This window comes from Engystomops pustulosus, chromosome 8, assembly GCF_040894005.1.
Source record: "Engystomops pustulosus chromosome 8, aEngPut4.maternal, whole genome shotgun sequence".
Taxonomy (NCBI): Eukaryota; Metazoa; Chordata; class Amphibia; order Anura; family Leptodactylidae; genus Engystomops; species Engystomops pustulosus.
Window position 1 is genome coordinate 111,627,407 of NC_092418.1, and position 72,089 is coordinate 111,699,495.

General features: G+C 46.7%; 1 protein-coding gene across 1 annotated transcript; it reads right to left on the bottom strand.

Annotated features, from left to right (window-relative positions):
* Positions 1–5,592: 5,592 nt before the first annotated feature.
* Positions 5,593–33,570, bottom strand: SPOPL (speckle type BTB/POZ protein like). The gene is made up of 10 exons (XM_072122239.1): positions 33,211–33,570; positions 24,767–24,888; positions 24,541–24,692; positions 22,870–22,997; positions 13,856–14,033; positions 12,804–12,859; positions 11,011–11,133; positions 9,995–10,137; positions 9,391–9,444; positions 5,593–6,168 (listed from the first exon to the last, which is right to left on the bottom strand). Exons 1-10 carry the CDS (start codon positions 33,286–33,288, stop codon positions 6,024–6,026), a joined length of 1,179 nt encoding a protein of 392 aa, XP_071978340.1. The 5' UTR covers positions 33,289–33,570; the 3' UTR covers positions 5,593–6,023.
* Between the last annotated feature and the right edge of the window lie 38,519 nt (positions 33,571–72,089).

Below are 72,089 nucleotides of genomic sequence, written 5' to 3' on the forward strand. Positions count from 1 at the left end.
CAAGGCATTTTACTCATTCAATTTGGTCGGAACCAAATAACATACGGCTAAACCCCGCCCACCCACAAATAAATCAAAAATTTTATAACATGTTATAACATACAATGTTACAATGTTATAACATAATAACTTCGCCCAACGGAGGCATAAAGAAGTGAAATAACGGAGCTCCATCTTCATGTCGTGGCCGCTCGGTGCCAATTCAAGGTCAATTCTGGCTCAAGGAAGTGGAGCCATCGGCCTCATACAGCGGATCGGTCGCAATCCTCAAATTGATCAACTATTAAGGGATTATCCTGAAGATAGGACATCAATAGAAATTCCAGGCCATCCCCTTTAAATCAGCAGAGAGAAGGTGAAATATTGCGCGGGGACCGTAGACCAAGTCTGACATTTGATGGCAGATGGGAAAACCAATATAAATGTGACACGAACTACAAAGCGGATGCTGAAAGTCAGTGACTAGTAAGGTCTTTCCAAAATTCTGTTAAGTTTAATAAAACTTCAAAGCAATTACCGTAGATCAGTTTGCCGACACAGTGCACCAAACCCCCTGCATAGACATGAAGTTGGGTGGAGTCTCGCAAACGAATAAATCTGCATTCCTTTAACGATTTGTGGTCGCAACGTTTTGTTTCCTCTTCTATGTAAGGTCCCTCAAAGACATTATTATTGAGTTGGACCCCAATATACCCCCCTTTAAATAATACAATTTGGCCGTCTACAGCCACCACTAGGGGGAGCTAACTGTATACAGTCACTAAGGTCTTAAGACTGAGTGATCCATCTCTCGTTTGATGCAGATGGTTTGTTACTTTGCGTCAGGGGTGAGACAGGCTCTTCATCTCTACACTCCTGGACAATCCCTTAAAGGAGCTTTCCCATTAATGACAAAAGTGTTATTTAAAGGGTTACATATCGTTTTCCGGGCCGTCAGATTCCCAGAGTTTGGACAAGAGAGGGAATTGGCAGGTTTGGGGTTAACGTCATACCCCGCCCCTTTTACCGCATTCTGGAATCCATTGGTGGCCCCCGATGCACGCGCCCTCTCCATGTGAAAAAGTCAAGGTACATCTCATATCCCTAAACTTGAGTGCACGCGCAGTGAAGCAAAGTTTGGACTAGCGGACGGGAGTCACCGAATCCTAAAAAATATTTCCCCTTCAGAATCTCAGGTACAAGGGCTTGTATCCTATAAATTTACATCCGCACATACCGGCAATTTAGGGGGCCCCAAACCACCATGAGGCTTCTTCTAATGAGAAAACCCCATGAAATCCAACAAAAATTATGCGGGTTTAGTTTTTCCTGTAGGGGGCACATTTTTTTTACAATGGAAAATATATCCTAAACAGATACAAAAAAGGGGGTTCTGTAGCAATTGGAAAATCCCTTTATAACCTTGGGGTCCCAGCAAGCACTGGGGCAGCCGGGGACCCATTGGTTGTGTATGATGATGTATATGTATCAGCTACATGGATAATACACATGTATGGGAAGAACTTACAGGCTTGTGTCCTTACACTGCTGTGCTCTGGGCGCAGGCTTGCCTCCTTACACTGCTGTGCTCTGGGCGCAGGCTTGCCTCCTTACACTGCTGTGCTCTGGGCGCAGGCTTGCCTCCTTACACTGCTGTGCTCTGGGCGCAGGCTTGCCGGCCATTTTACTACAGAGGGGGGGGGGGGGGGGGAGGCTGTGCCGGCCATTTTACTACAGAGGGGGGGGGGGGGGGGGGGGAGGCTGTGCCGGCCATTTTACTACAGGGGGGGGGGCTCTACAATCCTGGAATATAGACCTATATATCACAGACCTGCTGCTACTAACAAGATACTCAGCGGTAGGATTTCTCCTCTCTCCTGGGACAATACATAGCACTGGCTGCAGTCTCAATGGTCACAGCTGATGGGAAAGTCTTTTTGTTTTTTGTTACTTTTGCTATTGACGAGTTCTGAATTGCGGAAAATGTATTAAATTCACAGACTAACCCTAAAAAAATTGGGAGCACGACCTTACAGCACCAATAAGAAAAATTACAACAAACGTCTGTTCATCCTAAGTGCTGAAGACTCTCTCTACCGTTCAGATAAAAACTTTTCTAAAAAGTAACAAAAACAACCAAATCCCCCCCAAAAATTCCAAATGTTATTGCACAAAAGAAACGGAACCCAGAATTTTTTTTCTCCAAACTCAGAAACTTTTCGCTTTTAAAGTGCATAATAAAAGTGGACCGGGCTGTGGTCACATGGGGAGGGGGCGGAGCCAGGGGGAATTAACCCCTGAAATGAAGCAGAGACTGTAAACATTTAATAAACCCAACAAAGACAATGCTTTTGTGTTTTTCTCCAAATCTGGATGGTGGGGGGGGGGGCGGACTTACCCTCATGGGAACCTATCAGAAGCTCCTCTGTGCACATTTGCTCGTCTTAAGATACAGAGTTAAGCGTTCTCTCCTCATATAAAGGTAGACGCATGCAGCTATAGCCACACAGCTCGGTGCAGAGTAGTAGCCCCTGAAGCTAGGCACTAACCCGCCACAAGATTTGCTTTTACTTGATGGAAGAAGCCAAGATTCAGAATAAAAAACATAAAAAGAGACAAGATCCCCCAAACAGTGCCCCTATAATCTATGGCCGAATCAGGTATTACAGCTCAGCACCTTTCAAGCGAATGCTGCAATACCAGCCAAAGCCAAAGACTGTTTAGCCAAAGCCTTTATCTAATCTTGGAAATTACTTAAAGGGCACCTACCACCACGATTCTACCTATAAAGGTAGATCGGGTGGTAGGTGGATGTAAGGGACGTGAGGAGAGCTCTTTTTAGAGGTAATCCTCACGTCCCCGCTAACTTTTAATAAACTTTATTCCCCTAATATGTAAATTTACTTATGGGGCTACTGGGGCGTGGAGTAGCCGGGCACGAGGCTACACAGCGCGGGTATTCCACGCCCCAGTAGCCACGTTACTCCTCCTACCCTGTGTGTTCGGCACACAGTTCCTCGTAGCTGCGCGCCCTCGTCCGACATGCTGCCGTTCTGCGCATGCGCAGAACGCCAGCATGTCGGATGCTGCGCGCCGCACACACAGGGTAGGAGGAGTAACGTGGCTACTGGGGCGTGGAATACCCGCGCTGTGTAGCCTCGTGCCCGGCTACTCCACGCCCCAGTAGCCCCATAAGTAAATTTACATATTAGGGGAATAAAGTTTATTAAAAATTAGCGGGGATGTGAGGATTAGCTCTAAAAAGAGCTCTCCTCACGTCCCTTACATCCACCTACCACCCGATCTACCTTTATAGCTAGAATCGTGGTGGTAGGTGCCCTTTTAAGGAAATCTTCCAACAAAATCCATCCTGATAACCAGGGACATTACTCATAGATCCAGGCACCGGGACTGTGGGAATCTTCTTATATGTGCTATCCGCCTTCCTTTTTAAAATCAACAGGTTAAATTATGCTAATGAGGCTGAAGGGCTCTGGAGGCATTAGCAGAGCCCCTCCATTCTGTAGCTGCACTGCCCGTTGCAGTGGCCCCCCAACACCCTCTCCGTCCGTCTATAATTAAACACAGCAGGAGGGGGCAAGTTCTCCCGCTCAGTGTAACACCCTCTGAAGTAATAGCACGGAGGAGCTAGTGCCCTCTAAAGGAAAACTAACATCAAAATCTTTACTTCTTAAAATTCTGCTTACAAGCCAGAAGGGCAATGGGGGTGTTACCAGAGGACATCCGTGCTGTAGCATCACAGGCTGTTACACTGGGCAGGAGCACTTCCCCGCCACCACTCGCTGTGTAGGATTACAGTAGACAGAGAAAAGTATTCCAACACAATGTAACAGCCTTCGAAGCTACGTCGCAGAGGGGCTCTGGCTCATTAGCATAATTATAAAAGTCTATGTTAGAAGGAAGGAGCCCATGGATAACAAATATAAGAAGATACCACAGTCCCGGTGCCTGGATCTATTAGTAATGTCCCTGGTTTATCACCATGGATTTTGATGGTAGATTTCCTTTAAAGGGATTTTCTGGCTTTTCTTTTGGAAAACACCAGAGAGGGTTTGTTTGACACCCTGTGCCCTATAACCCCCGGTCACAGTGGAGGTTCTCCTATCTCGGTATTGATGACATCACATTCGTTGTGACCACGGAGCCAATAACCGACATCAATGATCACATCTGAAAATAACGGCAAATAAGGAAAGTCACAAGACCGGAAGCCCCAAAGACTGGAGGGTCCCAATTCTACCCCCAACAAATCTGCTTGTGTCGTATTCTGATACAAGGTTGGTAAATCCCTTTAACATTCCCTTAAAGGGTTTTCAAAGATCTATTTTAACAAGAAGCCTTTACCCCCCACCTCTCCGCACACAGACCCATCCGCTTCAGCGAGCGCCCTAAATGCTTCACACTTAGTAGGAACTATTTTGGGCATTGCCATCCTTGTCCCATTACCTATAATCTGTTATGCGTTAAGGTGTGAGGAACATTGTAAACCAGAAGCTAAATGCTGGAGGTGCAGAGAGTTATAGATGCTCTTCATTCTTCCCTTGATAAGGGAACCTATCAAACGTGTAGCTAGGTGACAGGATCCCATAGAGCACTTTCAGATAAAAATGGTTTCACTCACATCCCCTTAAAATCAACTTTGTTATCTTGCCCGGCATACAGCCAGATCAAGCAGCAAATCAGAGGAGGAGTGTCCTGTTTGGCCAAGTCTAGCGGCCCTTACTGTCCTCTCTCACTTCTACTCCTCCCCAAGCCTCCTTCTCACTACTCAGCACTTCTGGTCATGTGACCAGGGTCATGTCAGCTAAAGTCCTTCACCTCTTAAAATGGCAAAAAAAAATCTACCGCATATATGTAGATTGCTTCCATGGAATTATACTCCTCCTCATCTTCCATCGAGACATGCTGTGATTTCATGAGATCAGATATATACATGGGGTAGATTTTTCAATTTTAAGGGATAAAAGGACCTTAGATGACATCTCCCTGGTCTGGTCACATGAGATAAAGTGCTGAATAGCGAGTAGGATGCATGGGGAGGAGTAGAAGTGAATGAGGACGGGAGGGGCCGGTAGACTTGGCCGAGCAGGACACGCCCCCTCTGACTCGCTGCTGGAATTCTGGCTGTATGCCAGGAAAGATAACAAAGTTGATTTTATGGGGATGTGAGGGAAACAATTTTTAGCTTAAAGAAGGGTGAGCGTTTAGGCTCTAAGAGAACCTGTCACTAGCTGTATTTGTAATAAATGTGGCAACAGGCTCCCTTTAAAGGGCTAGGTAGGTCGTTAGATCACGCAGATAAAGAACAGAGGGTGCTTAACCCTAAACGAGTAGTCACTCTCAGTAATAGCTATTAGATGCCATGGATAGCCCGAAGTAAGTGCCATTTACAGTAGAAACTCCCCTGCTCTAGAGATGGGTTTTCGGTCCCAATAGTAGCACCATCAATTGCCCTTTAAATTCACGTTTTTTGGGGGGGCCAAATCCATTTTAAGCGCGATTATGGATGGACCCATCAAGCCAAAACTTAAAATTTTGCTTTAAAATGTCAACCAAGATGTAAAAAAAAAGAAAACAAGCCAACAAGACGTATCCTTCCAAAACACGTAATGCCAATATAATTCTCATCATCACGGTAATATGGCGTTAGTGCAATCCCACATAGCCTGGTCACATGACAAGGCACGGTTTGTTAAAAAAAAAAAAAAAAAACTTAATAAAAATACAAAAACAATAACAATACAACGGAACAATGGCAAACGTGACAGCCGAGATCGGAATTTGATAATTTAAGGCAATTTAGTGAATACGAGAACAACCTGTTGGATTTAAAGCTGTGGATTCGATGACGTTATCCATCCGCCAAGCAGAACGCTAGATGGGTCCTCGTGAGCGCGGCCGGAATTGAGGGGCGAGAAAGAAAAAAAGGGAAAAAAAAGCGTCGGCTTGTGTGGTGGGTAAAACAGTTCGAACACTGACTGTAAAGTCCTCGATGGGCGGAGCTAAGCTTCGAGGGGAGGCTCTCACGACAGCTTTAGCCGCTTCCTGGGAAATCCAAAAGGCAGACACTGTGCGCATGCGAGTGCTCGGAAGGCTTCCGCTACCAGGTGTGGATGGGACTGGATCATGGATTTCCAGCCGTCTGTCTCCATTACATCCATTGCTTGGCTGGAAAAATTAAAAAAAAAAAGAAAGTGTCAGTCCGGTGTGGAGCTATCGAAAGAAAGCAGCCATGTTGGACCGCCCCTTTAACCACCACTTACTCCAACTCTTTCCATCTTTTAAAGGAGGAGTCTACAACCTAACCAAGCTATATATATCGCTACCCCATAGTCATCTACCAGACAGCGCCAGAGTCATAGGGTCCGGCGCATGCGCAGTGTCATCCAGCGCATGCACCGGACCACATGACTAAAGTGCGGAGAGCCGAGCTGGGCAGTGCCAGATAATTATGGGAGGGGGGAGGTGTGGCTCTGAGAGCTAGAGCAATGACCCCCGACCTCATCGTCCTTCATCACTCAAGTTAATTATAACTCTGGGACTGATTGGGAGATGCATAAGGACCCTATAAGGTGGGGATTGTCGTACTGGGGTAGATGGTGGACTGCCTTGAAGTGTTGCTCTACTGAATCCAGCGCAAAAGGGATTTTGTCTCTATTGTCAAGTGGGTGGGGTCCAAATGTCTCCTCCATCCCAGGCACACCCACCTGACACTACAGCTCCCAATAAACATATTGCCATAAACAGATGGGGGAAACCTACTGATGAAGCAGAGTTGGGCTGGAGGAGATTATGAAAGGGGCTTCCCTCTATCATCAGGAATCACAAAAGGGGGAGTTTGGGTGTTTCCCTAAATCTTCCCTTAGCACTTGTCTGACTGGTGTTCAATAAATAGGTGATTAAAGGGGATGTCCAGTGAGCCGACAACCCACAGGATAGGGTGCACTTGTATCTTAGTGGTCATAAGAACATGTTTTTCCCATATGGATAGAGCAGCCGGTCACACAGAGGACACTTCCTCATAGATCCAGGCACCGGGACTGTGGTATCTTCTTAGATTTGTAATCCATGGCCACCTTCCTTCTTAAATCATCTTTAAAAATTATGCTAATGAGTCGGAGGGGCTATGGGGGCACTACCAGAGCCTTTCCATGGTGCATATTCACAGGCCATTACACCGTCTCCCCCTGGTCCCTCAGCACTTCACCCCTTCTCTCGGACCAATGTAATTTCACTGCAGCAGAGGAAGTTTCAGCACACAGTTGGAGGGGGAAGTGCTCCTACACAGTGTAACAGCCTGTGAAGCTACAGCTCTGGCACCCTGGAGCCCTTCTGACTCATTAACATAATTATAAAAGTTGATGTTAGAAGGAAGGAGGCCACGGATAACAAATATAAGAAGTTACCAGAGTCCCTGTGCCGGGATCTATGAGGGATGTCCCTGGTTTATCACAATTGATTCTGATGGGAGATTGTGGATCACGTGAAGAGGTTAAAGATAATACAATGAGGTAGGTAAAGTAACAAAAATTACCTATCCAGTGGTGGAGCAGCAGTCATCTAATGGTTAAACACTCGAGTGCCCAAGGGTGAACAGGAGTAATCACCCTACCATGACCTCGAGTATATAAACACCCGGCCCTGGACAGGGGGGCAGAGGCAGTGAACATGCAGGTAGGTAGTTTAGTCACAGCGCCAGGATCAGGAGCGGGGGAGGTGAGAGTCGTCCTGCAGAGAGTGTGGCAGCGCCCGTTGGGGGCTCGGTTTTTCGCTCCTGACTACAGCAATCAGGGCGCTACCACACTCACCAGGGGTGTTCTCTCACCTCCCCCACTCTCCAGCTTCTCGGTCAGCAGCGAATGCTAATGATCCGTCACAGAATTATCTACCTGCTTTATCACCTCCTACCACCACCGGTCTAGGGAACGTCACAATTTCCTTTCTGCAGCGATTAGACTTGTAAAGCTACAAACTTTTTAACAAACTGCATAAATGAAAAGTCATGAGAACATAAGAAACTTTGTAACATATTCAGAGGAAAAGGCTTCTTTCCCCTAATAACTGGCTCTCTTCCTCCTCCCCATCGCCTGCCACAATTGACATCCACTGTGACAGCTATGCTGAAACGGTCATGCAAACCCACACAGAACTGGACTCATGTCATATAACATAAGGGTCTATGGAGAGGAAGAAAAGATGGAGAAGGATGGAGAGGCTGTTGGAGCTTATTGTAAGTTTCTATTGTACCCCAAGTGCTTCATTCCCACCAGTAGATGTAATTACTTCTCTGTACTCTCCTATAGGATCCTGTTGGTGTTTCGGAGAGAGAGAAGAGTCCAACATTGCCACAGAGAGAGGCTGCTGAAGCTGATGGTAAGTTTCTATTGTACCCCAAGTGCTTCATTCCCATCAGTAGGGGTTATTACTTCTCTGTACTGTCCTATATGATCCCGTTGATGCTTCTGAGTGAGAGAGAAGAGACCGACATTGCCAGAGAGAGGCTGCTGGTGCTCATAGTAAGTTTTTATGGAGCTTATTGTAAGTTTCTATTGTACCCCAAGTGCTTCATTCCCAATCATTAGATGTAATTACTTCTTTGTACTCTCCTATATGATCCTGTTGATGCTTCTGAGTGAGAGAGAAGAGGCCGACATTGCCACAGAGAGAGGCTGCTGAAGCTGATAGTAAGTTTCTATTGTACCCCAAGTGCTTCATTCCCATCAGTAGGGGTTATTACTTCTCTGTACTGTCCTATATGATCCCGTTGATGCTTCTGAGTGAGAGAGAAGAGACCGACATTGCCAGAGAGAGGCTGCTGGTGCTCATAGTAAGTTTTTATGGAGCTTATTGTAAGTTTCTATTGTACCCCAAGTGCTTCATTCCCAATCATTAGATGTAATTACTTCTTTGTACTCTCCTATATGATCCTGTTGATGCTTCTGAGTGAGAGAGAAGAGGCCGACATTGCCACAGAGAGAGGCTGCTGAAGCTGATAGTAAGTTTCTATTGTACCCCAAGTGCTTCATTCCCATCAGTAGGGGTTATTACTTCTCTGTACTGTCCTATATGATCCCGTTGATGCTTCTGAGTAAGAGAGAAGAGACCGACATTGCCAGAGAGAGGCTGCTGGTGCTCATAGTAAGTTTTTATGGAGCTTATTGTAATGTATTGTATGATCCTGTTGATGCTTCTGTGTGACAGTTATGGACCACATTCTCCTCTATTTACTGTGCAGTTAAGAGGAGACATGATGGCAACTGGTCTCCAGCCACCAGTGACCACTTTGTGCCTACATACCTAATCTCACCCTCTACAGTGTGGCTGATACAGTCACAGTCACCTTGCAGGTACAATCGCTTTTGAACATTCGTAAAGAAAAGCAGCACTTACCTGCCGTTCCAGTTTTTGCCGTCCTTGCAACCAAGTTGCCTGAGAACACTACATCTAAAAAGAGGACAAAACAGAGAAAATCACATAAAAGACAGACTATTTCCCATCAAACTGAACAAAACAGGGTCTGACCACCCAACTTTTTTTTTCAAGGGGTTTTCCAGGTAAATAAACTGGTAACGACCCATCTGTAGTTAGGAATAGGGCGCTCCCCCCTCCTCCTCATATTTGTTATCTACGGCCTTCTTACTTCTAAAATCAACTTTAACTATTATGCTAATGAGCCAGAAGGCCTGTCGGGTGCATTACCAGAGACACACTGTGCTGCAGATTCACAGGTTGCTACACTGTGCAGCAGAAATTCCCTGTCTCACTGTTTGACAATCCAGCAGGTAGAGGTGGGATTGTAATAGATGGTAATGCCCCCCCCCCCCGAGCCCTACAGGCTCATTAGCATAATTGTAAAAGTTGATTTTAGAAAGAAGAAGGCCACGGATAACAAATATATGAGGACATTACAAGACAAGCTGCACCGTGATTGGCTACTTTTGGCAATAGAAAGTCTGATCTCTTGCACTTCAGTCTTGGACCATGCGGCACTTACCTGTTGATGAAGTCTATTGCTTGTGCTTTCAGCTGCTCCGCGCTGTGCAAATCTGCGAGGATCAGGACGTCGGCGACATTCTCCACGGACAGGCTATTGCATAGCGCCTCTTCACATAGGACTTTTAGCCGTTCCAAAGCGTACTGACAAAGGAGAGAAATCACATGATGTCACGATCAAAGGGATAGTCCCAACTAAATATAAGATATTCAGGAAATCATGTATCAGGTATTTCCCCTTTAAAGGGGGCAAATACAAGATTCTGAAATATACTCAGGATTCCCCAATTCACTGTTATTAACAAAAATGCAGCATTTCACAGATATAAGTCCAACCTGTCTCTATCAGTCCTGCTGGACACAATTTTGGCTATCCCTGGAAACAACTTTAAATCTTCTGACTATGGTCGGATTCTTCTCATAAATAGCTTCTCCTGTCCGCACACTGCAGTGCTCTCTGCCTCCTGCATTACAAGACTGGCTCAGACACAAGCACTTCCTGCCGGCAAGCAGCGGTGTGCAGAGACCTACTCTACTGGATACAGACAAATAAGGTCTTTATGTCTGTATGTGTTATAGGCGAGTTAGCAGAGCTGAGAATGTAATTGTGTGTCATATGCATCTCTCATCTCTGATCTGTCTTTTTCTGTGTCAGATACTAGTAGAATATTCTGAAATAAAAAATGTATATAGACCCTGCACCCTGATAATCTAAGCACATTGTCAGCACACAGCACTAGAGGAATCATGAAGTGTCAGCTCACACTCTGGAATCTTAAACACAGCAACAAAACTAAGTAAAATTGTAAGGTAAGGGGTTAAAAATGGGTTTTTTTGTATAAACATCACTAGCGGATTAATATTTGAGAACTTTCTTTCATGAGCAAACCCCTTTAAGAGCTGACATGACGTGTCGGGAAGCCTTCACGTGTGAGGTTACTGTATGAAGACACGTTCACAGCCGAGATCATTGAAGTGTGACAAGTAACAGACACTGGTACTTAACAAACGACCTACTTTGTCCGCTGCCGCCAACAGGTTGTCAGCCATCTTCTCCAGGTTTGGCGCCTTCCCCGTGTAGATGTATCCCATCATTTCCTTAAATACTTCTGGTTCCATGTCGGTAATATCTACTCTGTTCTGTACCAAAAAATCAGAACAGACGCACTTTAAGCAGACGCCATATTGGAAGGTGGGGATTTCTCCCATAATGCATTGCTGGTGGCTACCACCCCATACAGACACTTGTAATTGCCCTCTGGGAACTGTTACACCCCCCCCCCCCCCCCCATATCAATGGAACATGGGCCAATTTTGTACTTAAAAGAGAAAAAGGTGTTGACCCTCTGTTACTCCTCCTGGAAAGCGAGTGTTTCTCAATGTGGGGCTGTATAAACACAGCCTGATATTATCCAATTGGAGCAAAGCTGTACATGACCCCCCCCCCCCTTGACAACAGAAGTAGGAACCCCAAATTTAAAGAAAATCTCCCATCAGAATCCAGCATGATAAACCAGGGACATTATTCATGGATCCAAGCACAGGGACTGTGGTAATCTATCCATGGCCTCCCTGCTTCTAAAATCAATTTTTTAAATTATGCTAATATGCAGGACTCCAGGTGGCATTAACAGATCTCCACCGTGCTTCAGCTTCACAGGCTGTTACACTGTGTAGCACACATTCTAACAGCCGTGAAGCACAAAGGGGCTTTAAAAACACTCCCAGAGCCCTTCTGACAAATTGGTATAAATTTAAAAGGAGGCCATGGATTAAATTTTAGAAGGAAGGAGGCCATGGATAAGAAATATAAGAAGATTATCACAGTCACGGTGTCTAGATCTATGAGTCCCTGGTTCATCAGGATGGATTTTAATGGGAAAATATTTGAGAGGAATATCAAGCGAGCAAAACAAGTCAAAAATACAAGACTATTACTTCTGGAACATTTCAGATGCAACTGTAGCAAAACTAAGAAAATCCCCTGCGTAACAGAAGCGGATATGGTTACCCATTGCTGATAGTGTGCACCACATTCTCTACACTGGATACAATAGTAACAAAGCTTCAGCTGTGATAAATAGGTAGTAAGGACTTAAGTGTGTACTCAATGAAGAAGGTTTACAATCACTGACAGCAAGCAGAGATCATAAAAGCTGAAAAGAGACTGATAAATTGTATCCACTGTACAGACATTATGTTTTATGCGCATTAAACCCCCAAAAATAAAAAAAAAAATCATAAAAAAAATATCTTTATAGTTACATATAAAATCAAGGTCAATCTACAAAGGGATATTGATGCCCAAATGCACAGGATGGGTCAGCAATATCATAATGCGGAGGGGTGGGGGGTCCGAGACTCAGGTCTCCCACCAATAAGCTACAGGCCTGTTCTAAGCGTAGATACCCCTTCAAGTGAAAAAAACCAAGCTGCAGTACGGAGCCTGACCACTACACAGACAATGGCGCTGTTCACCTAGCTCCATTCTCTGTGTTGATTATGATACTTATGTTGCTAATCCGACACTTGGGACCCCCAGAGATACAATACTGGTAACAATGTGCAGCACATAAATACCTCCCCCACAGCACCACAGATATATCACCGCACGGGAACAATAGACCGACAGTCCAGCTACACAAACAAGAGGAGCTGGCCCTATCTGGAGTGCAGTAAAAAAGACGGCAGAACGCGGCAGTAAATAACGCCAAAAACTGAGAGAAAGGAAGTGAAATATTAGAGAACAGAAGCCGAGCGCTCGCGCGCTGTTAGGAGAGGGATTTATGCAGCCGCTCTGGACCTTCTACCTTCTTGCTCTCTTCCATCTCGTGTTCAAACATTGCATTGAAAACCGGAGACCGAGCTGCGGGAGAGAGAAGAGACATGTGAGAGATGCAGGACAGAGAGAAAGAGAGAGAGAGAGAGAGAGAGAGAGAGAGAGAGAGAAAGAAAAAGAAAAAGAGAGAGAAAGAGAGAGAGAGAAAGAAAAAGAAAAAGAGAGAGAGAGAGAAAGAAAAAGAAAAAGAGAGAGAGAGAGAGAGAGAGAGAGAGAGAGAGAGAGAAAGAGAAAGAGAGAGAAAAGAAAGAGAAAGAAAAAGAAAGAAAAAAGAAAGAAAGAAAGAAAGAAAGAAAAGAAAGAAAAAGAAAGAAAGAAAGAAAGAAAGAAAGAAAGAAAAGAAAGAAAAAGAAAGAAAGAGGAAGAAAGAAAAGAAAGAAAAAGAAAGAAAAAGAAAGAAAGAGGAAGAAAGAAAAGAAAGAAAAAGAAAGAAAAAGAAAGAAAGAGGAAGAAAGAAAAGAAAGAAAAAGAAAGAAAGAGGAAGAAAGAAAAGAAAGAGAAAGAAAAAGAAAGAAAGAAAGAAAGAAAGAAAGAAAGAAAAGAAAGAAAAAGAAAGAAAGAGGAAGAAAGAAAAGAAAGAAAAAGAAAGAAAGAGGAAGAAAGAAAAGAAAGAGAAAAAAAGAAAGAAAGAAAGAAAGAAAGAAAGAAAGAAAGAAAGAAAGAAAGAAAGAAAGAAAGAAAGAAAGAAAGAAAGAAAGAAAGAAAGAAAGAAAGAAAGAAAGAAAGAAAGAAAGAAAGAGGAAGAAAAAGAAAGAAAGAAAGAAAGAAAAGAAAGAAAAAGAAAGAAAGAGGAAGAAAGAAAAGAAAGAAAAAGAAAGAAAGAGGAAGAAAGAAAAGAAAGAGGAAGAAAGAAAAAAAGAAAGAAAGAAAGAAAGAAGGAAGGAAGAGGGGGGAGAGACATGTAAGAGAGGCAGGACAGAGGGGGGCGGCAGGAGGCAACAAAGAGAGAGCGCGCGCAGGAGGAAGAGACAAGGCAGAGGCAGAGACAGTAAGAGACACAATCCTTCTCCTCAGAGACGTTACCTGCCAGGATGGATTTGTGCGCTTTGAATTCCTGGCCCCCCACATACAGGCTGCAGTCGGTGAAGCGGGTGGTCTCCCACAGACACCCCATGTCCTCGGCCAGGCGACACTCTGGCACTTTCAGGTTGTTTGTGCTGGACTGTCCCGATATGTTCACAGAGTCCTGAACCACGCTCACCTGGAGGAGAGGAATAGTTACTGGGTATCAGGACCGACCAGAGAACAGATACAATTCTTTATTCACCTCTTGATGCAGAGACAATTTTTTTACCTTTTTACAGATTTTTTTTTTTTCTTTCTAATTTACCACGGTCCTAATCCTAAACCCAGAACTTTAGAGTTTTTCAGTTACAGTCACAGATGGAGGGGTTGTTTTTTGCAGGCCCAGTTGTGTTTTTGAATATGTGCAGTACATAAAGGTTTCTAAATAAGTGTTATTAACCCTTTTATGTAGAAGGATGGACTAAAAAAAAAAAATACTGTTTTTTATGTATTAAACGTTACATAGTTTATAAAGTTAAAAAAAAAAAAGCACATGTCCATCAAGTTCAACCAAGGAAGGGAAGGGGTGTAAGAGAACACAATCAAGATTATTTAGGTGTAAAAAGGCATCTAGACCCTTCTTAAAGCTCTCTGCTGTCCCTGCTGTGACCAGCACCAGAGGAAGGCTATTCCATAGATTATACCCCTGTCCAGACCTGATACATGACAAGATCTTGCTGGCTTTAGAGGCAGCTGATTGACATTGTGCTGTTATTTAATATATGATCTACCAGTCACCCAGGTCCTTCTCAACAAGGGACTCTCCCGGATTTTCTCCCCCCAAGGACATATGTTGCCTGTGGATTAACATCCCCCAGGTGTATAACCCTACACCTATATGCAGCTACTACTCCCATCCTCCATGTACTGCATTACACTACACAGCTTGTACTACTCCCATCCTCCAAGTACTGCATTACACTACACAGCTTGTACTACTCCCCCCATCCTCCATAGACTGTATTACACTACACAGCTTGTACTACTCCCCCCATCCTCCATAGACTGTATTACACTACACAGCTTATACTACTCCCCCCATCCTCCATAGACTGTATTACACTACACAGCTTGTACTACTCCCCCCATCCTCCATAGACTGTATTACACTACACAGCTTGTACTACTCCCCCCATCCTCCATAGACTGTATTACACTACACAGCTTGTACTACTCCCCCCATCCTCCATAGACTGTATTACACTACACAGCTTGTACTACTCCCCCCATCCTCCATAGACTGTATTACACTACACAGCTTGTACTACTCCCCCCATCCTCCATAGACTGTATTACACTACACAGCTTGTACTACTCCCCCCATCCTCCATAGACTGTATTACACTACACAGCTTATACTACTCCCCCCATCCTCCATAGACTGTATTACACTACACAGCTTGTACTACTCCCCCCATCCTCCATAGACTGTATTACACTACACAGCTTGTACTACTCCCCCCATCCTCCATAGACTGTATTACACTACACAGCTTGTACTACTCCCCCCATCCTCCATAGACTGTATTACACTACAAAGCTTGTAATACTCCCATCCTCCATAGACTGTATTACACTACACAGCTTGTACTACTCCCCCCATCCTCCATAGACTGTATTACACTACACAGCTTGTAATACTCCCATCCTCCATAAACTATATTACACTACACAGCTTGTACTACTCCCCCCATCCTCCATAGTCTGTATTACACTACACAGCTTGTACTACTCCCATCCTCCATAAACTGTATTACACTACACAGCTTGTACTACTCCCCTCATCCTCCATACTGTATCACACTACACAGCTTGTACTACTCCCATCCTCCATAGACTGTATTACACTACACAGCTTGTACTACTCCCCTCATCCTCCATACTGTATCACACTACACAGCTTGTACTACTCCCATCCTCCATAGACTGTATTACACTACAGAGCTTGGTGTTTTTTTACATTACTGGGGGTGTTTCCTCACACCGCTGTGCTCTGTGCATTGACCTTCTAAATAGCCCCTCCCGTTCGGATTTGAATACTGCTGTAGTGAGCAACCAGAAGCTTGCTACAGCACAGCAGTGTGAGGACATAACTCCTAGTACTTATGCAAAGGCTTCAATCCTAGAATAAGACATGGTCAAACCTACTGATAAATATTTCAGTGACGCTCACAGGAGAATCTAATGTTCCTTCAGATGTGATTATATAGCACAAACATGTTACATGGTGCGGTACAAAGACGTCACCAGAAACCGGCCTCAGTTTTGTACATAGACACTTGGTCGGATTTATCCATTTTTGTTAAAACCGGAATTCAGAGAATTCATCTCACTGTGTATACATCTAATCTACATAAAAACTAACTAAAAACATAATAAATTTAAAACATTATACAGAACAGAACCCATCAGGGCCAGGACAGAAGTTAATGATACAATAGAATTATACATTGTAGCATTTAGTAAACATGGATTTCTTCTGCAAAATTGTTACTATGGAGACAACTTTCTGCAATCCAGTCGGAATAAACTGAGGGTTGTAAATATTTTCCCACCTGAAAGAGGTCGCTCTCGGTCCGATCATAATCTGATCCCAGGTTGCTGCGCTGCCTCAAAAGGGGTTGTCCGCTTTCAGCAAATAATTGATATGGTTTGTGTAATGTGATGTCACACAAGTGCATGGCTTGTAATATCCCTGGTCACGTGATGTCACACAGGTGCATGGCACGTTGTATCCCTGGTTATGTGACGTCACACAGGTGCATGGCACGTTATATCCCTGGCCATGTGATGTCACACAGGTGCACTGCTTGTTATATCAATTGTGATGTGATGTCACACAGGTGCACAGCTCATTATATCCCTGGTCATGTGATGTCACACAGGTGCACGGCTCATTATATATCCGTGGTCATGTGAAGTCACACAGGTGCACAGCTCGTTATATCAATTGTGATGTGATGTCACACAGGTGCACAGCTCATTATATCCCTGGTCACGTGATGTCACACAGGTGCACGGCTCATTATATCCCTGGTCATGTGATGTCACACAGGTGCACGGCTCGTTATATCCCTGGTCATGTGATGTCACACAGGTGCACGGCTCGTTATATTCCTGGTCATGTGATGTCACACAGGTGCACGGCTCGTTATATTCCTGGTCATGTGATGTCACACAGGTGCACGGCTCGTTATATCCCTGGTCATGTGATGTCACACAGGTGCACGGCTCGTTATATCCCTGGTCATGTGATGTCACACAGGTGCACGGCTCGTTATATCCCTGGTCATGTGAGATCCCTTATATCCCTTTGACCAGCAAAGATTCAGTTGACTTTGCAGTGCCACAGGATTAAAGGAAAGTTAAGATCAAAATCCATCCTGATAACCAGGGACATTACTCCTAGATCCAGGCACCGGGACTGTGGGATCTTCTTCTATCTGTTATCCATGACCTCCTTCATTCTAACATCAACTTTTATATTAATGCTAATGAGCCAGAAGGGCTCTGGGGGTCTTACCAGAGCCCCTCCGTGCTGTAGGCTGTTACAGGAGGCAATGGATAACACATATAAGTAGATCCCACAGTCCCGGTCCCTGGATCTGTGAGTAATGTCCCTGGTTATCAGGATGGATTCTGATGGCAAGTGTTCTTTAAGCAATGGTCAGTGTAAATTTAAAGAGCTACTCCCCTCTGATAATACGATCGCATCTGTTTATGACTGGGGGTTGGGCTAGGAGGGGTCTGACCTCATCCGAAAAATCCAGGGAATCCGCCCCTTACATTGTAAAGGAACAGATCTGCTGGACAGAAAGAGGTCTGACATCTGTGAAGAGGCTACAGCGTAGGCTGCCGGCGGAATGACAAATTCGGGGGATACCTAAACCCCCCTATAAATGAACATCCTGTCCGTGTGATGTACAGACTGGACGGCCGCAAATCTGCAGAATTCGGGATCTGGAACCGTCCAGGCAAAGCCAATGCACTGCATAACACCTGGTGCCGGACCCATTGTATTCCTAGGACCTGGAGTCCTGCAGCTGGGACTGGAGTGTCCCTTTAAGAAATCCGCAAGCCGTTATGCGTTATAGGTGCACCTTTGCCTTTAAGTGCCCCCCCCTATGAAGCTGCGCAGAGTCCGCATCATCCTCTCCAAACGCAACACTGTTGCAATACACAGAATAATGCGCTCGATAAAACCCCCACAAATTCCCCCCGTTTGCGCCTCCCGTCCTAATGACTTTCTACCGATTACCCCAATTAGCCGTGGGTTGGGCCATTAAGCGGCAGCAGTCACATCCGGAGACGAGGCAATCGCTGCGTCAGCCCCGTAATTGTATTCATAACGGATTCATTGTACGACTCATTTCACTTGTGTAAATGGAGACGGGATGTACTGGACGCGCGCCGCGCAGGTCTCCGGGGCCGGATATCAGCGACTCCCCCGCTCGCCGTCAGATCTGAGAATCAGGATCCAATCTGCCAATTGTACAGACGCAGATCAAACAATAGGGATAACACACTGGTGCCCGCTGTGCCCGCTGCTCGCCCGCCTCTGACCTCCTGCACCTCACTAACTGCGGCCACAGCGGCGTCCTCACTGACCTCTACTAGGAGAACGCAGCACACACTACTAGCGCGCGATACCGGACAGGAACATTTTCAGATTTAACCCCTTCAATGCCAAGATATCGCAGGGCCTTCCCCCGGACCACATACACGAGCAGAGATCCAAATAGCCGGAGGATTCCCTGACCACCCAATGACCACGAATGCTCCGACTATTAGGTGGGAATAATTGTATGCAGAATAAAAGGCCATGACCGCGCTGCAAAACTGCATATAGTGTCAGGTACTGGCCCAGTTTTATTATATTCTAAGGGAAATACACCATCAAGGTCCATCCTGATAAACCAGGGACATTACGCATAGATCCAGGCATCGGGACTGTGGGATCTTCTTATATGCGTTATCCATGGTCTCCTTCCTTCCAAAGTCAATTTTTAAAATTATGCGAATGAGCCTGAAGGGCTCTTGGGGGTATTACCAGAGCCCCTCCTTGTGGTAGCTTAACAGGCCGATACACTGTGCAGTACCGCTCCCCCCATTGCAGCTTGGTAAGATTACAGCAGACAGAAAGACCCCAAGTGCTGAGGTAACAGATGGGAAGGGAAAACATTCTCCTGTACAGTGTACCAGCCTGTGAAACTATAGCATGGAGGGGCACTCATAAAAAGGAGCATTCCATTCATTTTAATTATTTGGATTTTGTTTTTCCCCATCAAAATCCATTGTGATAAACCAAGGGCAGTTACTCATAGACCCAGGCTCCAAAACTGTGGTAATCTTCTATGTTGTAACTTCACAGGCTGTTACACTGTACACTTCCATCTCCCACAATGTGAGATTAAAGGAGACTGAGGGAGACAGTGTAACAACCTGTGAAGTTATGGCATGGAGGCAGAGGTCGCACTAACATTTTTCCAGAAGGGTAATAATACTCCTCTCACAATTTTTAAGGAGTATTTTTAACCGAGGAGGAGTACAAAATTTTCATTAATAAATATATAACTCCCAGGCGTATATATAGTGTTAAGAGACGTCTATTAATACAAGGAAAAAGTTACAGCTCCTGTTTTCTGTGCTTAAAGGAAACCTACCACTTGTAGTGGCAGGTTTCCGATGGCAATACCGGGCACCAGCTCAGGGTGAGCTCAGGGTGAGCCGGTGCCGGAGCTTATTTTAGTTAGTGTTTTAAACCGCGGTATCGCGGTTTAAAACACTTTTTAAACTTTATAGCCGGTGCAGGCAGGTACGCGCTCGGCGCTTACCATGCGCGCGGCTACATAGGAAGTGAATGAGAGCCGCGTGCACGGTAAGCGCCGAGCGCGTACCTGCCTGTGCCGGCTATAAAGTTTAAAAAGTGTTTTAAACCGCGATACCGCGGTTTAAAACACTAACTAAAATAAGCTCCGGCCCCAGCTCAGCCTGAGCTGGTGCCCGGTATTTCCATCAGAAACCTGCCACTACAAGTGGTAGGTTTCCTTTAAAAGGGTTTTCCCACAAATTCAAGTTAGGCCATATCCACGCGATAGGGCCCAATTTGAATTCTTGGGAAAACCCCTTTAGGGCGCATTCACACGATGCATTGAGTCACTTTTTTAAGCGTTTTTGACACATGACAAAGGCTTCACATGTTGAAGTAACATTGGGTTTTAGCAAATGCAATGGAAACGCAATGTTACTTCAACATGTGATCAAGGTTCAAGCCTTTGGAATGTGTCAAAAACGCAACGCATGTTGTGAATGCGCCCTCAAAAAGCAAGTATGTATAAAACAAATGCTGCACAACATTTTTGTGGTGTCTTCACACATGGCATTTTCAAACACATCAGAACAGCTGAGAAGAGATTTGCATAATTACATTGCAGTGTTAACAAAACGCATGCATCAACGCAATTCTATTGCGTTTTGTAAACGAAATGTTAACAGCAATGCAATTAGGCAAATCTCTTCTCAGATCTGCTGTGATGTGTTTGAAAATGTATGTAATAACCTCACCCTTGGGTGATGTCACACATGGCGTTTTATGTCCGTTTTTAAACCTCCGTTTTCAGTCCGTTTACCATGCATTTGGCTGCTTACAACCTGTTTTTCTATTAAGATAATTGAGAAAAACTGACTAAAAACGGACCAAAAATGCCATGTGTGGCATCGCTCTTAGGCTACATTCACACCATATGGGGGACGTATGTACAACTGCAAGTTTGCGGCTTTTAGGTCCCCAGTAGAAGGCAATGGCCGCACGGAGCGATACCGCTCCGTACACGGGAAAAGGACATTACCCAATGCATTTCAATGGAGAGGGAAGGGGTCACCCCTTCCTCCTCTCCATGGCACTAAACGCATGTCTGCACGGCTACGGCCTGGCGGGCAAACGTTTGTGTGAATGCAGCCTTATTGTCTACAGAGTGGACTATGGCTGAGGGCGGCCCCCAGACCAGTCTGGGGCTGATGCTGCTGAATTTTTATTTAATTTATTTTCTGGAGTTTGGGAACATAACTTTTTTTTTTTTTTTTTTTTTTTTTTTTTTTTTTACAGGGGCACATTTAGAAATGGAACATATAATATACTCAAATATAGATCACAGATAACAATGATCTAATGGTAAGAGCCCATTGGATCACTGTCATCAGTTATTTATATACAGAGACCTGCAGAGAGGATGCACAGCACCTTCCCTGCAGCCTCTCACTGTATACAGGGGCTGCTGTGACAGGGGGCCGATTATTATCAGTCCCCTGTCACAGTACACGATTGGGCTGTCACATAGACAGCACGATCCTGTTACTGGCTGTGTGCACGATCGTACACCGATCAGGAGCACAGCCCCGGTAACAGATATCCCTCCCCCACCCCCAGCTCGGCTCCTCCATCTCTCACCTATCGCTCGGCTCCGCCCCCACCACTCGCTCGGCTCCGCCCCCTCACCCCGCTCGGCTCCGCCCCCACCACTCGCTCGGCTCCGCCCCCTCACCCCGCTCGGCTCCGCCCCCACCACTCGCTCGGCCCCGCCATCTCTCAGCGCCCCGCGGGAGAGGCTCGGACAGTGAGCAGAAAGTCCCTCCCTGTCCTGCCTCCAGACACTCAGCGCTGCGATCCTGCAGCTAACATTCAGACAGGAAAATCACCAAAATCATCTTTTGAGGGAGTAAATCAGCTTTTAAACGCGTCTATGACGCTTGCAGAGGCGTTATCGCGACCTCTGCATGGAGGGTTATTGGTAACGCCCTCAGAGGCCTCCTGGCTCAGCATTAGCATAATTGATTGACTGATTAATTGATTTAGCATAAAATTGATGTTAGAAGGAAGGAGGCCATGGATGACAAATATAAGAAGATACCACAGTCCCAGTCCCTGGATCTATCAGGAAGTGTCCTGGGAGATTCCATTTAATGTCCTCACATTGCTCTTAGCTCCCTACAATGAGATCATCTCCCCTTTGCGGTGTTAGTGCTTTAGTAGTCAACTAGAAGCCTGCTACAACATAAGAGGGGATGTGGGGGGAGGGAGGGGGTTGTCCTCCCAATGTTGTGCTTTAAGGACTCTGCACAGAGCTGTGCAACTGCTTTAGTGATCAACAACAAGCCTGCTATAGTGTGACTATCCAACAAAGGAAACAGAACAGCAGTGTGAGGACACACCCGCACAGGCTATAATACTGGAAAATAAATCCATATTTAACAGCCCTGCTGCTACTAAAAACATACATAAAGGTCCGATTACACATCTCTGAAGGGACAATACCCAACACTGGCTGACGAGACCATAAAGCACAGCAGTGTGAGGACATGCTGACAATGTACTTTGAGAGGTGAAAAGCCTAAATCCATTATTTCACAGTCCTGCTGCTACTAACAACATACACAAATGAATGATTACACATCCCTCCATGGACAATATCTCACACTTCCTGCAGAGAGCACAGAACGCAGCAGTGTGAGGACAGGCCCTTGTGCACTTGGAGAAGTTACAATCCTAATAACCAGATCCATATTTCATAGTCCAGCTGCTACTAGCAACATACACAAACATTATGCATCTAATCCTGGGAACTTAACCCACACTAGCTGCAGAGAGCACAGAGCCCAGCAGTGTGAGGACACACGCCCAATACAATCCTGGAATATAAATCCATCTTTGCCCCTCCTGCTGTTACGAACAACATACATAAAGCTAGTTGCAGTCTGTAGGGTCATGTTAAAAAAAAAAAAAAATTTCAAAAACTGGTCACTTTTTCATTTTTGGAGAAAGGGAGCCATTTTTTAACTTTATTATTTTCTTTCAATAATTCATAAAATTACAAAATATGCACCATGAGAATTTTAACACATCCCATCCATCCGGATAATTAAAAAAATTTCCTAAAAAAAAAACTACATAAGTACAAATAAAACTTGGCACTCACCTCACAGAACAGAGTCAGTTTATCATCCGGAAGGAGACCGTTTGCTTCATCGAGTAGGAAATCTCTCCGGATAAATTTCTTGAAGCCCCAGTCCTTTCCTTGGACAAAGCGATAGGCCCGCTGACTCTCTGCGCAACAACACGGCAGGAAAAGAAGAAGGTCACGGAACGTGGAGAAGAGGTCGTACAGTCTCCAAAACTGTAGCAATGAAAAGCTCAGCTCGTCCCGCAAAAAATGACACCTCACACTCCGTACACCAAAGTATGAAAAACAAAGCCATTGGCGTCAGAATGGGGCGAAACAGCAAAAAAAATTTTTGCACGAAAGGTTTTCATTTTTTTAAAAAAATCTAATAAACCCAATAAAATGTAAAATAAATTTGGCATCTCTGTGATCGCCCCGACCCAAAGAATTAAGAGGAGGAGCCATTTGGAGCCGTAAAAAGAGGCCTCACAGAAATGGCTTTCTGGGGGCTTTTTTGGCAATTTAAATGCATCTGGAATTTTTTTTCCCAGGTTACACTATAGGTCACACCTCAGGTCACAGAGCATGCCCACAACCATCCGCATGGACATCAATGAGTGTGACCATCTACGGTCCATGAGACTGCCATAAAGCAAATATCCAAGTGCCGTTATGCAAGATCAACGCTCCCATCATCAGCAACACTAAGTAAAAATGTAACATTTACAATCAAGTAACGCGCCCTTTAAGCCACAGCCCGCTGAACGCGCCCTTTAAGCCACAGCCCGCTGAACGCGCCCTTTAAGCCACAGCCCGCTGAACGCGCCCTTTAAGCCACAGCCCGCTGAACGCGCCCTTTAAGCCACAGCCCGCTGAACGCGCCCTTTAAGCCACAGCCCGCTGAACGCGCCCTTTAAGCCACAGCCCGCTGAACGCGCCCTTTAAGCCACAGCCCGCTGAACGCGCCCTTTAAGCCACAGCCCGCTGAACGCGCCCTTTAAGCCACAGCCCGCTGAACGCGCCCTTTAAGCCACAGCCCGCTGAACGCGCCCTTTAAGCCACAGCCCGCTGAACGCGCCCTTTAAGCCACAGCCCGCTGAACGCGCCCTTTAAGCCACAGCCCGCTGAACGCGCCCTTTAAGCCACAGCCCGCTGAACGCGCCCTTTAAGCCACAGCCCGCTGAACGCGCCCTTTAAGCCACAGCCCGCTGAACGCGCCCTTTAAGCCACAGCCCGCTGAACGCGCCCTTTAAGCCACAGCCCGCTGAACGCGCCCTTTAAGCCACAGCCCGCTGAACGCGCCCTTTAAGCCACAGCCCGCTGAACGCGCCCTTTAAGCCACAGCCCGCTGAACGCGCCCTTTAAGCCACAGCCCGCTGAACGCGCCCTTTAAGCCACAGCCCGCTGAACGCGCCCTTTAAGCCACAGCCCGCTGAACGCGCCCTTTAAGCCACAGCGCTGAACGTGCCCTTTAAGCCACAGCGCTGAACGCGCCCATTAAGCCACAGCGCTGAACGCGCCCTTTAAGCCACAGCGCTGAACGTGCCCTTTAAGCCACATTAAGTGCCACCATTGATTTTGTGGATGAACTGACTTGCAGTGACCCTGCTTTGCCACTACACAGAGAGCGGCGTTGTTCTTCTTTAAGGCGTGGAACCCCTTTAATATTTGGGATTGCTAAGGACACGGGTAGAAGGCGTAACTCACCCATGGCTTTCGTTTCCTCCCGTCGCACATTTAGCAGAGAGAACTTGAACTTTGCTCGCACCTCGCTTTTCGGACAGCTGACGAGCAGCAGGTACAGGGACAGGTACTCCTTGCTCTCGTCATCCAGGCCTTTGGGGTTAACTCTTAAGCACCTGGAGGGGTAAGACGAGAGCGGTCAGGTCTCACAGGAGGCTTTGGAAGGTTTTTGTGACGGGCGACTTCTTACCATTTCATTTTATCGTTTGGCCCCGATGAAAACGTAGAACTTTTCAAAACTTCGCCCATTTCTTCTCGGCAAAAACTGAAGTTGCTTATGGTCCACATGTAGGAAAACTTCACGACTTTCACCTGGGAACAGAACCCGAAGTCATTCACGGGGGACAACAAATAATCAGCTTTCAAATTCATAAAGTTCTAGAACCTGTAAATTATCAAAATCCATCTTGATAAACCAGGGACACTTCCTCATAGATCAACTTTTAACATTATGCTGAAGAGCAAGAGGGGCTCTGGGGGATGTTACCAGAGCCCCTCCATGTTGTAGCTTCATAGACTGTTACATGGTGCAGGAGCACTTCCCCCTCCAACTGTGTGAGATTACAGCAGGCAGAGAGAAAGCAAAGTCCTAAGGGAGCAGGGGGTGACAGTGTAACAGTCTGTGAACGCATGCATTAACAGTGTGTTAACTGATGTGATTTGTAAAGAAAATGTTAACATAAATGTAATTGCAGTGCGTTTTGAAACCCCACTGACGATAGCCGCGTCTGAAGTGATACTCCCTCTGCGGCCTCCACTCATTGCAGGTAGTAAGAGACTCAAGTCATAAGAAATTCAGCAGAAAAGAGTCATATTTTACTTGAGATGAGTAGAGGCTGCAGAGAGAGCATCACCTCAGACGCGGCTACCGGCAGTGCTATAGCACATTCTGCTGGTGTCATATTCTAGATGGGATTATAAACTACAGAACGGGGGACAGAGGCAGCTAAAGACAAAGTAGTAAATATGAGCTGCAGATAAAGATCCAATTCCTGTCTTTTAATTCACTCCTTCCAGTCCCTCTTAGTTCTGTAGCTCACAAGACTGATGTGCTCTGAAAGATGAGATTCTCATCTTTAGTATGACACCGGCAACATGTGTCTAGCTACTGTAGACGCCCCTGACTCTCCCCCTGCAACCTCTAAACCCATTTCATGCAAAAGATGACTCTTCTCTGCTCATCATATGACTCATCTCACACACACCCCCCACAGTCCCGAGAAGAAAGGGTCAAATGATGGGTCCCTGTAGTCCGCCCCTAGTGCCGGGACACTCTGTGACCGGGGGCAGCACAGGGCGAGACCCCTACATGAATAATACTCTATAATATCTGGGCCTGATTAGAAGATTTGGTAACAGCACATGAGAAACCAACACACTGCACCCTACAAGGAATAGGCCAGGGATCGGGCCCGTGTTTAATAGATCTTGTGCCTATCATCCTTACAGGCACAGCCCTTATTAATGGGGTCTTCCCAACTAATTAGAGGGTCTCTCTGACCAATAGTAAACGGAGTCTCTGGTCACGGCTCCTCCTTCATTCTGAATACAGGATATAGAATAAGCGATCTGTATGAACAGCGGATTCATTCACCCTGGGGGCATAGAGGACCACCCTGCTCTCACAGCAGCCCCCCACAGCCATCAGTTATCACCCTAACCAGGGCACATGACCCGCACAGAACCAGACGACGGACCTGAGCCCACTCCGTGTGACCTCCGATACTTCCTTCCACACCCAGGATAGTGATAAAGCTGGAAAACCCCTTTAAAGAAGAATAAAGTCAAGTAACAGGAGGAAAGAGCGGAAATCCCCTTAAATCTGAGCACAAGCTCCAACAAGCCGGTGACGTCCCGCACCACGCAGACTGCGGAGGCATCTCATGAGTCACGGCAGAAGCTCGGCCCGTCTAGTCCTGCAGGTTACGGCCGGTGATACATGTAGGACGGGCCGGCAGGTGAATTATTAGCACGTGCACGAGCTGAGCACCTGAAATTTTACAGGTTCCCCTTTAAGGATGCTACACGGATCAGCTGATCAGGGATCGACAGAAGGGGCGGCACGGTGGCGGAGTGGGTAGCACTTCTGCCTTGCAGCGCTGGAGTCTTGGGTATGAATACCACCCAGGGTCAACATCTGCAAAGAGTTTGTATGTTCTCTCTGTGTTTGCGTGGGTTTCCTCCGGGTCCTCCGGTTTCCTCCCACACTCAAAAACATACTGGTAGGTGATTGGATTGTGAGCCCCATTGGGGACAGGGACTGATCTGGTAAGCTTTGTGCAGCGCTGCGGAATCTGTGTGCGCTATATACATAAATTATTATTATATTAAAGGGATCAGCTGCTAGGGACAATTAGGACCATTGAGGACAGCGCCCACTGCAGGGGAGATGTGGTATTACATGCTGCTGATACAAAGCAATACATAAAGGTGCATCCACCATAAACAGAAATCTCTACGACAGAAAACAGCACAAATCCTGCAGGAATCTCTCTGGTATCATCGGAAAGGAAACCTGTCAGCATCTACATCTCTGTAGGTGAAGGGTCCGTGATAAGAAACATGCAAGAAAAAAAATCTGTGGCCTAAATGCAGGCAAATATTATCTATATGCAAATTAGTACTTGTGTGCTCCATGGGCGTGGCCATGGCTCCCAGTGCACTATGCCGAGTGGAAGCGGCTGGACAGGGAAGAGACAGCCCGGGGGACCTCCAAGCCACGACCATAGTGCACTGGGAGTCTCCAGGCTTTTGGGACCCTGTATGGACCCCACTGGTCCCTTTCCCACCAATCTTAATATTCTATCATATGCAACAACATCCAGGAGCTTTACAATGAGAAAGACTTCACTGACACATCACTGGCATTCAATACAAAACAACTTTATGATCCCCTGGGGGGGGGGGTTGTTTTGTACAAAGCATGCTGGGACTTGTAGTCCCACAAGTGCTGACAAGTTACAGAGCGCCCATGCCATGTTTACCTGGGTAATACAACACAATTAGCATCTTTATATAAGCCCCTGCATACAGTAACAAAAAGGCAAGATAACAGAACCTAAATTATGGTGCCCCCGCTAATGCCTGCTACCCTCTCTGGTATTTTAGGGTCCTGTGCCCTGTGCACCTATCGTGGCTTGTATATTAAAGTTCTATCTTGACTGTTGATGAGCATCGCCGCTCTACTGGTGCTTCCATATATATTGTGGGTACATTGTCAGATTAAGGGGCCCCAGACCTGTGTCCATTGTAATGGAGTCCTCCTCCCCGTCGTGCCCAGTATTTTTGGTCCTCCCCGTCGTGCCCAGTATTTTTGGTCCTCCCCGTCGTGCCCAGTATTTTTTGGTCCTACTCCCTGCCGTGCCCAGTATTTTTTGGTCCTACTCCCTGCCGTGCCCAGTATTTTTTGGTCCTACTCCCTGCCGTGCCCAGTATTTTTTGGTCCTACTCCCTGCCGTGCCCAGTATTTTTTGGTCCTACTCCCTGCCGTGCCCAGTATTTTTTGGTCCTACTCCCTGCCGTGCCCAGTATTTTTTGGTCCTACTCCCTGCCGTGCCCAGTATTTTTTGGTCCTACTCCCTGCCGTGCCCAGTATTTTTTGGTCCTACTCCCTGCCGTGCCCAGTATTTTTTGGTCCTACTCCCTGCCGTGCCCAGTATTTTTTGGTCCTACTCCCTGCCGTGCCCAGTATTTTTTGGTCCTACTCCCTGCCGTGCCCAGTATTTTTTGGTCCTACTCCCTGCCGTGCCCAGTATTTTTTGGTCCTACTCCCTGCCGTGCCCAGTATTTTTTGGTCCTACTCCCTGCCGTGCCCAGTATTTTTTGGTCCTACTCCCTGCCGTGCCCAGTATTTTTTGGTCCTACTCCCTGCCGTGCCCAGTATTTTTTGGTCCTACTCCCTGCCGTGCCCAGTATTTTTTGGTCCTACTCCCTGCCGTGCCCAGTATTTTTTGGTCCTACTCCCTGCCGTGCCCAGTATTTTTTGGTCCTACTCCCTGCCGTGCCCAGTATTTTTTGGTCCTACTCCCTGCCGTGCCCAGTATTTTTTGGTCCTACTCCCTGCCGTGCCCAGTATTTTTTGGTCCTACTCCCTGCCGTGCCCAGTATTTTTTGGTCCTACTCCCTGCCGTGCCCAGTATTTTTTGGTCCTACTCCCTGCCGTGCCCAGTATTTTTTGGTCCTACTCCCTGCCGTGCCCAGTATTTTTTGGTCCTACTCCCTGCCGTGCCCAGTATTTTTTGGTCCTACTCCCTGCCGTGCCCAGTATTTTTTGGTCCTACTCCCTGCCGTGCCCAGTATTTTTTGGTCCTACTCCCTGCCGTGCCCAGTATTTTTTGGTCCTACTCCCTGCCGTGCCCAGTATTTTTTGGTCCTACTCCCTGCCGTGCCCAGTATTTTTTGGTCCTACTCCCTGCCGTGCCCAGTATTTTTTGGTCCTACTCCCTGCCGTGCCCAGTATTTTTTGGTCCTACTCCCTGCCGTGCCCAGTATTTTTTGGTCCTACTCCCTGCCGTGCCCAGTATTTTTTGGTCCTACTCCCTGCCGTGCCCAGTATTTTTTGGTCCTACTCCCTGCCGTGCCCAGTATTTTTTGGTCCTACTCCCTGCCGTGCCCAGTATTTTTTGGTCCTACTCCCTGCCGTGCCCAGTATTTTTTGGTCCTACTCCCTGCCGTGCCCAGTATTTTTTGGTCCTACTCCCTGCCGTGCCCAGTATTTTTTGGTCCTACTCCCTGCCGTGCCCAGTATTTTTTGGTCCTACTCCCTGCCGTGCCCAGTATTTTTTGGTCCTACTCCCTGCCGTGCCCAGTATTTTTTGGTCCTACTCCCTGCCGTGCCCAGTATTTTTTGGTCCTACTCCCTGCCGTGCCCAGTATTTTTTGGTCCTACTCCCTGCCGTGCCCAGTATTTTTTGGTCCTACTCCCTGCCGTGCCCAGTATTTTTTGGTCCTACTCCCTGCCGTGCCCAGTATTTTTTGGTCCTACTCCCTGCCGTGCCCAGTATTTTTTGGTCCTACTCCCTGCCGTGCCCAGTATTTTTTGGTCCTACTCCCTGCCGTGCCCAGTATTTTTTGGTCCTACTCCCTGCCGTGCCCAGTATTTTTTGGTCCTACTCCCTGCCGTGCCCAGTATTTTTTGGTCCTACTCCCTGCCGTGCCCAGTATTTTTTGGTCCTACTCCCTGCCGTGCCCAGTATTTTTTGGTCCTACTCCCTGCCGTGCCCAGTATTTTTTGGTCCTACTCCCTGCCGTGCCCAGTATTTTTTGGTCCTACTCCCTGCCGTGCCCAGTATTTTTTGGTCCTACTCCCTGCCGTGCCCAGTATTTTTTGGTCCTACTCCCTGCCGTGCCCAGTATTTTTTGGTCCTACTCCCTGCCGTGCCCAGTATTTTTTGGTCCTACTCCCTGCCGTGCCCAGTATTTTTTGGTCCTACTCCCTGCCGTGCCCAGTATTTTTTGGTCCTACTCCCTGCCGTGCCCAGTATTTTTTGGTCCTACTCCCTGCCGTGCCCAGTATTTTTTGGTCCTACTCCCTGCCGTGCCCAGTATTTTTTGGTCCTACTCCCTGCCGTGCCCAGTATTTTTTGGTCCTACTCCCTGCCGTGCCCAGTATTTTTTGGTCCTACTCCCTGCCGTGCCCAGTATTTTTTGGTCCTACTCCCTGCCGTGCCCAGTATTTTTTGGTCCTACTCCCTGCCGTGCCCAGTATTTTTTGGTCCTACTCCCTGCCGTGCCCAGTATTTTTTGGTCCTACTCCCTGCCGTGCCCAGTATTTTTTGGTCCTACTCCCTGCCGTGCCCAGTATTTTTTGGTCCTACTCCCTGCCGTGCCCAGTATTTTTTGGTCCTACTCCCTGCCGTGCCCAGTATTTTTTGGTCCTACTCCCTGCCGTGCCCAGTATTTTTTGGTCCTACTCCCTGCCGTGCCCAGTATTTTTTGGTCCTACTCCCTGCCGTGCCCAGTATTTTTTGGTCCTACTCCCTGCCGTGCCCAGTATTTTTTGGTCCTACTCCCTGCCGTGCCCAGTATTTTTTGGTCCTACTCCCTGCCGTGCCCAGTATTTTTTGGTCCTACTCCCTGCCGTGCCCAGTATTTTTTGGTCCTACTCCCTGCCGTGCCCAGTATTTTTTGGTCCTACTCCCTGCCGTGCCCAGTATTTTTTGGTCCTACTCCCTGCCGTGCCCAGTATTTTTTGGTCCTACTCCCTGCCGTGCCCAGTATTTTTTGGTCCTACTCCCTGCCGTGCCCAGTATTTTTTGGTCCTACTCCCTGCCGTGCCCAGTATTTTTTGGTCCTACTCCCTGCCGTGCCCAGTATTTTTTGGTCCTACTCCCTGCCGTGCCCAGTATTTTTTGGTCCTACTCCCTGCCGTGCCCAGTATTTTTTGGTCCTACTCCCTGCCGTGCCCAGTATTTTTTGGTCCTACTCCCTGCCGTGCCCAGTATTTTTTGGTCCTACTCCCTGCCGTGCCCAGTATTTTTTGGTCCTACTCCCTGCCGTGCCCAGTATTTTTTGGTCCTACTCCCTGCCGTGCCCAGTATTTTTTGGTCCTACTCCCTGCCGTGCCCAGTATTTTTTGGTCCTACTCCCTGCCGTGCCCAGTATTTTTTGGTCCTACTCCCTGCCGTGCCCAGTATTTTTTGGTCCTACTCCCTGCCGTGCCCAGTATTTTTTGGTCCTACTCCCTGCCGTGCCCAGTATTTTTTGGTCCTACTCCCTGCCGTGCCCAGTATTTTTTGGTCCTACTCCCTGCCGTGCCCAGTATTTTTTGGTCCTACTCCCTGCCGTGCCCAGTATTTTTTGGTCCTACTCCCTGCCGTGCCCAGTATTTTTTGGTCCTACTCCCTGCCGTGCCCAGTATTTTTTGGTCCTACTCCCTGCCGTGCCCAGTATTTTTTGGTCCTACTCCCTGCCGTGCCCAGTATTTTTTGGTCCTACTCCCTGCCGTGCCCAGTATTTTTTGGTCCTACTCCCTGCCGTGCCCAGTATTTTTTGGTCCTACTCCCTGCCGTGCCCAGTATTTTTTGGTCCTACTCCCTGCCGTGCCCAGTATTTTTTGGTCCTACTCCCTGCCGTGCCCAGTATTTTTTGGTCCTACTCCCTGCCGTGCCCAGTATTTTTTGGTCCTACTCCCTGCCGTGCCCAGTATTTTTTGGTCCTCCACCCACCTCGTGCCCAGTATTTTTTGGTCCTCCACCCACCTCGTGCCCAGTATTTTTTGGTCCTCCACCCACCTCGTGCCCAGTATTTTTTGGTCCTACTCCCTGCCGTGCCCAGTATTTTTTGGTCCTACTCCCTGTTGTGCCCAGTATTTTTTGGTCCTACTCCCTGTTGTGCCCAGTATTTTTTGGTCCTACTCCCTGTTGTGCCCAGTATTTTTTGGTCCTCCCTGCCGTGCCCAGTTTTATTGAGCCTCTGTCCCAAGTTCTGCCCAGTATTTTTGATTCCTGACCCTTATATTCCCAGAATTGATTCCTGTCCCTCCTTGGTATTTTTTTTAATCCTTCTCCCGGTCCTGCCCAGTATTGTTTTATTCCCGCCCCTTTTTATAACCCGTTATCTTATTTCTACCCCTCCATTATGCCCAGGATTTTTGATACCTGCCTCCTGTTGTGCCCAGAAATGTGTATTCCTACCCCCTTTACTACCAAGGTCTTTTGATTCCTGCCCCGTATTATACCCAGTATTTTTTATTCCTGACCCTTATATAACCAGTAATCTTGATTCTTGCCCTCCAGTATTTTTGATTCCTCCCCTCTTATTCCTGCCCATTATTGTAGAAGTTCTGCCACATGTTCTGCCCAGTATTTTGCCGTCCCGCTGCCTGCCATGTATAACCTTTTTAGTTCCATCATATTTTGGTAATTCTGGCATTCCTGATTTTCTAGCGTGGCACTGTACCCGCCTCAGACCTCAGTCACATCCCATGGCAGCCATGGCATCAGACCAATACACCTCGCCATCCCTTACCCCTGGCCGTCCCCTAACCCCTCGCCGTCCCCTAACCCCTGGTGCTCCCCTGCCCCTCGCCCTCCCCCTCGCCATCCCCTACCCCTGGCCATCCCCTACCCCTCGCCATCCCCTACCCCTGGCCATCCCCTACCCCTGGCCATCCCCTACCCCTGGCCATCCCCTACCCCTGGCCATCCCCTACCCCTGGCCATCCCTTACCCCTGGCCATCCCTTACCCCTGGCCATCCCTTACCCCTGGCCATCCCTTACCCCTGGCCATCCCTTACCCCTCGCCATCCCCTACCCCTGGCCATCCCCTACCCCTGGCCATCCCTTACCCCTGGCCATCCTCTACCCCTCGCCATCCCCTACCCCTGGCCATCCCCTACCCCTGGCCATCCCCTACCCCTGGCCATCCCCTACCCCTGGCCATCCCCTACCCCTGGCCATCCTCTACCCCTCGCCATCCCCTACCCCTGGCCATCCCCTACCCCTCGCCATTCTCTACCCCAGGGGGTATTTTTGGCCTCCTGCACATCTGGCTGATGGGCCTGTAGTGCCCCTGTGGCAGGCGGTGCCACCCATCACCCACCCTTCATAGCTGGGACTGGTTACAATGTATCCAGGGGTCCAGAACCTCTCACAGTGACAATGGATCAGAGGGAACAGATGGATCTTGTTTACCTGGGTGTAACACCAGCTCTCAGCCACCGGTCCACTGGACACCTCTACGGGGGGAGGGGGTGAGGGCCCCCCTGACATTCTGCCTCTTTTCCAAAAAGAAGAATATCAGCCTCAGCAAAGCAGGATTTGGGGGCTTTTTGCCACTTTTACAAGCATAGAGCTGGGAGGAGGGTCACTCCATGGCCCCATGGACGGCGGAGCCTCAGCCGGAGTGTCCTCCCGTCACCTCACATGGTCCGGCCGGCCGCATCCTCGGACACTTCCTATCAATGTAAATATGTTACCAAATCTGCCGGTACTGGCACCAATCAGAGATTCATAGCGCTCACTGCGCATGCTCCGGCCAAATCTCGCGTAGCTGGACTAAAAGCGGCTGACACCGCGGGATCACGATGCGCAGGCGCGCTGAGCTGTTTGAGCAGTCGGCTTCAAAAATAGAATTGGGCATGCGTGCCAGAGTAGCGAGCAGAGCTGTGCGCACGCGCAGTTGGCAAGTTAGAAAGGAAAGCCCTGTAAATAGATATTTATTGTTTTATACTTATTTTTTGTTTTACTTTTTTTTTTTATTAATTTTATTTTGCTACTGATGTATTTTACACAGTTTCAGTTGTTCCTTAGCTACTTTCTCTACAGTGTGGAAAAATATTTGAGGGAACTCATTACACTGGTTTTATTTTTTCAGAGTGTCTTTGAAATGTTGTTAAATTACTGGACAGGTTGTAACACTGAGGGAGCAGAGAAGGGGGAGACAGTGTAACAGCCTCTGAAGCTGTAGAACAGTGGGGCTCTGGTATAGCCCTTCAGGCTCTTCAGCATAATTACAAAAGTTGATTTTAGAAGGAAAAAGGATAACAAATATAGACTACCACATTCACAATTCCTGGATCTATGGGTGCGTACACATGTACCATTAGCGCTGCCTCCTTCAGACATCATGTGAGGAGGTAACAGGGGCTCATCCCGCCTCCTCCTGGCCCCGATGCTTCGGCTCATCTCCAGCTCTTACAGGAGGTGGGACATATCCGGAGAGAGGGACAGCCCGGGACAATCTTCCAGCTGCCCGGGGTGGCGGGACAGTCCCAATTTTTGGGCTGGTTGGGAGTACTCCTCAGGTGCAGTGCAAATGTGTAGCAGGAACTGATTTACTACTCTGGTTTCACCGAATCACTGCATAAAGCGCGGGGAGTAGGGTGGAATCCCCCCTTTTTACATCAGGCTCTGTACTTTGGGAGTGAGAAGTTTGGGCACAAGAAAAAAAAAAAAACTACTGTTATTAACAATTGCAATATTTGAAATGCACTTCAGCTGCTGCGTGCTGGGCCTTAACACTCGGGGTCCGATATATCGTACACCAAGCTGATGCTGGTTTAGCTCGTAATAGGAGCTGAGCCGACACCCTAGTGTAACACCCGTGGTTGGAGTGAGCTCTGATTGTGGGTGTTCCACATGTTAAATATCGCAGTTTTGCGACTCCCCAAGTCGTCTTCGGTGAGCGCTGATCATTTCTATGGCAGCCCTGAGGATATAGACAGTACCTGCCCCCTTGTATTTAGCCAGCAGCCCCCTGCCCCAGTATATAGCCAGTAGCCCCCTTCCTCCAATATATTGCCAATAGCCCCTGCCCCCAAGTATATAGCCAACAGCCCCCCTGTAGATAGCCAGTGCCTGCCCCCTGTATATAGCCAGTGCCTGCCCCCAGTATATAGCCAGTGCCTGCCCCTAGTATATGTCCAGTACCTGCCCCCAGTATATAGCCAGTGCCTGCCCCCTGTATATAGCCAATACCTGCCCCCATTATATAGCCAGCAGCCCCCTTGTATATAGCCAGTGCCTGCCCTCAGTATATATCCAGTGCCTGCCCCCAGTATATAGCCAGTGCCTGCCCCCAATATATAGCCAGTGCCTGCCCCCAGTATATAGCCAGTGCCTGCCCCCAGTATATAGCCAGTGCCTGCCCCTAGTATATATCCAGTACCTGCCCCCAGTATATAGCCAGTGCCTGCCACCAGTATATAGCCAGAGTCTGCCCCCCAGTATATAGTCAGTGCCTGCCCCCAATATATAGCCAGTGCCTGCCCCCAATATATAGCCAGTGCCTGCCCCAGTATATAGCCAGTGCCTGCCCCTAGTATATGTCCAGTACCTGCCCCCAGTATATAGCCACTGCCTGCCACCAGTATATAGCCAGTGCCTGCCCCCAATATATAGCCAGTGCCTGCCCCCAATATATAGCCAGTGCCTGCCCCCAATATATAGTCAGTGCCTGCCCCCAGTATATAGCCAGTGCCTGCTCCCCAGTATATATCCAGTGCCTGCCCCCAATATATAGCCAGTGCCTGCCCCCAGTATATAGCCAGTGCCTGCCCCCAGTATATAGCCAGTGCCTGCCCCCAATATATAGCCAGTGCCTGCCCCCAATATATAGCCAGTGCCTGCCCCCAATATATAGCCAGTGCATGCCACCAGTATATAGCCAGAGTCTGCCCCCCCAGTATATAGCCAGTGCCTGCCCCCAATATATAGCCAGTGCCTGCCCCCAATATATAGCCAGTGCCTGCCCCCCAGTATATAGCCAGTGCCTGCCCCCAATATATAGCCAGTGCCTGCTCCCCAGTATATAGCCAGTGCCTGCCCCCAATATATAGCCAGTGCCTGCCCCCAGGCACTTTTTTTATAGACTTGAGTATAAGCCAAGTTAGAGGTTTTCAGCACATTTTTTGTGCTGTAAAACTTGACTTATATGGTAGGTTTTATTTTGAGAAATCTAGTAAAACGTCTAAGTATCCACCTCATTGTACCGATAAAAAAAGGATGTTTATTAGGCTATACAGTGAACACCAATTACATAATTGAGGCTTTTCTACACCTCACCCCCTAAAAGAGTTAATATGTTTTCAACAATAAGGTATAGCAATCCCAAAACGATATCACCGGATATCATCTGATCATCTGATAGTAACAGTCCCCGCACAGTAGTCAATATAGTAACAGTCCCCGCACAGTAGCCAATATAGTAACAGTGCCCCCACAGTAGTCAATAAAGTAACAGTCCCCTCACAGTAGCCAATATAGTAACAGCCCCCATACAGTAGCCAATATAGTAACAGCCACCAGACAGTAGCCAATATAATCACAGTCCCCTCACAGTAGCCAATATAGTAACAGTGCCCCCACACAGTAGTCAATATAGTAACAGTCCCTGCACAGTAGCCAATACAGTAACAGCCCCCACACAGTAGCCAATACAGTAACAGCCACCAGACAGTAGCCAATATAGTCACAGTCCCCTCATAGTAGCCAATATAGTAACAGTCCCCGCACAGTAGCCAATACAGTAACAGTCCCCTCACAGTAACCAATATAGTAACAGTCCCCTCACAGTAGCCAATATAGTAACAGTGCCCCCACAGCAGCCAATATAGTAACAGTCCCTGCACAGTAGCCAATATAGTAACAGTCCCCTCTCCCTGCCCCCCATTATATAACCTGTGCCTTCCCCCAGTATAGAGCCAGTGTCTGCCCCTTGTATATAGCCAGTGCCTGTCTCCTTGTGTATAGCCAGTGCCTCCCCCCATTACATAGCCAGTGCCTGCCCCTTGTATATAGCCAGTGCCTCCCCCCAGTATATAGCTAGTGTCTTCCCCCAGTATATAGCCAGTGCCTGCCCATTGTATATAGCCAGTGCCTGTCTCCTTGTATATAGCCAGTGCCTGTCCCCAGTATATAGCCAGTACCTGTCTCCCTGTATATATCAAGTACCTGCCCCCCATTATATAGCCAGTGTCTGCCTACCAGTATATAACCAGTGCCTGCCCCCAGTATATAGCCAGTGCCTGCCCCCTGTATATATCCAATGCCTGCCCCCAGTATATAGCCACTGCCTGCCCCCTGTATATATCCAGTGCCTGCCCCTTGTATAAAGCCAGTGCCTCCCCCCAGTATATAGCTAGTGCCTTCCCCAGTATATAGCCAGTGCCTGTCTCCCTGTATATATCCAGTATCAGCCCCCCATTATATAACCAGTGCCTGCCCCCAGTATATATCCAGTACCTGCCCCCAGTATATAGCCAGTGCCTGCCACCAGTATATAGCCAGTGCCTGCCACCAGTATATAGCCAGTGCCTGCCCCCAATATATAGCCAGTGCCTGCCCCCAGTATATAGCCAGTGCCTGCCCCCAGTATATAGCCAGTGCCTGCCCCTAGTATATGTCCAGTACCTGCCCCCAGTATATAGCCAGTGCCTGCCACCAGTATATAGCCAGTGCCTGCCACCAGTATATAGCCAGAGTCTGCCCCCCCAGTATATAGCCAGTGCCTGCCCCCAATATATAGCCAGTGCCTGCCCCCAATATATAGCCAGTGCCTGCTCCCCAGTATATAGCCAGTGCCTGCCCCCAATATATAGCCAGTGCCTGCCCCCAGGCACTTTTTTTATAGACTTGAGTATAAGCCAAGTTAGAGGTTTTCAGCACATTTTTTGTGCTGTAAAACTTGACTTATATGGTAGGTTTTATTTTGAGAAATCTAGTAAAACGTCTAAGTATCCACCTTATTGTACCGATAAAAAAAGGATGTTTATTAGGCTATACAGTGAACACCAATTACATAATTGAGGCTTTTCTACACCTCACCCCCTAAAAGAGTTAATATGTTTTCAACAATAAGACATAGCAATCCCAAGACGATATCACCGGATATCATCTGATCATCTGATAGTAACAGTCCCCGCACAGTAGCCAATATAGTAACAGTGCCCCCACAGTAGTCAATATAGTAACAGTCCCCTCACAGTAGCCAATACAGTAACAGTGCCCCCACACAGTAGACAATATAGTCACAGTCCCTGCACAGTAGCCAATACAGTAACAGCCCCCAGACAGTAGCCAATATAGTAACAGCCCCTTACAGTAGCCAATATAGTAACAGTGCCCCCACACAGTAGTCAATATAGTAACAGTCCCTGCACAGTAGCCAATACAGTAACAGCCCCCACACAGTAGCCAATACAGTAACAGCCACCAGACAGTAGCCAATATAGTAACAGTCCCCTCACAGTAGCCAATATAGTAACAGTCCCCGCACAGTAGCCAATACAGTAACAGCCCCCACACAGTAGCCAATATAGTAACAGTCCCCTCACAGTAACCAATATAGTAACAGTCCCCTCACAGTAGCCAATATAGTAACAGTGCCCCCACAGCAGCCAATATATTAACAGTCCCTGCACAGTAGCCAATATAGTAACAGTCCCCTCAAATTAGCCAATATAGTAACAGTCCCCTCACAGTACCAATATAGTAACAGTCCCCGCACAGTAGGCAATATAGTAACAGTCCCCGCACAGTAGCCAATATAGTAACAGTCCCCTAACAGTAGCCAATAGAGTAACAGTTTCCCCCACACAGTAGTCAATATAGCAACAGTGCCCTCCCAGTACTCAATATAGTAACAGTCCCCTCACAGTAGCCAATATAGTAACATTCCCCTCACAGTAGTCAATACAGTAACACTGCCCCACACAGTAGCCAATACAGTAACACTGCCCCACACAGTAGCCAATACAGTAACAGTGCCCCCCACAGTAGCCAATATAGTACCAGTGCCACCACACAGTAGCCAATATAGTAACAGTGCCTCCGCACAGTAGCCAATATAGTAACAGTGCCCCCACAGTAGTCAATATAGTAACAGTCCCCTCACAGTAGCCAATATAGTAACAGTGCCCCCACACAGTAGTCAATATAGTAACAGTCCCTGCACAGTAGCCAATACAGTAACAGCCCCCAGACAGTAGCCAATATAGTAACAGTCCCCGCACAGTAGCCAATACAGTAACAGCCCCCACACAGTAGCCAATATAGTAACAGTGCCCCCACAGCAGCCAATATAGTAGCAGTCCCTGCACAGTAGCCAATATAGTAACAGTGCCCCCACAGCAGCCAATATAGTAACAGTCCCCTCACAGCACCAATATAGTAACAGTGCCCTCACAGTAGGCAATATAGTAACAGTGTCCCCCACATCGTAACCAATATAGTAACAGTCCCCGCACAGTAGTCAATATAGTAACAGTGCCCTCACAGTAGTCAATATAGTAACAGTCCCCGCACAGTAGCCAATTTAGTAACAGTCCCCTCACAGTAGCCGATATAGTAACAGTCCCCTCACAGTAGTCAATATAGTAACAGTCCCCTCACACTAGCCAATATAGTAACAGTCCCCTCACAGTAGCCAATACAGTAACACTCACCACACAGTAGCCAATACAGTAACAGTGCCCCCCACAGTAGCCAATATAGTAACAGTGCCCCCACACAGTAGCCAATATAGTAACAGTGCCTCCGCACAGTAGCCAATATAGTAACAGTGCCCCCTCACAGTAGCCAATATAGTAACAGTCCCCGCACAGTAGCCAATACAGTAACAGTGCCCCCTCACAGTAGCCAATATAGTAACAGTCCCCGCACAGTAGCCAATATAGTAACAGTCCCCGCACAGTAGCCAATATAGTAACAGTCCCCTCACAATAGCCAATACAGTAACAGTGCCCCCACGGTAGCCAATATAGTAACAGTGCCCCCGCACAGTAGCCAATATAGTAACAGTGCCCTCACAGTAGTCAATATAGTAACAGTGTCCTCACAGTAGTCAATATAGTAACAGTGTCCTCACAGTAGTCAATATAGTAACAGTGCCCCCACACAGTAGTCAATATAGTAACAGAGTCCGCACAGTAGCCAATACAGTAACAGCCCCCACACAGTAGCCAATATAGTAACAGTCCCCTCACAGTAGCCAATATAGCAACAGTTTCCCCAAAGCAGCCAATTTAGTAACAGTCCCTGCACAGTAGCCAATATAGTAACAGTCCCCTCACAGTAGCCAATAGAGTAACAGTCCCCTCACAGTACCAATATAGTAACAGTCCCCTCACAGTAGGCAATATAGTAACAGTGCCCTCACAGTAGTCAATATAGTAACAGTCCCCTCACAGTAGCCAATATAGTAACAGTCCCCTCACAGTAGTCAATATAGTAACAGTCCCCGCGCAGTAGCCAATATAGTAACAGTCCCCTCACAGTAGCCAATACAGTAACACTGCCCCACACAGTAGCCAATACAGTAACAGTGCCCCCCACAGTAGCCAATATAGTAACAGTGCCCCCACACAGTAGCCAATATAGTAACAGTGCCTCTGCACAGTAGCCAATATATTAACACTGCCCCCTCACAGTAGCCAATATATTAACACTGCCCCCTCACAGTAGCCAATATAGTAACAGTGCCCGCACAGTAGCCAATACAGTAACAGTGCCCCACACAGTAGCCAATATAGTAACAGTGCCCCCGCACAGTAGCCAATATAGTAACAGTGCCCTCACAGTAGTCAATATAGTAACAGTGTCCTCACAGTAGTCAATATAGTAACAGTGCCCCCACACAGTAGTTAATATAGTAACAGTCACTGCACAGTAGCCAATACAGTAACAGCCCCCACACAGTAGCCAATACAGTAACAGCCCCCACATAGTAGCCAATATAGTAACAGTCCCTTCACAGTAGCCAATATAGTAACAGTTCCCTCACAGTACCAATATAGTAACAGTCCCCTCACAGTAGGCAATATAGTGACAGTGCCCCCCACACAGTAACCAATATAGTAACAGTCCCTGCACAGTAGTCAATATAGTAACAGTCCCCGCACAGTAGCCAATTTAGTAACAGTCCCCTCACAGTAGCCAATATAGTACCAGTCCCCTCACAGTAGTTAATATAGTAACAGTCCCCGCACAGTAGTCAATATAGTAACAGTGCCTCACAGTAGCCAATATAGTAACAGTGCCCCCACACAGTAGCCAATACAATAACACTGCCCCACACAGTAGCCAATAGAGTAACAGTGCCCCCCACAGTAGCCAATATAGTAACAGTGCCCCCACACAGTAGCCAAAATAGTAACAGTGCCTCCGCACAATAGCCAATATAGTAACAGTGCCCCCTCACAGTAGCCAATATAGTAACAGTCCCCACACAGTAGCCAATACAGTAACAGTGCCCCCCACAGTAGCCAATATAGTAACAGTGCCCCCACACAGTAGCCAATATAGTAACAGTGCCCCCTCACAGTAGCCAATATAGTAACAGTCCCCGCACAGTAGCCAATATAGTAACAGTGCCCCCTCACAGTAGCCAATATAGTAACAGTCCCCTCACAGTAGCCAGTACATTAACAGTGCCCCCCACAGTAGCCAATATAGTAACAGTGCCCCCGCACAGTAGCCAATATAGTAACAGTCCACTCACAGTAGGCAATATAGTAACAGTGCACTCACAGTAGTCATTATAGTGACGGTGCTCTCACAGTAGTCAATATAGTAACAGTGTCCTCACAGTAGCCAATATAGTAACAGTGTCCCCACAGTAGTCAATACAGTAACAGTGCCCTCACAGTAGTCAATATAGTGACGGTGCTCTCACAGTAGTCAATATAGTAACAGTGCCTCCGCACAGTAGTGAATATAGTAACAATGCCCTCACAGTAGCCAATACAGTAACAGTGTCCCCACAGTAGTCAATACAGTAATAGTGCCCTCACAGTAGTCAATATAGTAACAGTGTCCTCACAGTAGCCAATATAGTAACAGTGTCCTCACAGTAGCCAATATAGTAACAGTGTGCCCACAGTAGCCAATATAGTAACAGTGTGCCCACAGTAGTCAATACAGTAACAGTGCCCTCACAGTAGTCAATATAGTGACGGTGCTCTCACAGTAGTCAATATAGTAACAGTGCCTCCGCACAGTAGTCAATATAGTAACAGTTCCCTCACAGTAGCCAATATAGTAACAGTGCCGCCACAATAGTCAATATAATAACAATTCCCCCACAGTAGTCAATATAGTCATGGTGCCTCCACAATCTGCGAAATAATAATGGTGCCCCCCCCCTTCCACAGTAGCCAATATGGTCAAAGTACCTGCAAATGGTTCACAGTGCCCCCTACACACAAACCAAGAGTACATGGAAAATAAATCCATATATCACAGTCCTGTTGCTACTAACAACATACACAAAGGTCTGATTACACATATCTCCAAGGACAATATCAATATCCACATATCTCTAAGGGACACTCACCAGCTTTTAACCACAAAACTACCACCCCTCATGTATATCCTTACCAGCATCGCCTAATTTATGTTAGATCTAGCTTGTTTATCTGTTTTAAAAAAAAATGATATCCAATGTCGTGTGCAAATGAGCTATAAAGAGTCACTTTATGCTTAAGATGAGTCACTTTTAAACACAGTTTTTTCAGCTACATGTCACGGGTGCTCCCGCGACCCATATCTCGGGTCACGGGCTCACCAGTGCCCCTCTGCATTCACCAGCCCTGCGTTTGCGCTGCTCACCTCTCCCCGCTTCCGACTCCTAGGGCGTGCACGATAGTCCCACTGCAGCCTCTAAACTTGACACATCTCAAGCAAATGTGACTCTTCTCTGCTTAGATTTTTCTTTATAGGTTAGCAGGTGATATTTAATATAAAAGAGGGAATATGATATTTTATTGGTGTAAAAGCAGCTGACAGCTTCCCTTTACTGCACCATTTGGAATATGAAGAAGGTTTTCATAGGTTTATATCAGAACATCTGTTATTTTGGGTTGGATATTATACGGCCATGAACTGAGAATTATATAAAGGCAGAAATTTCTGTCACCTTTACAGAAGCTCCGACCTTTCCCGGGAACCTTTTCTCATTTCTCCTTTTGGCCGCATCAGTTCCAGGGTGCGGTGACCTTGTCAGAAAACCATTTCTGAGCTTCTGTAACGCGGCGGCCGAAAGCAGAGGTGGAGCGGCCGCTCAGATGGGATCATTTATCAACTGTCTCCGCTTCTAGATTTTTGGTTGCTGAAATGTTACACTTGGAGGATACAATGTTGCAGGGATGTAACACCTCGGGCGCTGCGCTGGAAACATTGGGGGTCATTTACTAAGGGCCCGAATCGCGTTTTTCTGTCAGGTTACCTGAATTTTGCCGTTTTGGGCATGCACGTAACGGAAATCGGGGGCGTGGCCATACTAAAATCCGACGGATTCGGAAAAACCGCTGTATTTTGAAAAAAAAAAAAAGTGTCGCTTGACAAGCGCTTACCTGCACCCGGCCTGGCTTGGTGAACTTCAGTGCACTCCGACGGACTTCAGCGCAGCAGCGACACCTGGTGGAATTCGGGCGCACTACCTTGGTGAATCACCGGACGCCTGAATCGCTGGATCGCGACAGGACCAGGTAAGTAAATCTGCCCCATTGTATCAGGAGACAAAAGCGTCTTTATTTGCACAGGACTGCCGACTGCTGTAATTCACCTATAAATTTCACTTAAAAATCCAGTTGTCCAAGATTTGAGCTGCAAAACTTACGCACAGATTTGGTGCTGTTTTGGTAGTTTTTTTATTTTTTGTAACGCTGGACAATCCCTTTAAATGGAGTCTGACATATACAAACATTTCCCACTCCAGTAATAGTGCAGGGGAGGGGCCTATCATAGGGGGCGGAAACCTTTTGTGCTACAAAACCCATAGTGGTCGGTCCACATCATGGCATCAGGCACAGCAGGTCCATTACATGATATAAAAAACACCAAAAAAAAAAATTGGGCTCCCTTTCCTCCACGCCAGAGGGGCATAGCAGGGGTGTGGGCCCCCTAACATACCCTGCCTAATTATTAGAACTACAATATACCCCAAACATATCCTGCAGACCCTAACATACTTTGTCTATTTATCATCCCCACGGTGCCCCCATTATACACTCACCCTATATATCACAACCACAGTGCACCCATTATACACTTACCCTATATATCACAACCACAGTGCACCCATTATACACTCACCCTATATATCACAACCACAGTGCACCCATTATACACTCACCCTATGTATCCCCCCCCACATTGCCCCCATTATACACTCACCCTATATATCACAACCACAGTTCCCCCATTATACACTCACCCTATATATCACAACCACAGTGCCCCCATTATACACTCACCCTATATATCACAACTACAGTGCCCCCATTATACACTCACCCTATATATCACAACCACAGTGCACCCATTATACACTCACCCTATGTATCCCCCCCCACAGTGCACCCATTATACACTCACCCTATGTATCCCCCCCACAGTGCCCCCATTATACACTCACCCTATATATCACAACCACAGTGCCCCCATTATACACTCACCCTATGTATGACAACCACTGTGCCTCCATTATACACTCACCCTATGTATCCCCCCCACAGTGCCCCATTATACACTCACCCTATGTATCCCCCCCACGGTGCCCCCATTATACACTCACCCTATGTATCACAACCACAGTGCCCCCATTATACACTCACCCTATGTATCCCCCCCACGGTGCCCCCATTATACACTCACCCTATGTATCACAACCACAGTGCCCCCATTATACACTCACCCTATGTATCCCCCCCACAGTGCCCCCATTATACACTCACCCTATGTATCACAACCACAGTGCCCCCATTATACACTCACCCTATGTATCACAACCACAGTGCACCCATTATACACTCACCCTATGTATCCCCCCCACAGTGCCCCCATTATACACTCACCCTATGTATCCCCCCCCCACAGTGCCCCATTATACACTCACCCTATGTATCACAACCACAGTGCCCCCATTATACACTCATCCTATGTATCCCCCCCACAGTGCCCCCATTATACACTCACCCTATGTATCCCCCCCCACAGTGCCCCATTATACACTCACCCTATGTATCACAACCACAGTGCCCCCATTATACACTCATCCTATGTATCACAACCACAGTGCACCCATTATACACTCACCCTATGTATCCCCCCCCACAGTGCCCCATTATACACTCACCCTATGTATCACAACCACAGTGCCCCCATTATACACTCACCCTATATATCACAACCACAGTGCACCCATTATACACTCACCCTATGTATCCCCCCCACAGTGCCCCCATTATACACTCACCCTATGTATCCACCCCACAGTGCCCCCATTATACACTCACCCTATGTATCCCCCCCACAGTGCCCCCATTATACACTCACCCTATGTATCACAACCACAGTGCCCCCATTATACACTCATCCTATGTATCCCCCCCCCACAGTGCACCCATTATACACTCACCCTATGTATCCCCCCCACAGTGCCCCCATTATACACTCACCCTATGTATCCCCCCCACAGTGCCCCCATTATACACTCACCCTATGTATCCCCCCCCACAGTGCCCCCATTATACACTCACCCTATGTATCACAACCACAGTGCACCCATTATACACTCACCCTATGTATCCCCCCCACAGTGCCCCTATTATACACTCACCCTATGTATCCACCCCACAGTGCCCCCATTATACACTCACCCTATGTATCCCCCCCACAGTGCCCCATTATACACTCACCCTATGTATCCCCCCCACAGTGCCCCCATTATACACTCACCCTATGTATCCCCCCCACAGTGCCCCCATTATACACTCACCCTATGTATCCACCCCACAGTGCCCCCATTATACACTCACCCTATGTATCCCCCCCACAGTGCCCCATTATACACTCACCCTATGTATCCCCCCCCACAGTGCCCCATTATACACTCACCCTATGTATCACAACCACAGTGCCCCCATTATACACTCACCCTATATATCACAACCACAGTGCACCCATTATACACTCACCCTATGTATCCCCCCCACAGTGCCCCCATTATACACTCACCCTATGTATCCCCCCCACAGTGCCCCCATTATACACTCACCCTATGTATCCCCCCCCACAGTGCCCCCATTATACACTCATCCTATGTATCCACCCCACAGTGCCCCCATTATACACTCACCCTATGTATCCCCCCCACAGTGCCCCATTATACACTCACCCTATGTATCACAACCACAGTGCACCCATTATACACTCACCCTATGTATCCACCCCACAGTGCCATTATACACTCACCCTATATATCACAACCACAGTGCACACACACACATTCATACATATGCATATACTAACACATACACTTATACACACTTTCACTGTATATATGTATGTATATGCATTATGTATGTCTATGTATGCATGTGTAAATGCATGTTGTGTATATTAGTATTTGCACATGTGTATGTATATGTTAACTCAAACATATACATCATGTATTTACAGTTTATATATAACCTACAAATACACTGACCTTCCATGATGGATCTGTCATGTAGACTTCCATTTTATGGCACTCCAAAATGAATAGCAGGTGGGGGAGGGGCTGTAGGAGCACTGTACGTGCTGCTCTCTGCTCCTCACCTGCATGACAAAGCGCTTGAGCTCTGACCCCTCCCCCTCCGGCACAACCCGACTGCGAGAAGGAAGATGATGATCAGAGCCTGAGAGCAGCTGCTGTGTGTCCTGTGCTCCCCTCTCCTGGACCACACACATCGGTGAAGGAAGGTCTGCCTGGACCTGCTTAGATATGGCAGAGCAGGTAATTCAGATGAGAGATATGGAAGGCTATGGGGCCCCCATATAACTACCCATAATGCCCTAATGACACCCAAGCTATACTATCTTAAGTACCCCCAGTGTATCCATACTACAACCAATGACAGTACCCCTATAGTACAGCCAGACACAACAACCAAGTCAGAGTACCCCCATAACCGCAGCATCTATGGGGTCCACATGATGCTGAGCAAACACAAATCCTGGTGTCATGTGGGCATTAATATAAATTAGCCCGGGTTTGGTTTGGCCTATTCATATGTGAGGATAAATGAGCAGTCCCATCTCCTGTAAATACAGCAATCACTTGTGTTACTTGTATCGGAGACACATCCCATTAGGTTATTGAGCGCTGGATTATTGATCCTTGGTTAGGAGTAAGGAATCGCTTGTTTCCAGCAATTAGGGCTAATGAAATGTGTTATGTAAGAGCGTGATGTATAGTAATGGGCAGCGCGGCCGATAGCGGATACATTGTGATGGCGATTCAGCTGCGCAACTTCCATCTGCCATAAATTGTGTCATCTCATTAACAAATTACTGAGTCACCGCTCACCTAGACGACCAAATAATGTCTCCTAATGTCCTGCTCCATGGAGAATCAGATGAAACCCAGGAGAGTCTAAGAAAGCTGAGTGATAAAAAGCTATAAAAGTATCAATAATAATAATTCCTTATTTATATAGCGCACACAGATTACGCAGCGCTGCACAGAACTTGCCAAATCAGTCCCTGTCCCCAATGGGCCTCACAATCTAATCATCCTACCAGTATGTTTTGGAGTGTGGGAGGAAACCAGAGGACCTGGAGGAAACACACGCAAACACGGAGAGAACATACAAACTCTTTGCAGATGATGATCTGGATGGGACTTGAACCTGGAACCCCAGCACTGCAAGGCTGTAATGCTAACCACTGAGCCACCGTGCTGCCCTAATATATAAGAATATACTGTCCCCGGCTTACATACAAGATAGGTTTCTTAGGTTTGTACTTAAGTTGAATTTATATGTTAGTCGGAACTGTATATTTTATAATTGTAGATCCAGACAAAAAAAATTTTGGCCCCAGTGACAATTGGAGTTTCAACATTTTTTGCTGTAATTGGACCAAGGATTATTAATAAAGCTTCATTACAGACACCTTACAGCTGATCAGTGCAGCCTGGGACTATAGTAACATCCAGAGAGGTCACCAGAGGTCAGAGGGGTCCGTCTGTAAGCCGGGTGTCCTTAAGTAGGGGACTGCCTGTATAATAATAGATACTTAAATGGGATCTCTCAGCAGGTGTGATCATGCAGACTGTAGCCAGTGTTATGCATTGCCCTGTAGAGATGTATAATCAGACCTTTGTGTATGTTGTTAGTAACAGCAGTACTGTGATATGTGGATTTACATTCCAGGATTGTAGCTTCTCTTAGTACTCTGGGAACTTGTCCTCATACAGCTGTGCTCTCTGCAGCCTGTGATAGGTATAGCCCTTGGGGAGATGGGTAATCAGACTTTTGAATATGTTGTTAGTAGCAGCAGGACTGTGATGGTTTTATATTCCAGTATTGAAGCTTCTCCAAGCGCACTGGGAAGTGTCTGTACACTGCTGTGCTCTGTGCTCTTTGCAGACAGTATTAGGTATTGTCCCTGGAGAGATGTGTAATCAGACCTTTGTGTATGCTGTCAGCAGCAGCAGGACTGTGATATATGGATTTACATTTCAGGATTATAGACAGACTGGTCATGCGTCCTCAGATTGCTGTGCTCTTTGCTCTCTGCAATCAGTGTTAGGTATTGTCCCTGGTGACATGTGTAGCCTTTATGTATGCTAGTAGCAGCAGAGCTGTGAAATATAGATTTGTATTCACAGATTGTAACCTCTCCAAGTGCACTGGGGTGTGTCCTCACACTGCTGTGCACTGGGGTGTATCCTTACACTGCTGTGTCCTCACACTGCTGTGCTCTCTACACATAGGGGCAGATTTACTTACCCGGTCCATTCGCTATCCAGCGGCACATTCTCTGCGCTGGATTCGGGTCCGGCCGGGATTTATTAAGGCAGTTCCTCCGCCGTCCTCCGCTGAAGAGCATCGGAACGCACTGGAATACACCGAGCTGGGCTGAGTGAAGGTACCTTATATACTCGAGTATAAGCCTAGTTTTTCAACACAAAATTTGTGCTCAAAAACCCTAACTTGGCTTATACTCGAGTCAACTAAATACATAAAGTCAAAACTCACCTTTCTGACATCACCTGTAGGTCCTCTTCTGTCTGGGACAGTCTGAGACAGAAGAGGACCTATGGGGGACGTCGGGAAGATGAGTACAGTGTTTTTTTTCCTACTACAGGGGCTGGGCAGGCTGTATGCTACGGGGGCTGGGCAGGCTGTATGCTACAGGGGCTGGGCAGGCTGTATGCTACGGGGGCTGGGCAGGCTGTATGCTACAGGGGCTGGGCAGGCTGTATACTACAGGGGCTGGGCAGGCTGTATGCTACAGGGGCTGGGCAGGCTGTATGCTACGGGGGCTGGGCAGGCAGTATGCTACAGGGGTTGGGCAGGCTGTATGCTACAGGGGCTGGCAGACTATATACTGGGAGGCTGTAACCAATGCATTTCCCACCCTCGGCTTATACTCGAGTCAATAGGTTTTCCCAGTTTTTTGTGTTGAAATTATGGGTTTCGGCTTATATTCGGGTCGGCTTATACTCGAGTATATACGGTAAGTGCAATTTTCGCGACACACTTAGTTTTTAAAAATGCGGCGGTTTTTCCAAATCCGTCGGGTTTTTCGTTCGGCCACGACTCCCGATTTCCGTTGCGTGCATGCCGGCGCCGATGCGCCACAATCCGATCGTTTGCGCCAAAATCCCAGGGCAATTCAGGGAAAATCGGCGCAAATCAGAAATATTTGGATAACACGTCTGGAAAACGTGAATCGTACCCTTAGTAAATGACCCCCATAGTGTAGCTACCGAAATGGCTCCCGACTCCCTGTTAATCACAGACATGGGCATATTTACCCATTAAACAACCGAAGCAATTGCCAGGGGCCCCAAGGTCAGGGAGGACCGAACTAATATCATCAGGACACAGATGCAGTTAAAGAAGTTGTAGAAAGTTTGATTGTTATCCCTCACCCACAGGATTGGGGCTAAAAATCTGATTACTACGTTCCCATAGTACTGGAGCCACAGGACACATGCTCAACTTGCTACCCCAACATTTAGTGAGAACAAGACCCACGAGGAGCCAGGGTACAACCCCTTTAAAGGGCACCTACCACCACAAATCTACCTATAAAGGTAGATTGGGTGGTAGGTGGATCATTGGGACGTGAGGATAGCCCTTTTAAGGGCTAATCCTCACGTCCCTGCACTTTTTTGAGAACTTTAATTTGATATTTATTCAAATGTACTTATGTGGCTACCGGGGCGTGGAGTAGCCGCTTATGAGATTACACGAGGCGGCTACTCCACGCCCCGGTAGCCACTTTACTCCTCCTACTCACCCATCTTCGGCGCGCAGCTCCGCGTAGCTGCGCGCCCTCGTCCGGCGAGCCTGCCGTCTGCGCATGCGCAGAAGAGCAGGCCCGCGCCTGTTTCGGAGTTGTGACCGCGCAGGCGCGGGCCTGCTCTTCTGCGCATGCGCAGACGGCAGGCTCGCCGGACGAGGGCGCGCAGCTACGCGGAGCTGCGCGCCGAAGATGGGTGAGTAGGAGGAGTAAAGTGGCTACCGGGGCGTGGAGTAGCCGCCTCGTGTAATCTCATAAGCGGCTACTCCACGCCCCGGTAGCCACATAAGTACATTTGAATAAATATCAAATTAAAGTTCTCAAAATAGTGCAGGGACGTGAGGATTAGCCCTTAAAAGGGCTATCCTCACGTCCCAATGATCCACCTACCACCCAATCTACCTTTATAGGTAGATTTGTGGTGGTAGGTTCCCTTTAAAGCTGGGGACAATAAACATTGACCTTCTTTCTTTACCAGTGAGGGTCTAGCTATAACTTGCTTAAAGAGGACCTGTCACCCACATTTGCGGCACTAGGAAATGTTACTAAAGTAAGGAGCTCCTAGTGCTTGAACAAACGCCGCGGCGGGGTACAATGTAATCATCGGACCTCTCGCAAAGCTGTCCGATGTATTCATGAGGGGGCGGTCTGAGGCGCTGCCGTTTCCCCGGATCGCCCTGCTCGCTCCATAGGTCGGCAGTCACCGCCCCTAGACACACCCCAACCCCGCCCCCTCATGAATACGTTGGACAGCTTTGCGAGCTGTCCGACAATTACACTGTACCCCGCCGCAGTGTTATCGGAGGTTTCCAGTAACGCTATCACTCTAAGGCTATATTCACACTGCCGTTGCCCGCCTGTACCATACTGTAGTGGGCAACGGCAGTGTACGGGGAGAGGAGGAGGAGGTGAGCGCAGCTCACCCCCGCCCCTCTCCATAGGAAGTTATGGCGCACGGCGCTGTACTACGGACAAAGATAGGACATGTCCTATCTTTTTCCTGGGTACAGAGTGGTACGGTGCCGCATGTGTGCTGCCCCGTACCGCTCCCGTAGGGCACCGTGCGCCCATTGCCGTCTATGGGGGACGTATATCGGCCGTATATACGTCGGCCGTATATACGTCCCCCATACGGCAGTGTGAATGTAGCCTAACACTGCGGTGTTTTTTCAAGCACTAGGAGCTGCTTACTTTAGTAACATCTCCTAGTGCCTAAAATTTGGGTGACAGGTCCTCTTTACGGCTCCGCTGGTCACCGTCACACTCCCTGTAACTTAAGGGAGAGGTGTGTCTGTGGGTGTCCCTGTGAATTATGTGAGGCGCGTCTGTGGGTCTGTCTGTGACTTACATTAGGCGTGTCTGTGGGCGTGTCTGTGACTTACATTAGGCTTGTCTGTAGGTGTGTCTGTAACTTACATTAGGCATATCTGTGGGCGTGTTTGTTACCTACATTAGGCGTGTCCGTGGGTGTGCCTGTGACTTACAGGAGGTGTATGTGTGGGCGTGTCTGTGACTTACATTAGGCTTGTCTGTAGGTGTGTCTGTAACTTACATTAGGCATATCTGTGGGCGTGTTTTTTACCTACATTAGGCGTGTCCGTGGGTGTGTCTGTGACTTACATTAGGTGTGTCCGTGGGTGTGTCTGTGACTTACATTAGGCGTGTCCGTGGGCGTGTCTGTGACTTACAGGGAGCTTCCTTGAAGAAGTCAGCGACCATTTTCCTACAGACCCAATGGGGAAGGTGCAGAAGAATCTTGAGCCTCCTCTTTCCCCGAGCGGAATGGATGGAGTAGATATAGTGGGGCTCATTTACTATGGGTCCAAATTGCGCACTTTAGGGTCTTACGACTAATGTGATGGCTTATTCTCCTTGTTAATTAATTTAATTTTTTCAGTTTTTATTTTTTTTAAAAAAGCAGCTGAAAAAAAATGATCGTATGTGAAATGTATTCGCCGGAGCCGTCCGTGCATTGATCCGTGTAATGGAATCATTCAGTTTGGTGACAGACTATTACTGGCGCAGTAATTATACAACTCCTGTACGCGGCCATTAAAAGAAAACAAATCATTACCACAATTTTCCAATGGGAGGAACGATCGTTTCCTCGACAGGACCAATTAAAAGGACACGGCATAACGTATGGGCAGAGCGCGGAGCAGGATCCAGTGTAGCATCAACATCAATTTACATAATTACAACGCACTTTATCCGGATACAGAAGCCATCATTTATCTCCCCATTGTTATAATGTAGCATTCGGTTAGTGCATGGAGCGTTGGCGCCCTAATGATCGGGGGCAGGTATATCGAGGGGATTTATTGCACACATTGAAGGGTTACAGCAATTCACACCAGGTTTGTCTTAGTTTTATAAACAGTTATCAATTTCGAAAATGTATTTTCCATATGCTGCAATTTTTTTTTTAAAGGGAACCTGTCAGTTTTTAGATCTCTAGACTGTTTAATACTAATTACTTCTTCTTCTTTTATTGTTTACATTCTTAGTACCTTTCTGTTTTAAAAGTATACAAACTATATTGAATCATGGGGGTGGGGGAGGTAGAGGGGGGGGGGTTGTCTGTTATAAACCATCACAGCTCTGCCAGATCTCTCCATCCTCCGCAATTCTGCCTTCCTCCCTTCTGCCACATGACTGAATCAGCTCATGTCTGTGGGAGCAGGAGGAATGGAGAGGAGGAAACAGGAGGAATGGAGAGGAGGGAGCAGGAGGGATGGGGGAGGAGGGAGCAGGAGGGATTGGGGAGGAGGGAGCAGGAGGGATGGGGGAGGAGGGAGCAGGAAGGGTGGTGGAGGAGGGAGCAGGATGAATGGGGGAGGAGGGAGCCGGAGGAATGGAGAGGAGGGAGCAGGAAGGATGGGGAAGAAGGGAGCAAAAGGGATGGGGGAGGAGGGAGCAGGAGGGATGGGGGAGGAAGGAGCAGGAGGAATGGAGAGGAGGGAGCAGGAGGGATGGAAAGGAGGGAGCAGGAGGGATGGGGAAGAAGGGAGCAGGAGGAATGGAGAGGAGGGAGCAGGAGGGATGGGGGAGGAGGGAGCAGGAGGGATGGGGGAGGAGGGAGCAGGAGGAATGGAGAGGAGGGAGCAGGAGGGATGGGGGAGGAGGGAGCAGGAGGGATGGGGGAGGAGGGAGCAGGAGTAATGGAGAGGAGGGAGCAGGAGGGATGGGGGAGGAGGTAGCAGGAGGAAGGGATGAGGAGGGAGATCTAGTGGTGGATTATAATTTATGTGCCCATGACTCCATCCTGTTTGCTGGTAGGGAGCCAGATCCACTTTTATATATCAGTCCAATGATAAAACACATACAATAAACAATACTTAATACTTACTTAACCTGCGCATGTCAAATGCAATATGTGTTCTTAGGTCATAGTTTTCTATACTTTTAATACTATATGGAACTAAGAACGTTAAGTATAGAGTGGGTGTGGAAAGTATGCAGTCTCCTTTACATTTCTCACTTTGTTTGCAGCCAATTGGTAAGATCAAAACATGTTTTGCTCATTCATGTGCCCTCTACCCCCATCTTAGCAGAAAAAAAACTGAATTGTATATGTTTTTGCTATTTTATTAAACAAGAAAAACTGAAATATCACATGGTATAGACCCTTTGCTGTGACATCTATATTTAACTCACATCCTTTCCATTTCCTTCTGATCCTCCTTGTGATGATTCTACTCCTTCATTGGAGTCCAGCTGTGTTTAATTAAACTGATTGGACTTCATCTGGAAAGGCACACACCTGTCTGCATAAGACCTCACAGAGCATGTCAGAGCACATGAGAATCATGGGGTCTGAGGAACTGCCAAAGGAGCTCAGAGATAAAATTGTGGCCAGGCAAAGATCTGGCCAAGGTTGCACAGTAATTTCTTCAGCACTCAAGGTCCTTAGAGCACAGTGACCTCACTTTCTCTGCTGCAGTGACCTCCATAATCCGTAAATGGAAGAAGTTTGGGACCACCACAACTTTTCCTCGACCTGGCCACCCACCCAAACTAAACAATCGTGGGAGAAGAGCCTTGGTGAGAGAGGTAAAGAATAACCCCAGGATCCCTGTGGCTGAGGTCCAGAGATGCAGTAGGGAGATGGGAGTCACCTATCACTGCAGACTCCACCAGTCTGGAAGCCTCTCCTCAGAGCAAGACATATGAAAGCCGCATACAGTGTGCAAAACACATGAAGGATCCGGACTATGAAGAATAAGATTCTCTGCTCTGAACTTTTTTGTGTTAATTCAAAGCAGTGGAGAAAACCCGGCGCCGCTCATCACCTGCCAAATCCAATCCCAGCAGTGACACATGGTGGGGGCAGCATCAGGCTATGGGGGCAGGGACAGGACAAGTTCAGAGATATCCTGGATGAGAACCTCTTCCAGATGCTCTGGACCTCAGACTGGGCCGAACCTTCCAACAAGACAATGACCCTAAGCCCACATCTAAAATAACACAGCAGAAGCTTCAGAACATCTCTGACCATTCCTGACTGGCCCAACCATAGCCCGGACCTAAACCAATGGAGCATCTTCGGAGAGACCTGAAAATGGCTTCCACCAACGCCCACCATCCAACCGGAGGGATCTGGAGAGGATCTGCAAGGAAGAGGCAGAGGATCCCCAAATCCAGGAGGGAGGAACTTGTAGCATCTTCCCAAGAAGTCTCCTGGCTGCACCAGCTCCAAAGCTTCTACTCATCACTGAGCAAAGGTGCCAAATACTCATCACCGGGGGCCGAATACTCATCACAGAGGGCCGAATACTCATCACCGGGGGCCGAATACTCATCACAGAGGGCCGAATACTCATCACAGAGGGCCGAATACTCATCACAGAGGGCCGAATACTCATCACAGAGGGCCGAATACTCATCACTGAGCAAAGGGGCGAATACTCATCACAGAGGGCCGAATACTCATCACAGAGGGCCGAATACTCATCACAGAGGGCCGAATACTCATCACTGAGCAAAGGGGCGAATACTCATCACAGAGGGCCGAATACTCATCACAGAGGGCCGAATACTCATCACTGAGGGCCGAATACTCATCACTGAGCAAAGGGGCGAAAACTCATCACAGGGGGCCGAATACTCATCACAGAGGGCCGAATACTCATCACCGGGGGCTGAATACTTATCTCCAGGGGGGATTTCAGATATTTAGCAAAAATATCTACATTTCAGTTTTTTCTGTCTAGATGGAAGCAGAGTGCACATTAATGAGCAAAAAATAACATTTTTGATCTTACCAATTAGCTGAAATGAAACAAAGAGTGAAGATGTAACGGGGTCTGAATACTCTCCTTACCCGCTGTAAATGAAGGTTAGTAATGAGTATAAAGCTGCCCTGGGGAACCTGTCATTAAATCAAAATATGAAATCCTTTTGACAGGTTCTCTTTAAGTCTTTGTGCCCACATACATATAGTGAGCAGTAATAGAGTTTCTATGTAACTAAACGATCTTTACCAAATTGTCTAAATGGGATTGAGATCATTTTCTGCTCATTTTAAACCCAATTTCTCTTAGTAATTCTCCACCATTGGGCCACTTACAATTACATGGAGTGTCCCTTTAAGGAGAACAAGTCTAGTAATGAGAGGACAAGACCAGGAAGGGGAAGATCTTCTCGTAGCATCAGATGTGAGATACAGGGGAGTCATATTTGATGTAGTGGAATCTCCGAGTAACAAAGTAACAGTTTAATATTCCCGTCTTTCCGAGATATTTCTTGGCTGGTTAATTGCTTTCCTGTGATGTTATATATGGGGGCATTATTACAAGTCGGTGTCTTTGATCACATCCCAATGTTTATTTTTGCTCGTGATAATTTATTGGAGATACAAGGTCTCCTCATAGTACTGAGAGGAATACAATGACAGGTCATGTACTGATATTGTTGCTAATCAGTCCATGTAAACACAAATGTGACATAACTGGTTGTAAGGGTAAAAATTTCAGATACAAATATTAATAAATGAAGATGAGCGGATCCCATGGCCGGGTTGGAGTTCAGCCTTAAAACCTGGACATATTGATGGCCGCACTTTTGTTGGGTTTCCCGAATTTTTCCGTTTCGCGATGAATTCCGCTGGGATTTTGTCGCAAGCGATCGGATTTCGGCGCAACCGCCTCGGCTTTCACGCAACACAAATCGGGGGGGGGGGGCATGGCCGATTCGGAAAAAACGCGGAATTTAAAAAACGAAATGTCTCGCAAGATCAAGCACTCACATACATCGGGGTGAAGAAGGTGAACTCCGGCGGACCTCGGCGCAGGAGCAACACCTGCTGGATATCGGGCACACGGACCATGGTGAATCCCAGCAGAACCCGAATCCTCGTCAGACAACGCGCCGCGGGATCGTGACTGGACCGGGTAAGTAAATGAGCCTCATTGACGGATTGGCAGCCAAACATCCAGTTTGACGCCCCCGGCCGATCATAGACATTGCTAGTTGCTAGAGGCATCAATTTGCAGTACTGGCTGCTCTGCCTCTAATCCGGGAATATATCTGGGTCACAGGGCTGAACCCAATCACCGGGTCCACTCATCTCTATTGATATGCACTTGATATGCAAATGAGTCTGAGGGACTCCAGGCTCCATAGGTGTAAATGGATGTCCCAGTCCTCCATTGAGTCCACCATCAAGTGTCCAGACGAAAACAATGGACCTTGTAAACAATCATAGGCCACCATGTCAGTCACCAAGTCCATAGACTCTTCAAAAGCACTGGATCATGTATACAGTCACAGTCCTCGTTGTCAGTCTTCAAATCTATAGACTATTCGAAGACAATGGATCATTTATACAACGATGGATCATCATTCAGTGAACCATAGACTATACTGAAATAGTGGATTATGTAGAAATGATAGTCCACCAAATATGTCCACCATAAACGATACGAAAACAGTGATTGTGTATACCATCATAGTCCACCATAGAGACTGCCATTAATTGTATCCTTAGTGAGTAAGATTATCCATACACCAGACTAATAGACAGGACCATGGTGCAGTTTGTACAATTGTACTCGTTAAAGTGTAACTGTAAAGCTATAATGATTCTACTAAATAATTATATGTGATCTCCCCCTTTGATGTCTACTTTGTGCTGTTCACCCTTCTCTTTACACAGTTCTGGCATATTCTGTTCTAAAAGTATATAACAAAAATGTTTCTCACCAGAGGTGAAGTGGGCGGAGACTAAAGTCTGTCAGTCTATGCCCTCAAGCTGAGGCCAGTTAGCTTGCCCACAGATCCCATGATGCATTTTGTTCTCTCTGTAAGTAATTTAGAACTAAATCCATTTAGTTTCCCACGTGTAAATCCAGTGAACACTGAACAGTGCACAAACAGGATATAAATGGTAATAAGTAGTAGAAATCATAAGTACATGAAGTCTATAGCCTGTGCTGTGTGAGCACTAAGGGTTAATAGCTTATCTCCACAGACCTGATACTGCCCATGACAAGGTGGGGGAAGGGGAAGCAGCATAAGGTGCAGAGAGAGACAGAGAAAGTTCTGTAGAATCACAGAATGGGTTGGAGGAAATGATAGGGAACAGGTAGATTTTGTACCTCACTATTCTGATCAGGAGACAACTGCACTCACTGTTGTGTACACATCCAGTTCTGCTACACTCACTGTCACATGACCTCCTCCTCTGTGAGCAGGGAGCAACAGCTCTTCGCCCCCACAAAACCATCATAGAAACATAGTGTAACAGGCAACGGATTCCAGGGCTTATCAGAACAAGGAGAGGAGGCAGCCATTGCAGCTTTGAGGTAATCTGAGGGGGGTAGCAAGGAAACTGCTGAATATAAGTAACAAAGATAATAGGCAAGTTGTTTTACATCCCAAGAGCAATTGATTTGTGGAAAAAAAAACCTTAACAGTTACTCTTTAAGTCTACTATAGCTACCTGACAACAGATCATGTCTACAATTATAGGTCACCCAAAAGTTCTTCAAAGACAATACTGAAGCAGCGCACCACATAGACTATGTACTAAAGCAGCACACCACATAGACTATATACTAAAGTAGCACACCACACAGACTATATACTAAAGCAGCGCAACACATAGACTATATACTAAAGCGGCGCACCACACAGACTATATACTAAAGCAGCGCAACACATAGACTATATACTAAAGCGGCGCACCACATAGACTATATACTAAAGCAGCGCACCACACAGACTATATACTAAAGCAGCGCACCACATAGACTATTTACTAAAGCAGCGCACCACACAGGCTATATACTAAAGTAGCACACCACACAGACTATATACTAAAGCAGCGCACCACATAGACTTTTTACTAAAGCAGCGCACCACACAGACTATATACTAAAGCGGCGCACCACATAGACTTTTTACTAAAGCAGCGCACCACACAGACTATATACTAAAGCGGCGCACCACACAGACTATATACTAAAGCAGCGCAACACATAGACTATATACTAAAGCGGCGCACCACACAGACTATATACTAAAGCAGCGCAACACATAGACTATATACTAAAGCGGCGCACCACATAGACTATATACTAAAGCAGCGCACCACACAGACTATATACTAAAGCAGCGCACCACATAGACTATTTACTAAAGCAGCGCACCACACAGGCGATATACTAAAGCAGCGCACCACACAGACTATATACTAAAGCAGCGCACCACACAGACTATATACTAAAGCAGCGCTCCACATAGACTATTTACTAAAGCAGCGCACCACACAGGCAATATACTAAAGCAGTGCACCACACAGACTATATACTAAAGCAGCGCACCACACAGACTATATACTAAAGCAGCGCACCACATAGACTATTTACTAAAGCAGCGCACCACACAGGCTATATACTAAAGTAGCACACCACACAGACTATATACTAAAGCAGCGCACCACATAGACTTTTTACTAAAGCAGCGCACCACACAGACTATATACTAAAGCAGCGCACCACACAGGAGATATACTAAAGCAGTGCAACACATAGACTATATACTAAAGCGGCGCACCACATAGACTATATACTAAAGCAGCACACCTCACAGACTATATACTAAAGCAGCGCACCACATAGACTATTTACTAAAGCAGCGCACCACACAGACTATTTACTAAAGCAGCCCACCACACAGACGATATACTAAAGCAGCGCACCACACAGACTATATACTAAAGCAGCGCACCACACAGACGATATACTAAAGCAGCGCACCACACAGACTATATACTAAAGCAGCGCACCACACAGACTATATACTAAAGCAGCGCACCACATAGACTATTTACTAAAGCAGCGCACCACACCGGCGATATACTAAAGCAGTGCACCACACAGACTATATACTAAAGCAGCGCACCACATAGACTATTTACTAAAGCAGCGCACCACACAGACTATTTACTAAAGCAGCCCACCACACAGACGATATACTAAAGCAGCGCACCACACAGACTATATACTAAAGCAGCGCACCACACAGACGATATACTAAAGCAGCGCACCACACAGACGATATACTAAAGCAGCGCACCACACAGACTATATACTAAAGCAGCGCACCACACAGACTATATACTAAAGCAGCGCACCACATAGACTATTTACTAAAGCAGCGCACCACACAGGCGATATACTAAAGCAGCGCACCACACAGACTATATACTAAAGCAGCACACCACACAGACTATATACTAAGCTTCTGCAAAAACATCTCCTTCTTCTTTGGCTGTTTTAGCCGCTGTGATTTTTTTTTTTTTTTTTTCAAAAACGTATCCATCCCTTTAAGCGTTAACAAAAATACATTTCCATAGCCATCCAATAAAACAATCTCATCAGATTTTGAGCTTTTTAAATTACAGTTTCATGAACATTCTGCAAATGCTTTGGAAAAAAAAAAAAAAAAACCATTGTAATTTCCAAATCCGTTGCATGCAAACTGAGAAGCCATTACCGCCATCTAACGCACTCTATATGAACCAAACAATGCTGTTATTTTTAATTAAATTTCCTAGTCTTAGGGTGCTGTAGATTAGGTTTCCTTCAGCCTGGGGGTAAGACATATTGCTGGAACACTTCATGAAGTTATTTACTGACATTTCTATTAAATGTCCGGATTGTAGCTATTTCCAGTATTGATACTTGTTATGCCGCAAGAAAACACACATGCAAAAAAGCCAAAACGCAACAGTTCTTCTACTGTGCTAAGTCACAGATTGCTATGAGAAATCTCCGGGAGAGCGGAATATTTTGCCTCCTACTGAAAACTGATGACGAATTTATCAGTCTTCTTATCATCCCAGGATGGGGAAATTTACGGGCTGTTGAGTGACGGAATGGAATTTTTGGTAGTTTTTTTGCAAGTTTTGAACTTTTTGTTTCAGGACTGGTTCATGTTCATGGGGTTTTACCTAATGCTACAAATCTTTAGTTGGCTAAATTCAAATATGGCCTGTAAGTGTTCTTCCTCATGTGTACTTCTTGACCTGTGCAAAAGTTTTAGGCAGTTGCGGAAACAAAATGATTAAAAAAAAAAACCCATTGTTTATTGACTCTAAAAAAAAAAAAAAAAAAAAAGTTAGGGTTGCAGGAACTGAACTTACAACCCTGATTCCCTACCTAATAGCATTGCAAACCCTTGTGGTAAGGGACTACTGGTCGACAATCCCTGAAAATGTACTCAGAACAGAAATAAGATGAACAAAGAGACAAATAAATATACAGGCAGTCCCCTACTTAAGGACACCCAACTTACAGACGACCCCTAGTTACAGACGGACCCCTCTGCCCCCTGTGACCTCTGCTGTAGTCTCTGCATGTTACTATAGTCCCAGACTGCAATGATCAGCTGTAAGGTGTCTGTAATGAAGCTTTATTTAATAATATTTGATTCCATTACAGCAAAAAATTTTGAAACTCCAATTGTCACTGGGGCAAAAAAAAAAAATTGTCTAGTACTACAATTATAAAATATACAGTTCCAACTTACATACAAATTCAATTTAAGAACAAACCTATGGACCCTATCTTGTACATAACCTGGGGACTGCCTGTACAGGCAGAAGAGAATCAGGAAACAGGTTCAGACTAGATTTAGGGTTCTGGGCAGGCAGGATACAGGATTCCAGATCAGGTTGGGGGTTTATGGTTCTAGATCACGACCGGGAAAGATCAAGGCTCAATTATAAGCACAAAGTTCTGGATCAGGTAGAGGTCCAGGGTTACAATGTTCTTATGGAGAAGGGCGGTGGGGGAGACAGTCTAACAGCCTGTGAAGCTGCACTGTGAAGGGGCTCTAGTAACACCCTCCAGAGCCCTTCTGGCTCATTAGCATAACTTTAAAAGTTGATATTAGAAGCAAGGAGGACATGCATAACTAATACACAAAGATTACCACAGTCCCAGTGCCTGGATCTATGAATAGGTGCCCCTGGTTTATCATAATGGATTTTGATGCTTGATTTCCCTTAAAGGACCACAGCTTACAACTCCTTAAAGGGCCAGCACAGCCTGTGGACAGGGACTGAAGCCCCCATAGCGAGTAAAAGCAGTCAGCCCCAGACAGATACATTTTTGTCAAGTCTATTAGAGAATGGGCTTCATATCAGATACATTGAAGCGGATGTCAGAATTTGCATATACAGGCAGTTCCGTACAGGATCGGTTCTGTAGATTTGTTCTTAAGTTGAATTTGTATGTAAGTCGGAATTGTATAGTTTCTAATTGTAACCCCAGACAAAATTTTATGGGTCTCTGTGACAATTGGATTTTAAAAATGTTGGATTGTTATAAGAACCAGGATTAACAATAAAGCTTCATTACAGACACCTGTGATAACTGTTACAGCTGATTATTGTAGCCTAGGGCTAAAGTACAGTAATTACCAATATCCAGAGGTCCGTTTGTAACTAGGGGTCGTCTGTAAGTTGGGTGTTCTTAAGTAGGGGACCGCCTGTAGCGTCGATATGAAACCTTGATGACTATTTTGACATTTTCTTTATCTCATCTTAAAATTTCCCAAGAAATAAACCAAAAAAGGATCAGAACCTGAGCTGAAAGCATCGAGGAAACATCCAACACTCCATCACCAGCAGACTGCCAAGTCCCCGCCTGATCTCAGCCTTGATTTAAAGTTACGAGCGAGTTACGGAGAGAAAAAAGTGATTTAATAACACGCGCCTCCCTTTAAGAGCCTTTATTTATAGTTTTGCTGCGCCGCACATATTTCACCGGTAATAAGTTGAAGTCAGATCTTTGTGGAGATAGAGAAGGGCAGGAGAGGGGCTTCCGCTGACCATGGACAGATGTGCAGGGTCTCGGCATATGGGGGATAGCGCTGAGTGTGCATCGCCGCCCCCCCCCGGGGCCATATGACTGACGGCTGACGATGCTTCATTAATTAGGTCTCCGCATCACTAAATGGGATCCGCAGACCAATCCTTATATCCCGAGCAAATCCAAAGCGTCTGCGGTCACCGGTCTGCAGGAGATCCGCGCTGCCGCAATGAATTAAACATCGACGCGCAATTCATTCCTTTACGATAAAAAGGGGCAGGTCACATAACATAAAACACTCCACAAAGCGCAGAGGGGAAAATCATTGTGGAGTATGGATTTCCATTTAATCAAGTAGCTGCGGGAGACGGCGATGGATGCTACCCCGGTCTGCAAGCCGTGATACAATGTAGCCAGGGGAAGGGCGGATCATAAGCAGCAGAATCGGGGGAGACAGAAAAGTAATAAGAAAGTTAAACTGTTGCATAACAATAAGTTCTTCAACTTTCCAATTTACTTTGTGATTCGGTTTTCAAGATCTTTGCTTGCTGTCAATGAGTGGACATATCCTCCCAATCTTATAAATGCTTCTGATTACCTAGAAGGCTGGACTATTGATGTTAAAGGGGCAGGAATGAATCTATAATCTCTGCAGTCTGAGGCGAGCTATAGAATAGAACCCCCTCCACCCCGTCCGGAAATAATATATCAGATTATGTGTCTCACACCAGATGTGCAGAGAAGCTATTTTTAGGTGTCATGTCCTCCTGTATAGCCCAATGCTGCTCCTCATCTTCTTACAGGTGGTGATGCCTGAGGCAAGAGGCTCAACTCGCCTCATGGATGGGGCCCCCCTGTAAAGGGTTTTTCCAAATCCCTTACTTTATGAGATAGCTCAGATTGGTGAGTGTTCGACAGCTGTGCACAGATGAGCTGATACTGAAAATAGACTCCACTCTCTCTGTAGTGGCAGCCCTGAGAACTGCAGTTCAGTTCCTATTTAAGTGCATAGATACTTAGCTGTAGTTTTATGAATTGACCTGTCCGCTTAGGGATGAACTGTCTGAGTCTCTATGGGAAGAGTCTGTGGACCCTCTGGACCACCAATGAAGATGATGATGGTGATCACACATTGTAATAAAATAGTTAAAAGAAGACAGCCTCGGGTCTGCAGAAGACCAGAGGCTGTCATGGCGACCGACCGCTGCTCCTCGATGACATCACAGGGAGTGACGATCGTCACCATGCGCCGCCATTTATTTGAAGCCGCCGGCAGCTTTGCCAGTGCCGATCAACGGGATAGCAACGATCGCGGGTGTTACCAATAAGTCTTTGCTGCAATAGGCAGCAAAGACTTGCCAGATATTGAGAGGGTTAAGCCTATGAGCCCTCTCCATACACCCGCAGATGACTATAGTACGATGCGCGTCGATAAGGGGTTAAAGCATGTAATTAAATTCTCATTTACATCTTAAAACAGGGTGCACAATAACAAAATTCCTTCCTCTGCACCTTTCCTCGACCTGATGCAAATTTGCATCGAAAAAGTTGCAAAAGTAAGCAAAAAAAAGTGATAAATGAGTGAATAGTCACATGGGACATCTGGAAAATAAAGATGCAACGGGCAAACTGCAGAGGTGCAGATAAAGGTGTCCTCGAGAAACGCCCAAAAAAGTTACGATGAAAAGTTGCAAAAAGTAAAGAAAAAAAACAAGCAATAATAAAGATACATGTCCCCCATAGACTTATACCTAGAGCCTGCATGTTTCCCAGGGACCGCCCACTGAGCTCTGAACTTGCGGCTGCACCAGCAGACCCATCATAGACAGCAGAAACATCTAAAAATATTCTCTTCTACCCCGAAAAAAGAGACACCTTTGCCTTAGACTCTGTAATTCATTCAGGTTTAATTTGCTCCTTTCTGTGTGTTTCCGTGTAAGCGAATGTATTTGCATCTAGGGAAGCGCTCGTTTTTTAAAGGGACGCTGCAGTCTATTGCTTTTCATGGTAATGCTTCGTCTTTTTAATTACAAGTCAACTGCTGGAAGTGCACCAGTGAACTCTGCAAGACGGATTTCACTTCTCCGCCAGTTCTTTCATTATAAAGTCTCTGTAGCAACAGCTGTTTAATACAACAGGTTATGCCGGGGGGTCTCCTGGGAGAGGGGCTTTAGGAAGTACTAAATGGAAATCAGGAGCTGCCTGTGTTTACCGGTGAGCTGAGCGAGAGGCTGGCGCAGGCAACACGAGACGCCTCCATTTTTCATGTCATTTGTAAGGACATTAAGGGAGCACTCCGAAATATAAAACACTACAAATCCTGCTCTGTAATGATAACGCCGCACCTGATGGCTCTAAGGAAACTCCAGCAGCAGCAGTTCTGAACGCTCAAGTACAAAGGATGGCGGCTTCTTCTCCCAACATCTCCCTGCGTATGCTGTACATAGATGCCTCAGACGAGGAGCAGGGATTTCATTACCTCCAGATTTATGAACGAAGGCGTCAGAAAGTTGCTGTCTTTAAAGGGAACCTGTACCCAGGAATGTCATTTTTAGCTGCTGTCAGGTTCCATTATCCTATGTTGTGCTGAATTTAAAAATGCCTTCTGAATCATTTCAGTAGTTTTATTCACATTACCTGGCTCCCTGCCAGCAGTGTGTGGTGAGTCCCGGGATGTAGGGGGGAAGCTGCAGCCTGTGTGTGCTAGTGATCTGTCATTCATGAATGAGTTGGCACAAAAAGCCAACTCTTTTGTGTTAATGATGGGAGTCGCTCCCTGCACTGAACCGATGGCTCACTTAACCTGCCTTTATTCGGGTAACCATGTCCCCTTTAACCCAATAAAATTGTGTTAAAAGTGGTGTGAAGAGGGGGGACTGGCTGGACTGAGGTTCCCTATTAAACATTTAATAGCAAGCCATTCAGAAGCCATAAGAGCCGGCTCTTCTTAGTGAGTGGAGCCTAATGATCTAGATCACCAAGAATAGCCGGAATTCCCATCATTATTTTGTGTCTGTGCCTCCCTCCCCTGCACATCATCCCCCTGCTGAGTATGGAGGAGACACAGGCTGCAGCTGCCCCACCCCGGGACTCACCACATGCCGCTGGCAGGGAGCCAGGTAATGTGAATTAAACTATGGAAATGACTCAGAATGCTGACAAAGCCATTTTTAAAATCAGCATTGCATAAGCTATTGGAACCTGTCACCAGCTAAAAATTATACTCCTGGTGACAGGTTCCCTTTAAACTTTAGACAAGGCTTTTTTTTTTGGAAGACGCTTTCGATGATTCTTAACTGGTTTCATAATGAAGTATCAGATTGAGTCATAGGTGATACAGTAAGTGTCTCATTCATCTTCTATCTTTCTAACTATCTATGTCCCCCTCCTTCATACATAAATGTCCCCTCCTCCATACATTGTGCCCCCCACTCCATACATTGGGGCTTATTTACTAATGGTCTGCGTACGCACTTTCATCGGACTTTCCAACGTTTTCGGGTTTTGCACGGCTGTGACAGGTATTTAACAGGGGATTGTGACGCACGTGATCGGATTGTGGCGCAGCAAAACGATTATTTCCAAAATACATTAAAGTTACAATTTTCGTTCATACCCTTAGGATTCAGTGTTTCCAACTTAACTCCAATATACTTCGTGTTGGAGCAATCGGTTTGTTATCTGACTAGTATCACAGTCATATCGGGCAGGTTACAGAGAATTTTGTTTCTCCTACTCTGCCAATCCTGTGGGGTCTCAGGTGATGTGGTAGTCCAACCACAGGGGAGGCCTCCGATTATGAGACAGGGGGGCACTCAACTCCTCTAAAGTGTCCCATGCTCTGCATATCACCACCTCGCCTCTGCCACAATGTGATGTCATCCTCATTCCTGCCGGCTTCAGAGCCGCACAGCAGCGGCAGAGGAGGATGCAGGACTGCCCCGAGGAAACAAGGAGAGGTGGGTAACTGTTTTGGGTTACTATACTGTTAAGGGTTAATATACCCATCTTAATAACTCCCCCCTCTGTTTTCTCCTGGAGCCTCAGGTGGCTTTTAAGTATAACATTTGAATCTGCTTTTCTGTCTTTACTGTATCAGAATACAGTATGTATGTGAACCCCACTGCTAAACCAACATTGTGCACAGTCTGGGCTCAGGCTCCTCTGAACAATGAAAGATAACGATATCAGGATACTAAAAAACTTTCTTCTGATCCTGATCGGGGCTTATTTACTAAGGGGATTTGCACAGGTTTGACAGATATATAACAGGTGTCTGCGTTGGGATTGTGTCGCACGCAATCGTTTTTTGAAGCAGCTGCGCTGCTTTCATGCGGGAGAAGTTGGGGGGGGGGCGTCGGACGATCCAACTGATGTGGACAGGATTTAACCTTTAAATTGTGTTGCAAGACAATAGGGCAGATTTACTTACCCGGTCCAGTCGCCATCCCGCGGTGCGTTGTCTGACGAGGATTCACTAAGATCGTGCACCCGAGTTCACCTTCTTCTTCCCGGTGCATGTGAGTGCTTGATCTTGCCACACAATTGCGTTTTTAAATTCTGCGGTTTGTCCGAATCCTTCGGGTTGTCCGACGGCCACACCGCCTGATTTATGTCACTTGCAAGCTGCCGCCAATGCTCCACAATCCGATTTCAGCGCAAAACAGAAATCGTCTGGAAACTCAACAAAAATGCGTCCAATGGACCCTTAGTAAATGAGCCCCAATGTACTTACATGCACCAGGAAGAAGAAGGTGAACTCCAGGGACCTGAGCGGGGAGCGACACATGCAGGATATCGGGCGCACAGGCACAGGGCATTAAACACTGACAATGCACTTGCGGGAACTCTTCCAGACCGGGTAACTAAATGCGCACCCATGATCTTTTAGGGGAACAAGTGTGGTTTTCTCTTAAGAACCTGCACCTTAATGTTCCATCTGGGAATTTAGCTCCACGTTACATTGATCCGTACCGTATAATTGACATCATTAATCAGGTTTCCTACAGATTACAGTTCCCTACCATGTTCCATATACACAATGTATATCATAAGTCACTTTTAAAAAACAATATTCCTTTAGTTACCGGTGTCGGACCCACCAGCTCCAATTGTGGCCCAGGGTGAGATAGAATTTGAAGCTGAAAAAATCCTGGATTTCTGTCTGTTCCAGAATATCCAGTATCTTAACCATTGTAAGGGTTGTGTTTCTGAGGAGCAGACATGGAGCACCTGCAAGGACCTCAATGCCCTGAGTCTCCTTAAAACGTACCTTCACCATAACCCTTCTGAGCCTGGTGTGACCAATCTTCTGTTCATCAAGTACTCAATATGGCACATGCACAATCATCTACTAAATATATATACACTCACCGGCCACTTTATTAGGTACACCATGCTAGTAACGGGTTGAACCCCTTTTGCCTTCAGAACTGCCTCAATTCTTCGTGGCATAGATACAACAAGGTGCTGGAAGCTCCTCAGAGATTTTGGTCCATATTGACATGATGGCATCACACAGTTGCCGCAGATTTGTCGGCTGCACATCCATGATGCGAATCTCCCGTTCCACCACATCCCAAAGATGCTCTATTGGATTGAGATCTGGTGACTGTGGAGCCATTTGTGTCCAGTGACCTCATTGTCATGTTCAAGAAACCAGTCTGAGATGATTCCAGCTTTATGACATGGCGCATTATCCTGCTGAAAGTAGCCATCAGATGTTACAGGGTACATTGTGCTCATAAAGGGATGGACATGGTCAGCAGCAATACTCAGGTAGGCTGTGGCGTTGTACCAAGGGGCCCAAAGACACCATGACACCACCACCAACAGCCTGAGCCGCTGATACAAGGCAGGATGGATCCATGACACCACCACCACCAGCCTGAGCCGCTGATACAAGGCAGGATGGATCCATGACACCACCACCACCAGCCTGAGCCGCTGATACAAGGCAGGATGGATCCATGCTTTCATGTTGTTGACGCCAAATTCTGACCCTACCATCCGAATGTCGCAGCAGAAATCGAGACTCATCAGACCAGGCAACGTTTTTCCAATCTTCTACTGTCCAATTTCGATGAGCTTGTGCAAATTGTAGCCTCAGTTTCCTGTTCTCAGCTGAAAGGAGTGGCACCCGCTGTGGTCTTCTGCTGCTGTAGCCCATCTGCCTCAAAGTTGGACGTACTGTGCGTTCAGAGATGCTCTTCTGCCTACCTTGTTTGTAACGGGTGGCGATTTGAGTCACTGTTGCCTTTCTATCAGCTCGAACCAGTCTGCCCATTCTCCTCTGACCTCTGGCATCAACAAGGCATTTCCGCCCACAGAACTGCCGCTCACTGGATGTTTTTTTTTTTTGGACCATTCTCTGTAAACCCTAGAGATGGTTGTGCGTGAAAATCCCAGTAGATCAGCAGTTTCTGAAATACTCAGACCAGCCCTTCTGGCACCAACAACCATGCCACGTTCAAAGGCCACAAATCACCTTTCTTCCCCATACTGATGCTCGGGAGAACTGCAGGAGATTGTCTTGACTATGTCTACATGCCTAAATGCACTGAGTTGCCGCCATGTGATTGGCTGATTAGAAATTAAGTGTTAACGAGCAGTTGGACAGGTGTACCTAATAAAGTGGCCGGTGAGTGTATATATATATATGAATATATATATATATATATATATATATATATATATATATATATATTCAATAAATATGATACATAAATATGATACATAAATGCTATGAAGTTCTGGAGGCCGGAGCAATAACATTTAGCAGAATCCCTGGCCGTACTTTCTGATATCCAGGTCAGCAGTTTCATATTCAGGATTATGTTTTGGATTAGGACATAAAATGAAGGATTATTTTTTATAATGTTTCCAATTGCTGGAGATAAGTAAATCTCACATCTCCTGAAGCTTAAATCAAGATGAGGAACACAACTTATTCCCTTAGGACCAGGTCTGAGGAGACTGAGATCCATCACATAAACGTACCCTGAGTCCGGGGTGTGGGGGTCCATAACGTGGATGTGAGTAGGGGGCTGCTTGACAAATCTATGATTTGCATGTTTTCTTGTTTATTAACACGTCTTTAGATCACATCCCTGTACTGGTTCTTCCCATCAATGAATTTTGGACAAGACCAAGTATAAGCAATTTACATCCTCTGTCTTCTAGTCCTCCATAGAGGGGGCTTCTTTTGGGGTACATAGCCCCTATGCTGGAGTGGAGTAGCATGGAGCAGCCTCTCTGGGCTGTGGGAGCAAAGGCTCATCAATGTCCCAGAAGCCTCTGCTGGTAATTTGAATATAAAGATAAAGTTAAATAGTGCAGTTTAGGTAAGAAAGTATTTTAGGGTTTAGCAGATTGCAAACAACCTACCATCAGATCTACCTACAAAACTGTGTGGCCATTGGTCAACGTGAATGTCTGGAGATTTGTGCAGCAGTATGTGCATTTGAGTGTGGCTTTAGACCGAGTGTGTAGTTAAAGGATTAGTCCAGTTTACAAATATTGACCTACCTTAAGGATGGGCACTCAGTATCAGATTGGTAGGTGTCCAGCAGGCACCACCCAACACGGACGCAGTTGTACTCAGAGAAACAGAACTGGTAAACAGTGAATGGAAAACGACGGAACAGCACCGTAGTGTAGTGGTCAGACAAGGTACTGCAGATCACTCACTGCTTCCACTCATTTCAAAAGGAGCTAAGTTGCAGTGACCCCCTGGCCCACCGCGGGAGGTGGTACTGGCCGACACCAGAGACTGGAGTCTAAGTGGCACCTGGTTTTCACCAGAGCGGGATGGACTTGCTGCAGCAGGGTGAAAATCAGGGCGTTCCACAGGTGCAACTAGCCTGCGGCGGCAGCCGAGGTAGAGGTAGTCTAGGCTTAGGTCAAGAACAGGCACGGAGTCAGGGCAGGCGGCAGAGATGCAAGGTGACAGGTCAGGTCCGAGGTCAAGACAGGAATTCAGGCAGAACAAAACAAGGAACAAGCGCAGGGAACAGGAAGCTTTCTCTAAGGCCGTAGAGCTCAAAGATCCGTCAGGGAATCCTGGGAATAGCCGGCCTATAAGGAAACCCGGGAGTGCCAGCGCCAATCAGCGGTACACTAGCAATTTAAACCTTTGGTTGCCGGTGCCCACGGCCTAGCCGGGGAAGAGCAGGATCGCGGAGAGGTAAGAGTGGACCCGAGCAGCGCCGCCACAAGACACGGATCGCAGGGGCACCAGTGAACGGCCTGAAGGGGTCTGTAAGATGTCTCTTCCCTAGAATTTTAAACAATGAATCATATCCAGGTAGAGAATTTGGCAACAATGTATAATACTAAGGGAAATATTTATTTACCACTCTGACCCCGGATTAACTTTCCACATAACTAGTGCCGAGAAATACTCCAAGAACTAAAGATGAGAAAATCTATTCAGAGTTTCAGCACAAATCTGCTGATTTTACCAAATCCAATGCTCCAATTATTTTGGAAATTGCTAAGTAATTTCATTAGGCTCAGGAATAGTTTTAGGATAAAGGTTAAATTTAAGGTAAAATATCAGTATTTTAGAAGATTATAGGAAATTTTATACCAATTTCCAGGACTATTGGAGCAACATGGGTTCGGACCCCCAAAAAGGTTGGAGATTTATTAAGGCTTGTACTAGCAAACAATGGGCCAGCGTTTGATAATATCGTCCAAATCTTCGTAAAAATTTGGGGAAGCTTCAGCAAATTAAATCTTGAATAAATGACTCATCACTACTAGGGATAAGCAGACATAGTCGGGTCTCAGCAAATAAGCAGTTAACCCTTTAAATGCTGGCAAAGCCCCCCCTTCAGCTGATGTCATCAAGAAGATGTGTCGATCCTTAGGAAAATGCTGGTATTTTGATGCTACTGGAGGCTTTGTGGAGAGGCTTTACCCTATGTGTAAAGATTAGCATCCCCAATCATGCCAGTGCACTTTCGTTGCGATTTTTCCTGAATTGCCCCAGGATTTTGGCCCACCAGCGCCGACTTTCACGTGACAGAAAAATTTTAAAAAATTGTGTCCCAAGAACAGCACTTACATGCACCAGGACAAAGCAGGTGAACTCCGACGGACCTCGGCGCAGCAGCGACACCTAGTGGATATCAGGCGCACGGACCTTAGTGAATCCCGGCAAACCCGAATCAGCGTTGGAGAACCCACCACTGGATCATGACTGGACCGGGTAAGTAAATGAGCCCCATCTGTGGCAGCAGGTTCCATCATTTCAATGCTCTTACAGCAAAGAATCCTCCATTTCCACAACCCTCCATCTCCCTGATACTGCATGATGTTGTGTTACAATAATGTGTTGCATTTCTATAAAACTGATATTTGTTTCCTCAGCAATGGAGTTTAATGAAGAAGATCCATCAGCTCGGAAAAGTTTCTAAGGAAGACTAGATTCTAATCTAACTCCCGGTGCAT

Excerpts from the sequence above, each read along its gene's own strand:
- SPOPL (XM_072122239.1), bottom strand. The coding sequence starts at position 33,288 with ATGTCAGGGGGGCCCTCACCCCCTCCCCCCGTAGAGGTGTCCAGTGGA. Across the intron at positions 11,134-12,803 it reads AGATGGAAGAGAGCAAGAAG|AACAGAGTAGATATTACCGA; the intron begins GTAGAAGGTCCA and ends TTTTTGGTACAG. Across the intron at positions 6,169-9,390 it reads GGCAAAAACTGGAACGGCAG|CCAAGCAATGGATGTAATGG; the intron begins GTAAGTGCTGCT and ends TAATTTTTCCAG.